The sequence below is a fragment of the Dendronephthya gigantea genome, unplaced genomic scaffold (assembly GCF_004324835.1).
Source record: "Dendronephthya gigantea isolate DGI-Jeju-01 unplaced genomic scaffold, DenGig_1.0 000059F, whole genome shotgun sequence".
Taxonomy (NCBI): domain Eukaryota; kingdom Metazoa; phylum Cnidaria; class Anthozoa; order Malacalcyonacea; family Nephtheidae; genus Dendronephthya; species Dendronephthya gigantea.
This window is the reverse complement of record NW_021163069.1, coordinates 275,850-347,767: the sequence shown is the minus strand read 5'-3', so window position 1 is coordinate 347,767 and position 71,918 is coordinate 275,850. Positions and strand designations below refer to the sequence as shown.

Sequence of the window (71,918 nt, the reverse complement as noted above, 5' to 3'; positions counted from 1 at the left end):
TCAAAATATTGCAAAACCCTTAATATTCTCATAATTTATGTTCGCTTCTATTCAATAACAAAAGATCTCAGGCCCCTGAGAATTATTGAGGTTGCGGGCTTTTTGTGCACCCTGCATGTAGGTAATGCTGCATGCCAACATCTCATTGTCAAAATGTCGTCTAAAAAATACTGACCCCATCAAAATGACCTGACCGCCGTACTTACCTTGGCTCTGAACGACGGAAATCGCCATTCTAAGTAGACATGCAAAAATGAGGGCAATGCAGGTCTTCTGTCTTGTAACCTACATCAATTGACATGCAATTGTCACTTTGGCGGGTCTTCAAGACTATATTTAATAGTTAAACTAATACGCAGGTTAGCAGAATAAACAGTCCATTTTCATCGTCGTTCTCTTCCAGTAGTTCCTTTTTCTAATCTTAGTCTTCATTCTTACAATTTCTAACATGCAACATAGTTGGAGTGCCAAAACTGATAACAGGTCATTGTCACAAAGATCTGTTTAATTGTTACCTCCAGAACCAAAAAGTAAGCAAACCAACATTAACATGTAAACGATTATGTCTTGTTTTGTCGCTTCAAACTATGTTTCAAACGGTTGTAGCGAGTGAACGTGGGTGGACTGAATTTCAAACGTTGTAGCCAATATAGTTCTCGAATTCATAGCACGACATAGCCGTCCACATGTACTTGATCAGCCGTCGTTCAGTGGGCAAAAACGCAGGATGCGTGTGGACGGAAACTTTAGCCGTAAAAATATTTTTCCATCATCACCATTCCGGCATCGTGTGGATGCATGGGGCCCAATTAATGAAGAGCTATGAAAGTTTTAGACGTCGCCCACGTTCTGTTTACAACGGCAGATCTCAGATTTTCACATCTGGTGTACAACGCCTGCATTTCAAGTCACAGCGAGCGAAACCTCGTTCGGACTCAAAAAATTTGTTCCTGAATAGGGCCAAAAGTGCCGTTTTTGGGATGAAAAATACCTTTTTGGAGAAACTGCGTATCCCTACTTACACGCGCCCAAATCGTTTTGCAGAGCATAAATATAAACCACACTTGTGATGTCCGTGCACGGCTTTGGCAATCAAACCGTCCCTACATACATATTTTCAGCTGCCTTTTTCACTAACTATAAGTGTCCCTGGAGGCTGACTCCCCATCTCTGGACGCTTTCTACGCCCCTGTTCTTACCAAAGCATTTATTTGTAGGAAAATTTATGTATTACAGGAATATACTAATACGTAACTGTAGAGTTTATCCGAGCGCTTGTCTTATTATACACTTCTTTGGGTAAGAAAAAATAATGGCTTAACGCGGTACGGTATACTATGAAGTAAAGTATTTAATGAGTTTGCCTACTTTGTTAGTAATTATAGTAAAACCAAGGGCAAAATTCTAGGTTCTATAAAAAGGGATCCGGAAACCTAATTGCAGTCTGCAGAGCGCTATTGTAGGTGAATTACTTGTTCAACGAGCAGAATTTTGTAAAATTAAATTACATCAGTTTGTGCGCTTTTAAATGACATATTAAAATGACATAAAAAATATTGAGCTAATATACGGGTTTGTTCTTTTATTGTATTTAACTTACCTGCATAGTATACTCTAAATCCAACAGCATCGCCGCCAGCATCATGATATTGATAATAAATGATAATGATAAATAAATGGCGCTGTAATATAAGATAAATATTGGCATGCATGCATTCATAACATACCCTGTCACATCTTTCTTGCCATGTTCCAGAGCCTATCGGAAACAAAACAAACGAAGTGCCATTTCGGCGGGCTGAAAGGAAAGATCACCTTTAGTAATCTTTGAAGTTTTGCACTTTATTGCACGATTGTTCTTCATTGTGCGAATGTGTGGGTCTACCAGGTTGAATCAGTGTTCTTCATAGCTTTGAGACCACTGCAGTCTGGAAACGATTTTTCACTGGGCGGAATCTTTCGACGCAACGAAATATTTGCATATTTTCTTTTGAAATGAGAACAGTCAAGCCGAACTAACTTAATTACTCTGTCAAAATTCAAAAGAAAATATGCAAAAGTGGGAGAGCCCGATTTAACCATACCGGTTCACACGAACGACATCAGTTTAAGTTGTTCAACGCTACTCAATCCCCAGAACTTTTTCATTTGGCTGATCATGTTGAAGCAAACATGCTATCATAATTTTCGGGTTAAAACTCGCTTTGAAATGGCTAATATTGATGCGTGACAATGCAAATCCGGCAGAGTGTAAGCCGGGTCGGAATAATACACCCTTAATTTCCACCGTCGCGTTTTTTTACGCGCCGAAAAGTTTAAATGTTTCCAAATTGTTATTATTTAACGAATTGGTCAAATTATTAGTCATATTAAAATATGTGGAAATCTAGCTTTTTTAAATATGACATATATATCTGTAAGGATTTATACTTTTGCGTGCGTGGGGAACGTACGTATATGCATGCATGTATGAAAAACGCGACAGTGGAGAGCAGCTCTTAGACTTGATATTAGGAGCTTAAAAGAAAAGGAAATGATTAGAATGCACGAGTTTAATAGAACTGAATACCTCTGAATACATGTAAACAAGAAGGCTTGTTGTTTTGATGGAATCGGCAAATTTGATTACATTTTTCAGGCTATTCTAAATTATCACGAATTCGTTTGAAAGGCAACATGTATCCTTTTACCGGAAGTAGTCAATCTTCATTCATGCATTCAGGTTGGGTTTTAAAAATATAAACAAATTTGCTGATTGGTCTAAAATAAAATCCTGCTTTGTTAGTGAAAGCACATAAGTATTTTCTTATTGTTAGCAATCTCCCCTTGTTGGTTAAAGGTTTGTCAAGTTCCAAACCACTTACTCTCACTGTCATATAGGAAGCACTGAACATTTGCTAAAATATGGAACAATTGCAAATGACATGCATGCAGTGTCATTGTAATGACAAACTGCGTAAAAGTGAGCATTTTGATTTTTTTCATTTTCGGCGGCGCTTTCTCGAGACATAAATTATACGAAACTTCAATTACCTTTGAGGACAAGTATATACAGCAGTCAGGAGAAGCTAGCAGTTAGACCAACATTTGTCATTTCCTATATTAGAAGACTATAAACGTCATGGGCTATGAGTCATAGCCACCAGAAATTATATACTAAAATTTCGATTAACTTGTAATTAAAACGATACAAATTCATCCAGAAAGTTTTGTTGTGGTAGCATTGGTACAAGTTAAATACCGAGGATACTAGATCACGGAGAAATCGTACAGAACTCAGAACTGCATCAATTGATTTGATGACGACTTTTGCATTTTAATAATTGTTTTGCTATTATGTAGAACATATTTCTTGTGTTTTTCTCACGAGACATTTCAAAGCAGCACGTTCAAACGACGATCATTAATGTGACGTCTTTAGAGGCAATACTTACCATGGTAGTGTAGGTGGATGTCCTAATATTGCATGTCGAATCGAGTGACACATAGTAAGAGGGCTTTGCTCTTCCGTAAGAGGGCTCTTCTCTTCTTTGAGACGCAAGATATTAAAGAATCCCCTTTAAAAGGATTTGATGAAAGATATACATACATATTTCGTGACAAGAATAACACGAGCTCTATGAGTTGATCTCGTAGTTTCTCGCGTTTGTATGTTAGCGGAACGGAACGGCCACATCACGCTGCAGGTATATGCTGTATCCCGTATTTCCGTACTGGTCCAATCGACATCCCATTAAGCATAGGAGTATAAGTGTTCACCGTAAGCCAGGTTCCTGACCCAACTTAGCATGCAATATTTAACGCCCTAAAATAGACAAAAAACTCTTCTTGAAGAAAATTCTCCTTTCGAAGCCTCGAGAAATGTTTTTGTCTGTTATAGGTAGTCATGACATTCAATGCGCGGTTGTTAGAACACCCTGATCCTTGCTAATCATATGGAACGGTTTTTCTAGCTAACTATTAACTAGGTTCAATTTTTGACAAAGTCTTTCAAAAGTTTCCCTGCCTGTTTCAATTCTAACAGCTTTCTCGTTTCCTAGAGGCACTAAGAAATTTCCGTGAAATTTTGATAAATGACATCTTTGAAAGGGTTGATTGAAGGCGATAGTAATGAAATATACTGGAAATTCAGGTTCCGATATATCTATGCGTCTACGATGGTTTCCGTTATAGTGAAGCTAATCGTGCTACGTAGTGCTAATAGTTGTTTTGCGAGAAATTTGACTCATTTGCTTAAGATAAAGACTTCATGAGTTAGTTGACCTTAAGAAAAGATGTAAAAAGAGCGAGAATGTTCCTACAAAGTTCATCAACTGTTTTTCTACTGAATTTTGTTCATCTACCGAATTTTGAAGATAGTACTAATCGTGATTTATTAGTTTATGCAAATATTTTGTACTTTGAATCAAATTGACAATTGAATTGAACGTAGAACTAGTGTTTTGTAACGAAATATGACAACAGACTATTAGACGACATACAATGGAGATACGTGATTCAATTCCAAAAATGTAGCCTGTATTCACGCAAAAAGCTCGCTCACATTCAGTGTGTGTGACGTAGGAACTCTGTTATTTCTGAGCAATTTGAAAGTTGTTTCTTCATCAATGGAAAGCCTTCAGGTAAATCAAAGAAAATCAAATTCCTACTCGAGTGGGATTACTCTTAATTTAGAATCGTTACGACGTGATTTAGATCTCCCACTCAATACGTTTGAGTGTGAACTGGTAAGCTCTTAGAATTAGAGAAGTGTTTATATGATCCCGACCAGACAGGATGGCGTACCTAAAAAGAAAAAATCTTGCCTTGGTAAAGCCAGTTAAGTGCTGTCAGTTATGTCATTCAGTATTTTGGAATGAAACTTACTATTCTGACGTCAACATCTTTGTTCCTATTATTGTTTTGGTATTGTGTGAAACCACACTTTTTGCAACCTTGTTGCTTAATTAAAAGGCAAAGGTCAGCCTGACTCAGCCAAGGTGGGAGGAAAGCGGAAACATTTTTTTTCTTGAGAGGAATGAATATTATATACAGGAAATTTTTATCATTCTTAATAGTCAGCAAGCTAGGGTAATCTTAACTCGAATTCCTTTGGCATTGATCGCGTACACGCACGTCTCAATAGCCATATTTTAATAAGCCATATAAAAAGTCCGAAATGGAAGGGAGGGTTTATTGCATGATTGGCGAGATAAAAGGCAAAATGAAAAACATTATATACTTGGTAAGGCACTTAAAATCCATTAACTTTGCCTTATCCATCATCATCCATCATCGAATGAATGGTTGAGAACAATGTTCGAACTTTTGTGATTATTGGTGCATATCTAAATTTTCAACAGGTTTTCTAATTATTATTAAATTTCTAATTCTAATTGAATTTCCAATTGTAATTAAATTTCCAATTTAAGATCAACGAGGCTTTATATTGACATTTGACAGAGAGTTTCTTTTCAATCCTCTGGAAGTTAATTAAAGACGCCTATTAATAAGGTCAACCAAGTTCATATCAATTATCAAGCAGGAAGTACATCATGTAATAGCAAATTGTAAATTAAATATGAATTAGAATTTACGTTCCTGGTCAGTCCTCCGAAGGGTGATTTCGGTGTCTTTGAGTACCTCAAGTGAAACAGAGATCAAATTAATAGACCAAATCTATCAAGGCTCGTTTACGCTTGCAATTTTTGCTGTGATTTTATGTGCGATTTTCTCCTTTTGATAGATGTGAACGAGTGAATTAGTTACGAATGTTCTAATAAGAGCCCTTGTTTTATCGGTGCTGTGTATTTTAAATGTGATTGCATGGTTCATTCGTAGTCACATGACTTCAAATAAATGCAATGTTTCCCGCCAGGGAAAAAAGTGTTGCCCGCTTCTTGTCATAACAAAGTAAAGTGGATTTTTTAAATGAAATTGTTGGTTAACATGTATGTTTTTGTTCCAAAAACAAAACATTCAATGTTCACTACTTCGGAAAATTGTGAGTTTTGTTTTCCATCGAGTCTCAATGTTTACCTCGACCAGACTCTTGGGAAAACAAAACTCACTATTTCCCTCGGGAGCATACGTTAAGTGTATATTACACATCAGAACATTCCTAACTAATTACTCGTTCACATCTATCAAGAGCAGAAAATCGCACATAAGATCGCATGTGAAAACGAGCCTTCAAAACCTATGAAAAATTTGCTTTTGCCTATACTGCTTTTGAACTACTAGTTAAAGATCTGTATGCGGAATTCACAGTGACGAAGTGCATATAGCACACAATCTTACATGTGAGGTCTCTTATATACACGAAGCTTCATACAATATTTTAACGCGCTTGTTAAATGAATAGATTAAGCTTAATGCATATGGGGGACTATTATAGTTTTACGGATAACGGTCATCAGTTTCTACATTTTTTTTGCGATTTGCGGATACCTGGTATAATAGCGCGGTGACGGAAAATCTTGAATTTATTATTTATCTATAGTCGGATTCGGTTACTGCTTCAAGTTTTGGTCGATTTTCGGATAGTTGAATTGTTGCGTATCCGGCTACTAGCTTTTTTCTCTCAAAATAGTCCGAATTCTATGAAATATCGAGCTTTTGTATTGGAGCGTTTTGGCGAGTTTGATCATATGACCCACGATCAGAACATATTAAAGAGTTTAAAGTTGTGGCTAACCAGCTGTATGTGTAGCGATTTTTTCTCTTTGGTTTTTAAAAGTGTAGATACATTTTATAATACCTAAGATATCTGCACTATAGTCTAAGGGAAAACTGCAAGTTTACCTCTTCTGACAGTCCTTGTAAGCCTATGTGGTCTTGACCCAGAGTTAAAGACTTTGGTTTTTGGTCTCGTCGTCTGCATTTTACCAGCACAATGATATTGATTACCACAATCAAAAATAGTGCACATGAATTCACCGCTATGAAAATGGGGAGTTTGCTCGAAATACCCGCTTTATTGCAGAAATAGAGAAAATAAATAAGATGTTGTATTTTTCATGTTATAAAATGTATTTATCTATGTTTACAAACAGAAAATGGGTGATGTCACTCGAGCTAGTGATCTCTCAGTAGAATCCTCTACATTATGGTGTCGACGTTAAGATATGAAGGTGAAGGTCAATTTTTATTACATGAAAAATTAAACACAAAGGGCAGAAACTATAACCACGACTTAAAACACTTCAATATAATCACTTCGGTCTTCGGGGAAAAGAGATAGCGTGTTCGAAAGGAGATCTTACACAGCCTTGCCATGCAAAATTCTGCCATTATTTAACTTTTTAACACATTTGTGTTAGCACCGCCAAAAAAGGTCTAGATGTAATTTAGAATCATCTACACACTTGCCTTCAACGGACGGAGGTGTCGTTGCATTTAGTTGCGAAGTGTTTAGTTTCTGTTCTAAAAATTAATGTTAGAACGTGAAAATCTTTAATAGAAAATAACGACGGGGCAATAGACCAGTGAGTAATGTTTCAGAATAGGATGTATCACAGTTATTCAAAGATTCTAAACTTTTTAAAGAAATCGGTGCATGTGATTGGAAGAAACCGGGTAGACTGTGGATTGGGCTAGCCCCCCCGCTCCATACTTGCAGACGATAGAAAGCCAAGTTGAATCATGTAATCTAGAATCAACTGCACACTTGCCTTTATCGAACGGTGTTCTTGCATTTAGTTGCGAATTGTTTTGTTGCCGATGGCTTGGTTGCTGTTCTAAAAATTAATGTTGGACATGTGAAAATCTTTATTAAAAGAGACTGAGTAGAGTGTGGATTGTGGGCAGCCCCCCCCCCCCGTACTCGCAGATGATCTAGAGCCAAGTTGAACTACACTAACATGATGAGGTCGGGAGGTTCTCGAAGTTTACTCAACAGGCAAACGATTTCTTACAACAGAGCGAACTATAGCCGGCTATAATAGTTCTTGTGGGAAAGCGAAATACAAGCAGTGTCTCAGAAAAAATGAAAAGGATATTGTATATATTATTTTCACCGTTTTTGAAAATAGTGGTGAGGTGTTCTTTATCCATTGGGGGCGCGTGTTCTGTGTACAATCATGTGACATGAAAAATTCTCAAAACTAAATATGTAAGCTATGCTATGTACAAAAATATCGTTAGAACGAATATATTAATGGTTAATAAACCTAAATACTTACGGCATGTTAAAGTTCGACTTCGACTATATGTACATACCTGGTTCACTGCATGAATCCCTCACAGAAATATCATCAATGGCAATATTCCCCACGTCATTGACACCACGCACACCCTCGATAACGTACTTCAAGAATGCAAGTAAATGGTTATTTTTGGACTCAATTAATCTTATTTTTCGAAGAGCCTAAACACTGACCTGATACGGAGTCGTTTGGTTGTTTAAAGCGACCTGTGCTCGATGCCAGTCCCTGCAGCGGGGACCATAGAAACTCTTCACGGGGACTCCCATGCTACCTTCAGACAAGACGTACACCTAGATTTTTAAAGAGCATATATACAGTGGGGGTAAAAAATCTGATCCCATGCAGTTGATAATTTTTCTTAATTTACAATAAATGATATCTTGTGAAATGGAAATTGGATACGTTGATCTGAACTTGCGGGCAAGTTATGCCTAGCTCCCATATGTTTTCTCGTTAATTCTCGTGCTATTTAAGTTGTACAAGAAATGCGGTTATTCTTTTTGTGGACCAAAAATGGCAACAGGGAAGCTAGATAGTGGAATTCAACAATGAGGGGATGTCTCAGCGAAAAAATTAGGTGAAGCTACATGTGTCGAAGGAATAGTTGGAAACGTTTCGGGTATCAGGTTCGCGTTCAATGAAATGAAGTTCTGGGAGACCGAGAATACGTGTATAAAAAAATGAATGTATGAGGAAACCCAGTGGCCGCTCCTGAAACCAATGTTGGAATAGAATTTTAATTCTATTCCAACATTTTAATTTAATTTTATTTTTTTTGTTGTGTTAAAACAACTAACAAAGCTGGTTGAAGGTGGTGCACTCTGGTTCACTCTATAGTATGCCAGAAAAAGTCAAAGTTGTAATTAAAAAGTAAAAATTGAACCAAAAGTTGGTTTGAACAAAGCTGGTTTGGTTAACTCTATGCCTGAAAGTTGTCTTGAAACGTAAAAGAGGTCATGTGAAATATTAGAACAGCGCTAATTTTTATATTAAAACGTATAACATGATCGTTATGTCATTGAAACAAAATTCATATCGACTGGACTCAGACTTTTGACTTTCAATGTATAATGATATATCAGCTAATATTCACCTGATGAGTATGTAATTGTATGAAAAAAATCTTATGAGTTGAGTCAAATTTATTCATATCTGCGTCCTATTATATCGAGCACGCTACTCTACTATTTATGATTCTAAACATATATGATAATATGAACACATATTCTAAACAGAATGATTTTCCATGAATTTCATGAAAAAAGAATGACTTTGTAAGGTATAGAAAAATACCCACCTGTACACTTCCAGCTGGCTGGCCGAACATACGATAGTAGAATTGAAGACACGATTTGACTTTAGTGATATTTGGAGAGATGAATCGTGCTGTTTCGCTTCTTCCGGATGACGCAGAATTTTGCATGTATTGGTACCAACCTAGCCCAACTAAAACGAAAAACTTTAGGTGTAAATCTTGAAAGCTGATATATAGGTGCAAGACATTAAACTTCTGTCGTGGCGTACAGTGTTTGTAAAACATATATGGTCTCTTTATAAAGACCATGAAATTAACGCTTCAATAAAATGGTTTAAATGATGAAATATAGCGAAATATGGAAAAAAACGCATAAAAATTGTTTAGAAACGTCACCATATTCGCAGTTCTTGGGATAATTCAAATTTGAACGGGTGAGTTTAGGTCATCGAATAGGGCTCATCTATATATAGTCTCCTATCATCTTTTATTTTCTACAAAGTGCGTGTTCATACTCACTGGGTACAAACTTTAGTAAATTATGTAGCTGATCACAATCAGAACTAAGCACAAGACTCTCGTCATCCACAGGGCGCACTCCATTCTTCACTGTTAGACACATTTTTTTCTTGAACTGAAGCGATCCACTTTTCGTCCAGCTCCATGTGTCAGATTTGTTGCACTTTCGATAAACACCGATCTAAAGACGACATATGTTGACTAAGGCCTGGTTCAAACGTCGCATTTCGTATGTGCCGAACACATTAACAACAATAGTGACGCCGGACAAAGGGGGAGCCCCATGATTAGTTGATTTTTACTTGTTTTATTAATTCTCACCCTATAAGTGTCCCTCAAGTCTCTTCTTTGACCCAACCCCTAACAACGTGATTCTTCCAGGGTTCTTGGATTAAAGCCACCTCAACAGATTTAGTATTGTTTTTAATACGTCACTACCGCGTCGTAGATTTGGCGCATCTTAAACTCGCTAATATCTTAAGAGACAGTGTAACATTAACTTACTTCCACTCCATCAATCACCGGCTCTTTGGGCTTCACGCACATGTTATGTTTAGTGTGCTTCAATATTCCTTTTGATCCTAGCTCGAACCCCAATCTTTCCTCATTACAGCCACGGTATATTACAAGTCTTTTCCCATCATTTGGTTTAGTATAACCACCGTGATATATATGAATACATTTTCCTCCGCGGAATTGCAGTGCACCTGGTCCTTGAGTTTTGCTTTTCAGAACGCCTATAGATAGAGAAATAATATGGGTGTTGAATATTCCGTTGTTGTGAAGTCCGAATATTTATGTTCAAAGTTCGCTGAATCTGTACCAACTAACTCCATTATAGTTATTGAAAGAATTGGGCAATCATAATCATATAAACTACCAGGGTTGCCACTTTCTCATACTCTCCTCAAATGCAGGTATAAAACACTTACCTAAACCCTTCGTATGATCTACAAATGGACCTCCTTGTTTTCTTAACCAATTTAAATTATCGCTAAAACGATCTTGGCTCCATCGGCATTCGCCTTCAACCTCAAAGTTGCAAGAGTAAGTTCGATTTGCGACCGCTAAACATCAGAAATACAGACCGAAATTAGGCTATAATTACAAGTAACTACTGATCACCGTCGATTCTGTAAGATACATCAACCGTTCATTATATTATATAGGAATCCAATTTTATATCTTCTGTAATGGAAGATGCTGGAAAATCTTTCGCAATTTCATTGGCTAAAAGGAGTGCGATTTGGGCATTAATTGCACCCTTTGCGTAATGTAATTGCATGCTCACAGCCAATAAAAATCACTGTAGTATATACAACCAGCCAATCACAATTCAGGATACAAAATATGAATTTTAAATTATGCTAAATTTTAAGTATTCCAAATCGTAGTATCTACCAAGCATTGTGGTGATGACATTTAACAATTATATTTACGTTATATAATTACAGAAGATATATAATTATACACACGGATATGCTTTAATAGGTATTAACTTTATTAACTTAATATAGGTAATGCTGCATGCCAACACCACATTGTCAAAATGACGTCTAAAAAATACTGTCCCCATGCAGACGAGCTGACCACCGTACATACCTTGGCATTGAACGACGGAAATCGTCATTCCAAGCAGACATGCAAAAATGAGGGTGATCCGCGAGGTCTTCTGCCTTGTAACCTACGTCAATTGACAACAATTACTTACTTCTTTGGCGGGTCTTCAGGACTTCATTTAATAGTTAAACTGATGCGCAGGTGAAACAGCAAATTTCCTGTACCTAATTTTCATTGTAGTTAAGGTTAATTATTCATATATTTAGTTCAGCCGGTCGGATTTCTATTGTAAGCTACTGCACTTACAAAAGAAATCCGTCGGGCACAACTGAATAATTATTATATGAATATTTAACCCCCCCTCCCCAATTATCGTTCTAGTTATGCTCGCTAGGTCAGCCAGTTAGTAGGATAAATTAGCCAAATATTATTACCATAATCGTTGTTATCTTTGCTTGAAACGAAGAAATCAAAGGGACTTCTTTTTTCAGTAATCTGGCAACCCTGACCGCTCGCTATGTCTTGAAATGCAGACGTTGTACGTCAGACGTAAGAGTCTGAGATCTGCCGTTGTAAACAGAACGTGGACGAAGTATTTAACCGAAACACCCCACCCCCCGAATTATCGTTCTAGTCACGCCACTGAATTTTCCAGACACAGCGAGTGCCACTTCGTTTTGACCCAAAAAATTTGTTCCTAAACATAAACCTATGATTGTTCAACGTCTCAGTTCTCACATATCGGCCTCATTAAATTCATGCGATTGATAATATACAATAACTCCTTTCGAACGCATTTATTTTATTCGTAGGAAAAAATAAGTATTATAGGATTATATTTATACGTAACCGTAATGTTTATCCAAAAGATCCAAAAGCCAAAAAATATCAAGTCTGTTTGATACGTGAGTCAAGGCTACATGAGGCCAAATATTCAGTGAAATTCACACGCACACAGAGAGCAAAGTGCTGAGCAAACAGACACGAATAACTTAACAGAATGATAAAATGTAAAATTCAGACATTTAGAAGACAACAAAAGACAAAAAAGTGACAAAAAAGTATATGGTTGCGATGAGTGAGTAATTTGAGATAACAAAGCAACCTATTGATTATTTTGACTCTTATTTTGACTTATAATACAAATGCAGCTTATAACTACCTGCTGGTTTGAATATAATATTTGAATAATCTTTTCAATTAATTCCCTAGTTGTACGAGGAAAGTAATTGTTCACAGGAGCGAGAAGGGTTGATTCTTCCCAATCAAATTTGTGGTCGATTTCCCGTGAGTGCTTATTTATAGCTATAGCTGATCTTTCCAAATTTCCTCTTGAACAACAATTCGAATGTTCTTTTTGTCTTACTTTCAAATCGGCGAAACCGGACGTAATTTGAAAGTCAGAAAGTCTTTTAGAGTTGAAACTTTATCTCTTCTTAATTTAACCGTTTATAATTGCGTGCTTTGTTGCGTGATGAGGCCAAATATTTAGTGAAATTCACGTGCACACGGAGAGCAAAGTGTTGAGCAAACAGAAACGAGTAACTTCTTTGCTCAGGGGATAGCTCTCGTGTGCTGCAGGCTTAACGCGCTTAGCAACAATTACTTCTAGCTGATCTGGGTATAAAAATCAAGCAATCAGAAGCCAGATCTTCGACAAAACTGAATTATCATAAATTTCCTTCATTGCATATGACATCGACACTCGAAAATATCAAATAATTTTATTATATTTATTTGAAAACACGTTTATTTTTTCTCAACTGTAAATTAAAATTTAAATTTTTCACCCTTTGTATTATTAGTTAGAAGAATAAGGGCAAATAACACCAGGTGCATCCGTGCATGGTTTTGTCGAGACGCTTTATGACGACATTATCTCAGATCAGCTGGTTATAAAACGCTATTTCTCCGATTCGTTTGCACATCCTACCCCCCAAAATTACTTGGAATTATAACAGAATGATAATATGTAAAATTCAGACATTTTGAAAACAACAAAGGACAAAAAAGCGACAAAAAAGTACATGGTTGCTATGGGTGAGTAATTTGAGATAACAAAGCAACCTATTGATTATTTTGCCCCTTTTTTTGACCTAAATACAAATGCAGCTTATAACTATGCGGGTTTGAATACAATATTTAAATAATCTTTTCAAGCGCTAGTGGTATTCCGGGGTCTTTAGCCCAAATATTTTAGGCTATTTACGTTTTATGTACGAGATTATACGTTTTGCTTCTTCCCGTCATTATCGTCTGAATTATAATAGACGACTTGCGCTTTAGACTAATTTTTGATCGAAGTAACTAGAAGAAAATAAATCATCACAGCTAGAAAGATCTTACTTAAATTAGTGTGAATGCAAAGTTTGGCTGCGAAATTTTGTAAAATACGGAAAATATAGCCATGCGAAGTTGGCAAATTTTGTGTACTTTTGTATTACGTGCCGAAATGTGTAACTAATTTAGTTACAAACTTCCGGTCGTAATACAAAAGTATACAAAAATCGACAACTTTTCATGGCTATATTTTCCGTATTTTACAACAACTCGCAGCCAAACTTGGCAGGTTCACTAATTTTAGTAAGCTCTTTCAAAAAATGTCCTTTTTATCGCTGAGGTAAGAAATTAGTCTAAAGCGCAAGTCGTCCATTGATGCCGGATGGGCAAACCGAAATTTGTACACTTAAGATAGATCAGTCTATGCGCTGTGACATGTTTTGCCAAAAAATATTAATATGTTCTTTGAAGTTTTGCATGTGTCATTAAATATAGTTGTTAATTAACAACTACAAAAAATATTAAGCTAATATACGGGTTTGTTCTTAACTTACCAGCATAGTATACTCTATAAATCCAACAGCACCACCGCCAACAGAATGAATGATATTGACAATAAATGGTGCTATAGCCTATAAAATAAGATAAATATTGGCATGCATTCATAACACATCCGGTCACGTCTTCCTTATTATGTTTCTGAGTCGGAAACAAAACAAACGAAGTGCCACTTCTGCCAGCTGCAAGGAAGTATTCCTTTTGTAATCTTTGAATTTTGTTAATATAACGGTATCTCTGTCCCCAGAACATTTTCATTTGGCAGATCATGTTGAAGCAAACATGCTATCATAATTTCTGGGTTAAAACTCGCCTTGAAATGGCTAATTTTGATGCCGTGACAAAGCGAATCCGGTACAGTCAAGCCAAACTATTTTTTTTATTCTGTTTTTAAAAGTTTACAAGAAAATATGCAAATATTTCGCAAGCGAACTGTAACCTTTAGGCTGCTGCACTAGGAAGTAGTCGATCTTCATTCATGCATTCAGGTTGGGTTTTTAAAAATATAAACAAATTTGCTAATTGGTCTAAAACAAAATTCTTCTTTGTTAGCGAATGTACGTAGTATTTTCGTATTGTTAGCAATATCCTCTTGTTGGTTAAGGTTTGTCAAGTTCCATTTCCTCTCACTGTCATGTAGGAACCACTGAGCATTTGATAAAAATATGGTACAATTACAAATTACATGCACATGACAACAATGGCATTGCAATTACAAACTCCGTAAAAGTGAACATTTTGAAAAAAAAAATTTTTCACTTTTGTCGGCGCTTTCTCGACATATAAACAATCGGAAGTTAAATTATACGACACTTCAATTTTCTGAATTGTATGTAAATGCATGCATTATAAAACGCCAAGGTTAAAGTGTGTTTGCTGATCGCTCTAAAATGTCCATTTCATTAACATGAAAGGCATAAATCGAAAGATCGAAATTATTCCAAAATGGGAAAATAGACCTATAGAGGAATTATGGAAAATAATTTTCTTGTAAAAAAATTTAAATATAACATTTTCGCACGTGTTTGTCTCTTTTACGAGCCGTATAACATACAACTCAACGTCCTTTATGAATTGCACCTGTTTTAATTGTGTAGAATATACAATTACTTAATGCTTTCCGTGTTTGGATGGCCTGATCCAAACATGCACGGGAATGTTGCGAGAGTTAAGAAAAGCGCGCGTTTTATAAAGTAACAACGACAAGGCCTGAATTTAAATTTCAATTCTTTAAAACTTTAAATTTCCGTGTTTGAATGGCCTCATCCAAAGACGGGCTTCGACCAATCACAACGCGCGTTAAATACATGTTATTTTATAATTGTATTTATTTTTCGAAATGTTCAGAAACTTAGGAATAAAAGATGGGTGGAGGGTACAAATTAATATACCATATCTATCAAACCTATGAAAAAATTCCTATTGCTTTTTAAAGACAAACCACGCAGGTCCAACTTAGCTAAGTTTCTCCCACTCGTGCCGGCTCATATTGTCAGCGGAAAACTTACACAAAATTGAGAGCAAGGCGTAAAACGAAAAGCTTCTAATTTTTCATGCGAAGGCCGCTGGAAAACTGAGCCCTCTTTACCGGGAGAAAATTTGCCGAATATGACCAACGTGAACGAAGATGTCGTGATAAGTGAATCTGGTGTAGTGTGGGATCGGGGAGGACTTAAGCCCTCGGCAATTTCGACGCCGCGACTTCTTCGTAGAGCCCTATATTCCATTGATATGCCTAGCTGCTCCCGGATCTCGCTTCAATATTTTCTCGTAATTGCCATCATCTGTTTCATCTCTGATTTTGCGTTTGGATTAATCGAACTCAGTTTTATTGAGATTGTCACTAAAATTCACTATAGGGTTGGCATACAGTGTATCTACACACAGTGGCGTAGCCAGCCTGACGATTTTGTACCGCTGTTTAAATTTCGAGTTATTATATTATTCATGCCTTTAGAAATCTATTGTGTTCACAGTCAGTGAACACCAAAATATTAGCATAGCGGGACAAATCGACAGGCTGGCTACGCTACTGTCTGCACACTGTATGCCAACCCTATAGTGCATGCATGATTGGCTGGGAAACGTCGAATGTCAAAATATGCCTGTGTCCCCCTGTGAATCAATTTTACTTCCTTGTCATGATGTACGTCACAAGGGGATCACGTGAGATCAATTAAGTTACATCGCGAAGTCGCGAAGTTACAGCAAAGCTGGCAGTTAAACCAACATTTGTCATTTCCTGAGCTTCTTGGAGAAAAAGCTTACCTTATGAGTTTTGTGTACCTGATTTAAATGTTTGGCCAAATAGTCGCGCTTGATCTTTTTACATATTTTCCTAAGGTCAACTAACTGAAGTCTTTATCTCAAAGTCAAATTTCTGGCAAAAATCAATATAGCACAATCAGCTTGAATAACGGGAACCATCGTATAGTCATACAGCCGTTTGCAAGCTACCATGAGACGTGCTTAATTTTTCATTTGTTTACGTTTCAAAAATTCGGGTCTGACCGGGAACCGTTGACGTTTCTGAATAGAGCAATCAACGTTAAACGAACAACGTTTCGCAAAGCCTTGCAAAATTTCGAGTTCATTGTATCGTAAGTGCGTTTATTTGTAAACAACACAAACATAAAGTCTTTAACACTTTTAATATACAATCTGAGTTCATTGATTGCTGCATTGAAGATCCAAGTCGCAGACTTGCAGGCTGTTATTTTTGAATAAACCATGATTTTTATGGGTTATTGCGAATAAACCACGATTTTCATGAGTTATTGCGAATAAATTATGATTCCCATGATCTGTAGCCAGGCAACAAGAAACCACGTGATTGATTTTGATAATGCACGAAGATTGTATATTAATAAACGATATACAACGAAGAAACTCCATTCAACTTCGAAAATGCAGCAACACTAGGTGGCGCCTCACGCCTATATTCAAAAAGCTTACAAACACTCACTAAGTGCAGGTGACGTAGAAATTCTGTTATTCTAGAATGCCTTAAAGGGCGAAGGTCAACCAAGGTTTTCCGTTGAAGGAAATTTTTTTCTTGAGAGGTATGAATGTTATGTAGAGGAAAATTTTATCCTGCTTAATCGTCTGCAAACGAATCTCGTACCTCGAAATCTTACCTTGACCTTGATTCCGTACGGACCACGTCTCAATAGCCACTTTTTAACCAGCCATATAAAATCCTAAATGGAAGGGATGGTTTATTAATTGGTGAGAGATAAAAGCTGTTAAAAGGCCTTTCTAAGCAAATTAAGCAACATTGTGTACTAGTTACTTGGCACTTAAGATCCATTAACTTTCCCCTATCCATCGTCGAATGAATGTTCAAACTTTTGTGATTATATTTGTTCAAATACAAATGTTCTTTAGTTATTTCTAATTCAAGATTAACGACTGGCTTTACATTGACAGAAAGTCAATCCTCTTGACGTAATTTAAGATGCATTAACCAAGTTTACATCAATAATTAAGCGGTTAGTGCATCAGTGGTATGAAATTGTAAATTAAAGGATACGGCAATAAAAATTATCTTTGTCTATCTTAAAAGAACGTCATGATTATTTACAAAATACGTTTATGAATTTTTGTTATCTTTATTACTTCTCAAGATATTTTCGAATGAAATTATCTTCAATCCGCCATTTTGGATACGCATATTTTTGGTCTGATATGCGTTACGTCATAAGCTGGGTGAAAATTTCAAATTAACGATCCAGCGAAGTGATAGTTTCATGGTATTACAATCGCACGTATCTCAAATTATAACGTTCGAGTTGTAAGAGTTCTAAACCGGAAAACATAAACACGTAGTTGTTATTTTTTAGGCTCAACGCTGTTTTTGACGTCACGTAATTAGATCTCAATAAAAAACAAGATGGCGGATGTATCGCGATAGGCGTTGCTTTTGATAGCCAACACTTGCAAAGTAAGGAAGATAAACAAATTTTGTAGCAAGGCTTTATAAGAAGTGTAAATTTTCTTTTCAACAAAACAGAAATATTTCTTGTTGCCATATCCTTTAAATATGAATTAAAGTTTACGTTCCCGTGCAGTCCGTGGAAAACCTTGATGGTGATTTCAGTGTCTTTTGGGTACTTCAACTGAAACAGAGATCTATCAAGCCTATGTGAAAAATTTTCTAACGCAATGAGTGAATCTGGTATAGTTTAAACGGGGACTTAAGCTCTTGGTAATTTTGACGCAACCACGTCTTAGTACGGCCCTATATTCGCTTCAATAATTTCTGGTATTGGCCATCATCTGTTTCATCTCTGCATTTAGATTGATCGAGTTGAGTATAGTCAGAATTCAAAGCATCTTTAACTTCTTCGTACGTATTTGTTTCCTTTTCGGCCGGTATAACATACGAGTCACTTCTTTCCAAGACTGATTCCTGTTGTGATAATGTAAAATATTGCATTATGCAAAATATTTTATAATACCTAATAAATTTCATTGAAGCTGTAAATAATTGTTTTAGAATACCGTTGATGGTAGGATGGCAAGCAGATTTGCAGAAAGGAAACATTCTTGATACATTTGAAAATGTCGAAAAACCTCAACTTCTTAATACCTCAGATATCTGCACTATAGTTTAAGGGAAAGCTGCAACAGGAAAATTTACCTCAATGCCTCTCGATGGTTCTTGTAAACTTTTGTCCACCGTTAGTGCAATATTGCCCGGGTCCGGAGTTGATAACTTTGGCTTTTGATTTCGTCGTCTGCATTTTAGCAGCACAAAAATATTGATTACAACCAACAGAAGTAGTGCACATGAATTCACCGCTATGATAATGGAGACATTGCTCGAAATATCCGGTTTATTGAAGACTGAAAAGGAATAAGGATATAAGGAAATAAATAACGTATTGTATTTTTTAATTCTTATGTTATTAAATGTTTTATCTATGTTTACAAACAGAAAAATTTGATGTCGTTCGAGCTAGTACTTCTCAGTGGAATCCTGCATGTACATTATAGTGTCGTTATTAACGTCTTTTAAAGCATTTTATTTAAGCGCACTTTGAAACGTAATCGTCCGTCGCACCAACGGTGTTCGAAAAAGCCGTATCTCGAAAACTATTGGTCGGAACGCGTCCGGACCAAGCCTAAAATGTTCAGCGCGCGATTTTACGTCGTATGAGATCAACTTCCGGTTTTATGTCGTCACTTCTGGTTTTTGAAAAAGCCGTATCTCAAAAACTATTGGTCGGATCGAGCCGTGAAAAGATTGAACGTATCCAAAAAAGTTTCTTTCATATCATTTGCCCAGAATTATCTTATCGTCAAGCTTTTGCTCAAACTGAGTGCCCGAATCCCGAAGCTTAAGATAACCGCCATCGCTTGTGTGTGAAGCTTCCTAGTAATCTTAAAACTCAATCAAGTTCGAAATTGTCTCATTTCATGCCTTCTACGAAGTAGGATTCACATGGACGTTTACAGTCGCGGCAATAGAAGCGTTCCGAAAAATATCGAGTAACCCATTTGCTCAAATTTTTCAGTTGGCTTACGGAGTTCATCAAATTATTCAACTATTTGAAAAATCATAACTTCCGGTTTCGAATTGTCCAATCATATGCGTCTGTTTATTTCATTAACCAATAGGATTAGAGAGTGGTCAACTCGAAACCGGAAGTTAGGAGTTTTTCAAGGAGTTTTTCAAATATTTGATTGACTCCGTAAGCCAACTGATAAATTTGAGCAAATGAATTACTCGATATTTTTCGGAACGCTTCTATTGCCGCGACTACAATACGCAACAACAAGAGTTTGGACTTGTTTAATTAGATGTAGGATTTCTTTTACTGGTTATGACTGAATTTTATAACAAATCACTTTTAGATGGTTAAGTCCTATTTTAACTTCTATCTTTTATATCATTAAATACCTCTTGTAAATAAATTCCAAATAAATTTCTTAGTAATAGTCAAACAAGTCTTATATAAATATGCAATGTAATTCACCGTTGGTGTGAATTTATTAATATAGAGACTGTGTGTTTGAAAGGGTGTCTGACAAAGCCTTGCCAAGAATTCTGTTATTATATTTGCACCTAAATTTTAGTCTTTCAAGACATTTAGATTAACACTTGCCTTCAAAGGACCGATGTGTCGTTGCATTTAGTTGCGAAATGCTACTGGTTGGCGGGTGTTCTGAAAATTAATTTTAGAAACGTGAAAATCTTCATTAATACTGAAGCTAGCTGTAAATAACGACAAAACAATAGACGAGTGAGTAATGTTTCAGAAAAGAATGTACAACATTTATCCAAAGATCCCATGTGTTTGGAAGAAACAAGGAAGAATTTCGTTTTGAACTAATCGACATATTTGTTTACATTTTTTAGGCAAAGCCAATCAGAATACCTAATTTTTTAATACTTCATTTAAAATTATATATATTGTACTTTTGTACTTTTTTTATTTGTACTTTTTATCAAAATCTATGCATTCTGATTGAGCTACCGAGGATAGCCCTCCCCCCCTTACATGCAGACGATCCAGAGCCAAGTTGAACTAAACTGACATGATGAGGTCGGGGGGTTCTCGAGGTGTACTCGACAGGCTAAAGATTTCTTACAACAGAGCGATCTATAGCCGGCTATAATAGTCGTTGAGGAAAAACGAAAAACGAAATACAAGCAGAATGTCTCAGAAAAATGAAACGGATATCGTATAAATTATCTTCACTGTGTTTAAAAATAATGGTGAGGTGTTCTTGGGACATGTCACAGCTCTCGGAAGCTTTCGTCCAATGCTTTTCTACGCTCTCTAAAGAACAAAGCTATGCTATTGGTTGAAACAGAAATGTATTGTAAAGTTCAGCCAATGAAATGCATTCTTGCGAGAAGCTGCAACACTACCCGTGTTCTTTATCGATTGGAGGTGCGTATTCTCTATAAAATCATGTGACATGAAAAAAATTCTCAAAACTGAATATGTAAGCTATTCTATATACAAAAATATCGTTAGACCTAATATCATTAATGGTTATTTAACCTAAATACTTACGGCATGTTAAAGTTCGACTTCGACTATATGTACATACCTGGTTCACTGCATGAATCCCTCACAGAAATATCATCAATGGCAATATTCCCCACGTCATTGACACCACGTACACCCTCGATAACGTACTTCAAGAATTCAAGTGAATTGTTATTTTTGGTCTTAATTAATCTCATTTTTCAAAGAGCCTATAAACACTGACCTGATACGGGGTCGTTTGGTCGTTTACGGCGACCTGTGCTTGATGCCAGTCCCTGCAGCGAGGGCCATAGAAACTCTTCACGGGGAATCCCATGCTACCTTCAGACAAAACGTACACCTAGATTTTTGAAGAGCATATATTATACAGTGCATGGGAAGAAATGCGCATTATTTTTTTGTGGACCAAAGATGGAAAAAGGGCTTAGCGAAGAAATGAGAAGCTAGGTAATCGAATTCAACAATGAAGGGATGTCTCAGCAAAAAGTTGAATGTGCTAACCCAGCTGGTTAACGTTAACTCTGCCAGAAAGTTGTTTTGAAACGTAAAAGAGGTCTTGCAAAATATCAGAACAACACCAATTTTTGTAATAAAACCTATAACATGATCGTTATGTCAATCAAACAAAAATCATATCGACTGGACTCAGACTTTCGACTTCCAAATTTATAAAAATACATAAGTTAAAATTCATCTGCACACAAAGATTAACTTTCACGACCCAACGTTTCGACACTCCGGTCTAATGTCTTCATCAGTGGTGATCTGATGTTGAAACTAAGTTCCTTATATACTCTTAAAATGACGTTATCTATCAATCAGATGTAAATATTCTTTTGGCAAATAGCTTCCGTCATCCCTATTTAGGGCACAAAGACTCGCATTAATATGCCAGGCTTTCAAACAACGCCTTTGTCCATAACGATCATTAGTGGTAATGACTTTTGAATCGTTCCACCCAATGTTATGGTTAGTTTGACACACGTGTTCCACCAAGGCTGATTTTGAACTGTCTAAGTTCGAAACGGCCTTTTGATGTTCTTTTAAACGTGTGCCGAACTGGCGTTTTGTTTGACCTAGATATTCTTTCTCGCAATCACCACATGGTATACAGTATACAGCATGAGTTTTCTGTTTAGTCGCTACGCGTTCCTTGGGTTTCGCAAAAATATGTCCCAGTGTCTGAAAGGGTTTTAAGGCAACTTTTATAGCACAATTATTCAGGTATTTCAGGATCCTCCTGATTGTTTCTGAAATTCCCTGAGTGTATGAACTATAGCAAAACCTGTTTTTGAGGAATCACTCTCTGAGGAATTGCATCTAGTCGGGAAAGGGGATTTTAGACAATCATTTAAAAAGTTTCATGGATAATTGTTCTCTCGCAGTACACTGAGGACATAATCACGCTTGTTGTCCCTAGCAACGCAATTGGATGTTAATGATTCAGCTCTTTGAAACAAAAATTTTTGCAACAAACTTTTTATGACTTTTTCGATGGTGTGAGTAGAAGGATAGATATTTGTCCGTATGTGTAGGTTTACGGTAAACATCAGTTTCTAACTGCCCTTCGATATTTCAATGAACATAAGTATCCAAAAAAGCCAACTTTCCCTCACTCTCGCGCTCTACACAGTGAACTGAATTGATGGCTCAATAGAATTCAAATGTTTTAACAAATTATCGATCTCATTTTTGTCAACCGCAGGGGCCACATCGTCAAAATATCGTTTCCAAAACAAAGGTTTAACCGGACTAGAGGCTAAAGCTCTTTGCTCGACATCTTCCATTACAAGGTTAGCAATTACCGCCGAGATCGAGGATCCCATCGCTGTCCCAAAAACCTGCTGGTAATAGTTGCCTTTAAAAGTAAAATAAGAATTCTATTGAGCCATCAATTCAATTCACTGTGTAGAGCGCGAGAGTGAGGGAAAGTTGGCTTTTTTGGATACTTATGTTCATTGAAATATCGAAGGGCAGTTAGAAACTGATGTTTACCGTAAACCTACACATACGGACAAATATCTATCCTTCTACTCACACCATCCAAAAAATCATAAAAAGTCTGTTGCAAAAATTTTGTTTCAGAGAGCCGAATCGTTAACATCCAATCGCGTTGCTATGGACAACGAGCGTGATTATGTCATCAGTGTACTGAGAGAGAACAATTATCCACCAAACTTTTTAAATGATTGTCTAAAATCCCCTGTCCCGACTAGATGCAATTCCTCAGAGGGTGATTCCTCAAAAACAGGTTTTGCTATAGTTCATACACTCAGGGAATTTCAGAAACAATCAGGAAGATCCTGAAATACCTGAATAATTGTGCTATAAAAGTTGCCTTAAAACCCTTTCAGACACTGGGACATATTTTCGCGAAACCAAGGATCGCGTAGCGACTAAACAGAAAACTCATGCTGTATACTCTATACCATGTGGTGATTGCGAGAAAGAATATCTAGGTGAAACAAAACGCCAGTTCGGCACACGTTTAAAAGAACATCAAAAGGCCTTTTCGAACTTAGACGGTTCAAAATCAGCCTTGGCGGAACACGTGTGTATATAAGGAACCACGTTTCAACATCAGACCACCCCTGTTGAAGACACTAGACCAGAGTGTCGAAACGTTAGGTCGTGAAAGTTAATCTTTGTGTGGTGATTACTTTCAGTTATTAAAACCAGAGTAGAGATTATATACCTGGTTGCCGTGAACTCATTAATTTCAATTCGTGATGAGTATATATTGTAAGAATAAGATCACATGCAGTGATTTTCAATTCATGAAAAAGGAATTGCCTTGTAAGGTATAGAAAAATACCAACCTGTACACTTCCAGCAGGCTGGCCGAACATACGATAGTAGAACTGAAGACACGATTTGACTTTGGTAATCTTTGGGGAGATGAATCGTGCACTTTCACTATCTTTTCTTTTGGATGACCGAGAATTTTCCATGTATAGGTACCAACCTAGTCCAACTATAAAGAAAAACACTCGGCGTAAATCTTAAAAGCTGATTTAGCTATAACTAGGTGCAAGACATTAAACTTCTGTCGTTGCGTATATGTTGGTAAAACATAAAGACCATGAAATTAACTCTTCGATAAAATGGTTTAAATGAAAAAATATAGCGAAATATAGAAAAAACACACAAAAAAATTTAGAAACGTCGCCATATTCGCAGTTCTCGTGATACTTCGAATTTGAACGAGTGAGTTTATGTCGTCGAAGGGGCTCATCTATGGTCTTCTATCATCTTTTATTTTCTACAAAGTGAATGTTCATACTCACTGGGTACAAACTTAATGAAATTTTGTAGCTGATCACAAACAGAGCTAAGCACAAGAATCTCGCCATCTACATGGTGAACTCCATTCTTCGCTGTTAGGCACATTTTTTTCTGGTACTGAAGCGATCCACTTTTTGTCCAGCTCCATTTGTCAGTTTTTGTGCAATTTCTATAAAGACCAACCTAAAGACGACATATGTTGACTAAGGCCTGGTTCAAACGTCGCTCTTCGTATGAAACAACAATAGATCAGAGCAGGGACGCCGGAAAAAGGGGGAGCCCCTTGATTACGATTTTCACTTGTTTTTATTGATTCTCATCCTATAAGTGCCCCTCAAGTCTCATTTTCGCCCCTGCCCTAACGACGTGATCCTTCAATGCAGGGTTTTCGGGTTAGAGCCATGCACCTCAACAGATTTACTATTGTTTTTAATACGTCACTGCCGCATCGTAGATTTGGCGCATCTTAAACTCGCTAATATCAAGGTAACTGGTAACATTAACTTACTTCTACTCCATCAAACACCGGCTTTATGGGCTTCACACACATGTTATGCTTAGTGTGCTTCAATACTCCTTTTAATCCTAACTCGAACTGCAATCTTTCCTCATTACAGACACGGTGTATTACAAGTCTTTGTCCATCATTTGGTTTAGTAAAACCACCGTGAGATATATGAATACATTTTCCTCCGCGGAATTGCAGTGCACCTGGTCCTTGAGTTTTGCTTTTCAGAACGCCTATATATAGAGAAATAATTTGGATGTTGAATATTCCGAAAATAAACATCTTGTAAACTCAAGATATGAGTTGTTAAAAAACAAGACTCAATATTCAAGGTGAAATTTCGACTCTATTTCAAAGTCATTTTCAAACCTAACTATTTGCTTGTAAATAGTCAGGTTTGACAATGACTTTGAAATATAGTCGAAATATCACCTTGAATATTGAGTCTTGTTTTTTAACAACTCATATCTTGAGTTTACAAGATGTTTATTTTCGAGTATGTTTTCTCTTATATTTCGCAAAATTGTCTGCTGGAAAAGGTTTTTTGAATATTCCGTTGTGAAACCCAAATATCTATGTTTAAATTTTGCTGAATCTGTACCAACTAACTCCGTTATAGTTAGTGAAAGAATTGGGCAATCATAATCATATAAACTACCAGGGTTGCCATTTTCTCATACTCTCCTCAAATGCAGGTATAACACTTACCTAAACCCATCGTATGATCTACAAATGGACCTTCATAGATTATTCCCTCGGGTACTCTTATGTGGCCTTGTTTTCTTATCCAATTTAAATGATCGCTAACATGATCTTGGCTCCATTGGCATTCGCGTTCAACCTCAAAGTTGCAAGAGTAAGTTCGATTTGCGAACGCTAAACATATAGAAATAGAGGGCGCAAATTAGCCTATAATTATCTGTTGATCACTACTGGTCTGTAAGAATCATCAACCGTTCATTATATAGGAATCTGATTTTATATGTTCTGTAATCTTTGGGAAGGGCTGCAATTCAATTGGCTAAAAAGAGTGCGACCCTAATTGCACCCTTTGCGTATTGTAATTGAATGCTCATAACAAAAAAATCAATGTAGTATATACAGCTATCACCATTCAGGATACAAAATATGAATTTTAAGTATTCCAAATTGTGCTATCCACCAAGCATTGTTGTGATAAATTATAACAATTATATTTACGTTCAATAAATTTTATCCCTTAATTACAGAAGATATATGATTATACATACGGATATGCTTTAAAAGGTATTAACTTTATTAACTAGGTATAGGTAATGCTGTATGCCAACAATACATTGTCAAAATGTCGCTTAAAAAAATACTGTCCCAATGCAGACGAGCTGACCACCGTACATACCTTGGCATTGAACGACGGAAATCGTCATTCCAAGCAGACACGCAAAAATGAGGGTGATCCGGGAGGTCTTCTGCCTTGTAACCTACATCAATTGACAACTGTTACTAACTTGTTTGATGAGTCTTCAGACTACATTTAATGGTTAAACTGACAAGCAGGTAGCCGAATATGAAACAGCAGGTTTCCTGTAGTCCAAAAAGTAAACGTTTGTTTGTTCATATGATTAAATATCACGTTATGTCACAACAAGATTGGTTATGTCATCGCCCATATACAGTCCATATACACGACATAACCGTCCACACGTATCTGTTCAGCGGTCGTTCAGTGGGCGGAAATACTGGATGCGTGTGGACAGAAACTGTAGCCGTAAAAAAACTGTAGCCGGCATCGTGTGGATTTGGCCTGATTAATGAAGAGCTATGAAAGTTTTAGACGTCGCCCACGTTCTGTTTTCAACGGCGGCAGATCTCAGATTCTCACGTCTGGTGTACAACGTCTGGACTTCAAGACTCTGCGAGCATAACTAGAGCGATAATTGGGGGGGGGGGGGGTGTTAATATTCCTATATTCAGTTCTGCCCGACGGATTTTTATTGTAAGCTATTGCACTCACAGAAGAAATCCGTCGGACAGAACTGGATATATGAATATTTATACCCCCTCCCCCAATTATCGTTCTAGTTATATAGGCTCGCTAGGGTTGCCAGATTGCTGAATAAATTAGGCAAATATTATTACCATAATCGTTGTTTTCCTTATCTCAAAGAAAGAAATCAAAGGGCTTCTTTTTCAGTAATCTGGCAACCCTGACGCTCGCTGCATGTGTCTTGAAATGGAGACGTTGTACGTCAGACGTGAGAATCTGAGATCTGCCGTTGTAAACAAAACGTGGACGAAGCATTTAACCGAAACACGCCACCCCTCGAATTATCGTTCTAGTCACGCCACTGAATTTTCAAGACACAGCGAGTGCTACTTCGTTTTGGCCCAAAAAGTTTGTTCATGAACATAAACCTATGATTGTTCAACGTCCACATGTACCTCATTAAATTGATAAGATTGATAATATTATACAATAACTCCTTTCCAACGCATTTATCTTATTCGTATACAGGGAAATATTTATACGTATAACCGTAATGTTTATTAGTTTATCCAAAAGCTTGTGTTAATGTACACTTCTTTGTTTAAGAAAAATATCGCAGCATTGCACTATGATGTAGTGTATTTAGTGATTTTGCTCACTTCGCATGCGGGGCGCTATTGTAGGTGAATTACTTGCTTAACAAACGGAGTTTTGTGAACTTAAGATAGATAAGTCTGTGCGCTGTGACATGTTTAGCCAGAAAATATTGAGCTAATATACGGGTTTGTTCTTAACTTACCAGCATAGTATACTCTAAATCCAACAGCACCGCCGCCAACAGAATGATATTGACAATAAATGGTGCTATAGCCTATAAAATAAGGTAAATATTGGCATGCATTCATAACACATCCTGTCTCGTCTTCCTTATCATATTTCTGAGTATCGGAATCAAAACAAACGAAGTGCCACTTCAGCGGGTTGCAAGGCACTTCTGCGGGCTGCAAGGAAGATTACCTTTTATAGTCTTTGAATTTTTGCCTTTATTGTACAAATATGTGGTTTACCTTGGTGAATGTTCCTTTGAAGCCTTGAGACCACTTTTGGGGGCTAGAGTCTTCCAGATAAATGGTCTGCTAGCGAAATGTTTGCATATTTTCTTTTGAAATGATAACATCAAACTAATTTATCTATTCTACAAAATTCAAAAGAAAATATGCACATATTTCGCGAGCCAACTCTTTTTCGCATGTGGGAGACAGGGTTGGTAGATAGCTGCATATTTGAGGGCAAACAACTTCACACAAGTTCTTTGTTTCCTTTGTCTTTGCCTTTTGTTTTCTTTGTTTTCTTTATAGCACTAATGACAATTTGGCCTCAAATATTTGCATATCCACCAACTCTGGTGGGAGACCCCGTTTAACCACACCGTATTCACATAGACGACAACAGTTTAACTGTTGTTCAACGGTATCTCTGTCCCCAAAACTTTTTCATTTGGCAGACATGTTGAAGAAAATGCAAATCCAGTCAAGCCGAACTATATTTTTTATTCTGTTTATTACGAAAATCACTAAACTGCAGACACTGCCGCTATGAATTTCAAACTTGATCATTCCAAATTCAAATTCGGTTAAGTCATGTGATCAAATCGGTTCATCGTTTTAGTCACATGACTTCGTGTTATTGTTGACTGTTTTTCGCCGAGAAAAAGCGCCCGTAGAATTAGGCCCTAATGTTTGCACACGTCTTGTTGTTTTAGAATAGTAAAATAGCAAATAGAGTTGAATTTCAAAGAGTTTTGAGGTAATTGAGTGAGTAACTTACTACCACTTTAGAAAATAGTTTTCTTTTTCAATTGCTTAAAATTTCCCAATATTTTAAGAGCTGCTAGTGTTACATTTTTTTAAGGAAAATTGTGATAAAGGACTCTCATTGCTCCCGAGAATTACCGACTGTTATTGAATATAGTCTGTCTTGCTATATAACGTGTGATTTGCTTGAATCTCATTACACATTATAAATAAAATAATTTTCAATCAAATATTCAAAGTCTATCAAGTGCTGAAATTACTAACACAAGTACAATAAGATCTAATCTCCAAATCCTAACCAGATCCCTATACTTTAAACTCCAAGTCAAACTCGTAATCTGAAGGCTAATTCCCTCTAACGTACTTGTGGAAATTAAGTATGGAAGTCAGCCGGAAAATTAAAATTCGTTTTTCTCAATTATACCGTCATAAAAGTACAAGGCATCTGTGCTAAAAAGTTTGCTAAAAAGTTCATTTAACCAACTTCTCATAATCATTTTCCGTTTCTCGTTTCTTCGGATCCAACGCGGTGTAACCGGCATCATTAGCTTTCGTCTTGTTTTTGGCTTTTTTATCAATTGGCGACTTGGCCAGAACGTTAACAGTCTCATAACCGTCATCATTTTGTTCTGACGTTGCTTCGTAATCTGGCGCTTCTACGTGCCAACGCGCTGGTCCCTGTTTTAATCATGCAAAAAGAAATGATATGAAGGAAGAACGGCCGAGTTGCCTTTTGGGGAGGAATTTTATGGGCACATTAACAACACTAAGTCCGTGTCATTATTGGTCCATGTATAAACTCTATTCAAACTGGAACGACAACGGAGGGATTTTAGCCGCCACCTTTGAACCTAATTTGAATCTGACTGTGGACCAGTGCCCGTCCCTTTTTATTGTTTTTGTCCCTGTGATTGCCGACCGCGCCGACATGAAGAAAGAAATGGCTGCCACTGGTCCTTAAATTCAGCTTCTTATTTTGGCTTTAATTGTGGCAATTACTGAGTTATCAGGAAAACCACCAGCAAAAATCGAAATTCCCAATTTTTGCAAGCAAACAATTAATAAAACGCGAGGTAAATTGTAATATTAAGGAAGACAAGACGTGTCCGCTTAAGTAATCATAACAATTCAGTAACCAATGCTTTATAGTCATTTTCCTTTTCTCGTTTGCGTAGACCCAACTCTGTGTAAACGCCGTCGCATGATTCAATATTCTCATCGGCTGGTACAACATCAACATATGACAAAGGCGAAAGTAAGCTTACTCTTTCGCAAGCGCCGTCTTCCACTTGGTCACTGTGTATGGGCGCGTCTTCGTAATTTTCAGTTGACATTTCAACATCTGAACGCATTGGTTCCTGTTAACCACACAAAATAAAATTATATCAGGAAAAATAGCTGCATGGTCCCTTCGAGAGAGAGGGGAAATGCGAAATTATCGTCTCTTTTGAATTGGGAACCATTAACTAACTTGTCTCAAGTATACCCTTATAACTGTTACCTGAGCAACCTCTGAATTTTCAACTTTCTCCAGTGGAATATTAACAGGAGCTACTGACTTTGGTTCAGCATTCCTGCGTTTGTATTTTACCAACACAACAATTATGACGAGGATGAGAACCAGCGCTAAACCCACGATCGAAAATATAATAACGAGTTTGCTTAAATTACGCGAACGGTCTTCGTTAACTGAAAACAAAAAGTTTTAAAGTACTGAACTTAGTTTAAAACGTATACGCCACTTTCGGTGATTGCGGCGGCATTTTGCGAAGTTGAGCACATACAACTAAAAAAATGAAATTCTCTCTGTGGTTAATTTAGGGAAAGAACAATACCAAAACTCACAAGTGTACTACACTGAACTATTAAGGGCAAAGTTACTGATCTGAAAGTGCTGGTATGTGTATAAACTAAGCATGGTTGGGCAAGAGTTTTATTCCAAATTACCACCCTAATCAAAGAAGATTGTGAATGTTTTAAAACCTTGTCTTGAAAAAATACCTGAATCTTTGAAACTCCCGCTATAATGAGCTCGAAATGAAAAGACTTGGCTTCCATTCTTTCCACGTCTCCCAAAATTTGCCACAACATACACAGCGTTTCCAGCTGATGTGATGTTGACGACTTCCGTGCTTGCATTTGATCGTGAGTCACAATATGTACCAAATAATGGGGCTTCCTTGTTGGCACCATCGTAAATTCTTAGAAATGTATCGTCGCCTTCACTCTTTCCATATATTCTAGAATTTGCGACGATGTATAAAAGTTTTGTTGATGACGTAATCTTGATCGATGTGCTTGCATTTGATCCACAATATGTACCCAACAATGGGGCTTTCCTGTTAGCACCATCGTAGATTCTTAGAAATGTATCATCACAGCTGGGTATAGCAATTTCACTGAAACTCAAAGAAACAACGGGTGTTGCAGGAATCGTGATTAGCCACGAGCAGTATTGCGAATAACGATTCATTTTGCTGACTGGTACTGGAGGATTTGGTCTAAACGAACCGCTGGAAACAGTTGTACGACGGGCATCTGGAATGCAGTATACGTAGATCGATATCTATTACTAGAAATACATGCATGCCAAGTCCCCTCCCCTGGAGCAATAAACATATATTTCTATCACTGAAATTCTATAATACTAGTTTCTGCTCAATGATCGATGTCGTAAAGTAAACTCCTAGATCTTTTACATTATATTTTAATCAATTTTACGAGTCAATTTTTCGTATATTTTAACACCATCCAAATGAAAAATATCATTTTAAAAAAGTTTATATTTCAAAATATCAGTTATGCTGACGTGAACCCAAACTTTAATTTAGCCAATCGCACGTTTGTGAACGTTTGCTAGTTACCAGTTTTAACTCGTCTTAAAATCGCGCACGCGCATTACTTACAAAAACGCCAAAGTCCATGATATAATGGCGTAAATAAAATCTCCAGGCGGAATTAGTACCCTCGCCCGATGTTTCGCACAGGCCTCGGCGATAAAATAGTCAATTGCAAGGCTATGAACAATTAATGCTCTTATAGCTTTGCTAATTCAAAGTTTTCCTAATAATGAGCTGAACATTTGAATTCGGGCACTTCCAGCTATAGACTAAATTGATATTTAGGCACAATGACAGTAGAAATCTACAATTACTAAAGACATCAATTCGACTTTCGATATCAAATGTACACCCACAAATTTCTTTTTTCGTTGAAACTAACCATTCTCGAACTATCCACCCAAACTACGAGTTACCAAGTTTTGAGTGTCAAAAAACTTGCTTTTGTTCATTTTTGTTTTATCGTTACTGCTGTTTTCCGGCTACCATGCGACGTGCTAAACTTTTCATGTCTGTTTACGTTTCAAAAATTCGGGTTTGACCGGAAATCGTTGACGTTTTAAATAGACCAATCAACGTTTGACCTTGAAACGAGCAACGTTTCGCAAAGCCTTGCCAAAACGTTGATTGGTCTATTTAGAAACGTCAACGATTTCCGCTCAAACCCGAATTTTTGAAACGTAAACAAACATGAAAAATTTAGCACGTCTCATGGTGGCTTGCAAACAGCAGTAAATACTGTAGTGCATGAGGCAGGCGGTCAGTCATTCCCTCACTCAGACAATGTGTATATAGCAGAAAACAGTTGGGCAGATGAGTGAACCTAAATCGACAATCTGATAGGGAAGAGGGACTATGAACGTTTTAAATGAAATGGGATAACTATTGATCAAAGATATTAAAGTTTCACACAATTTCGAATCACAGATTGTGAAGCGTCATGAAACATCTTCATGCATGAAAGCATGCGGCATACCTAAATCTTTTAAACTCCCGCTGTAATAATGGGCTTGAAAAGAAAACGTTCGTTTTCCAATCCTTCCTGAATTTGCTACGACGTATAAACTATTTGTTGATGAGGAAATTTGGACTTGTTTGCTTGCATTTGGTCCACAATATGTACCCAGCAATGGGGCTTTCTCGTTAGCACCATCGTAGATTCTTAGAAATGTATCATCACAGCTGGGTATAATCATTTCACTGAAACTCAAGGAGGCAACGGATGTTTCAGGAGTGGTAATTAGCCACGAGCAGTATTGAGAACGAGTAGCATTTCTGCTCTCTGGTGCTTGATAAGATCTGAACGAGCCGCTAGGAGCATTTGTCATCCTGCGACGGCAACCTGGGAGAATGAAATGTTAATGATTCCAGTTATTTCAGATCGCAGGCTAAATTCTCATTTAAGCAAGAAGAGTGAAATCCGACACCACAGCTAGGAATAGCAAATGAAAGACTGCAAAGTTTAGAAATATCGTAAGAAAAAAGTTGTAAACTTTGACAAAAAAGTGTAAAATGAATAACCTTTACTATAGTACAAGCATGCTAAATATCCGCAGGAGCTGGTTTAATTATCACGTACCTTCATAGTAACAATAGAATACTTTCCTTCGAAATTTAATGAAAACATGTTCTCCTGATTCGTAGTCTTTGTCACGTTGATAATTTTTAACGAAATTAATATACTCCAAGCGATTGACTGCCCATTTGACCATCTGACATCTTGGAGCGTTATGTTCAACAGAGTTGGATGTCAATAAATAAAACGGTCGATTCACTGGCAGCTCAATGGAATCATACCAATTACCATTAGTCTGGCAACAGTAATAGATTTTGGTATTCTCATTATATACACCTTGGGGCAGCGATCCTCCTCTTTTATTTTGGTTACGATAATCTTCATCATCCCAATACACCCAACCGGACAACATATTTTTCGGACACGCTCCAACCCCACTCTTATAAATACAATATTCACCTGTTGGTAGGGAAAACATGTACGCAAAGCCTGATTGATTCATTAAAATATTTAAAAATGGAGGAACAGTTACCGCACAAGTTATTTGAATTGAAGGTTTAATTCCCTGATGCATGCGCTAAATGTTAAAGAAAAAGGCTCACTACAGACTTTTAGGAAATAAATCCTACCATTAGGCCAGGAATCTGTTCCTACTCCACTTGAACTTTGTTTCATACAGAAAGTCCTGTTTATATCTCTCTCTTCTCCAATAATTTGGTTGTCAAAATGTGAATCATCGGACAGTCCGGGACGCGAAACTGACGGACTATTATCTTCCATGTCCTGAAACCTCCATCCTACACTCCATACACTCGTTTTACTAATTGGGCATCCTGACTTGGGTTTGGGAAGACCATAGCTTCCACTTGGCCAATCAACATCTTAAGACAAGGCGGATGAATTAGTTGGAAGAGTTTCGCAATTGTATATTGACTGTATTCGTGGGGATAACATGAAATTAAATATTTTTTACAAGAAAATTTGCCTTCGTCTTTGAAACACAAAAGACATATTGAACAATTTCAGATTTTTATTCGGAACTGAGAATATGCATTGGGTGCGCGGATCGAAATATGGAACGTATGTACATGCATGCCTCCTGATTAGTGCATCAAAAACAATAGTCGAATTGTGTTATTATCGCTTTTCACAATCATACAACCAACCTCAATATATTCCTGACCTCTCCTGTATCAAACTTTTAACAAAGTTAAAACAATTAATTCACAATTACTTTATTATATAGCAAAACCCATGTCAGTCAAAACACTTATAAGGGGCTGATTACATGGTGTCTTTTCATCCCGGGCTGAGTTTCAGCCCAGCAAACCCGGGCCAAAGTATTTTTCAATTACATGGCAGGTTTTAGCCCAGGCTGTGTTATGACACGTCAGAATTATTTTAAGACCATGCAGGGCTGAAAGACCAGCGCTGAAGTTTTTAAAGGCTGGTAGTAGACCTATTTCGATTCTTCGAGCGCTTTAAAATCCCGAATGACAATAACTTAATCTTTAAGGGACTATGACTACACATATCAATGAAATAAACAAACGAAAAAGCATTGTCAAGGCGAATTTTTCAGTCTGGGTTTAAGTTCATTTACGATTACATGACAACAACATTAACGTCTGTATTCAAAAAGCTCACTCACACTCATACTCATCGAGTGTGACATGTAAATTTCGTTAATGCTGATCAATGAGAAAGTTTTTTCTGAATAGATGGAAAGATATAAGGTAAATCACTGAAAATCAAGCCCCTGTTCGGCTGGAAATACTGCCATTGAAACGTTATGAGAAGATTAAGATCTCCCACTCAATGAGTTTGAGTGTGAGTGAGCTTTTAGAATACAGGCGTAAGTTTCAGCCCGGGCTACAATCAGCCCGGGTAACTCAACCCGGGCTGAAATTCTTGTCATGTAATCGCGTGCGCGATTTTGTTACGATTTTATAACAACCCCGGTTAGCCAGGCTGAAACTCAGCCCGGGCTGAAAACACTCCATGTAATCAGCCCCTAATTTTTGATTAAAACATTCCTCAGTTAGCTAAACTATACCTTGACCTTGGCTGAATGAAAGGGCTATTCCAAAAATCCAGAGTAAAATTTGACTGATTCGTTGAAAACTTCCTTTGGTAAGCTATGATATTGAAAGGAGGAAGTCAAGGACGATTCACATGAAATTCAGGACAGGGGCAGGTTTCTCATAACTCTTGCAATTAAATTTTAACTGTTTTATTTTCGCATTTCTGTTTGATCATTTATTTCATTCAAAACTGAATAAAACCGCCGATCTTTGTCTTTGAAAAGACTTCCGGAATAACATATTTAAGTGTCTACACAGGAAGTTGAAAATTTGGCTTGAGAATTGGCATTAACCCCAGATCAAGCAACACTATACAAAGTTGCAACTGCATGATAACCTTGTTTGTTCGGACTGTATACGACTTGACTTCCGGAAAAATGAACTGACTATCGACTACAATATTCGTCAATATATGGTTCACTTCTCCTATATGAATCCTACGGATGAGAAAGTCGAGCTCGTCGCCGCTATGATTGAAACAGCTTTCGTTTGCTAACGGGTTGTTAACGAACGTCGAGTAGTCGCGTTTTAATGGGCCGGCTTACTTTTGATGACGTGCGTCGATATAACTTTTGTTAATCGGCGACAAGAAAAACCGCTCTCTGTAAAATTCTAACATCAGTTGAACTCCAGACTATAAAACCTCTTACCTTGCACATGCCGGAGTTATGGTGTCCACCTCGGTGTATCCTGGACACTGCACTGCAAAGAAAATCGATCACCAACGGCTTCTTGTTTAAAACAGTTTAAAAGGTGGCGTCAGGTAAATAGAAACTGAGAATTTTATCGTGGTTTTGTAGACAAGGTGCGTGGCTGATATGTGCCAAACAATCCCTTCCACTCGGAAATGACTTGAATCGTTGAATGTGATGACATATGTAAAAACCGCATGATATGAGGGAGTCAAAAGGGTCTATGCATATCTTAACATTGATCTTAGCATATAATTAAACATAATATATTCCGCGGTTGCACTCAGGCCCTTGTCAAGTAGCTACAAGGACCCCGCAGTGAAAGAACCACCTCTCTAGCACAGTCTTCACATATTTAAGGAGGAAGGAGTCCCTAGTAGCAAAATTGGGACAGATTCGGCATTTATACACCCTACTTTATCTACCAACTACAAAAATGCGGCGATTTCATTAAACATTATATGACAGAGCAATGCGCTGTTTTATGAGTGCAACGGTACTGTAATATAAACACAGCTTTCCAGGTCGTTTACAGTATATTCTTGTTAAATGATTGAGACTTCTGCTAATACTCAGTGTCTGTACACTCCTTTGTCTAAGTCACGTAGCTAGGCGCCGGCTGTTTAAAAAGCGGAAGAAGTTCTCTGCTGGTTAGTGATATTTTAAACCGTTATGAAAATGTTTTAAAAAGCTACATAAAATTTATATTACACTTATTACTATCATTATTATTATTCATTAGTTTTATTGATCGTTTTCATGGACCTGTATACTAAAATGTAATACAGATTTGTAGAGGAATAGGATTATATAACTACAGGCATTTGGCGCGCTCAGGCAAGTACATGATTCAGAATTGTTTAACTTGTTAACTTCAGGGGCATTTACCATGACATAGTGGACCTCTTTTTCTTGTTAAATTTGCCTTTCTGTCACTGTGGCAAACTTGTGGCTGACTTTAACATCATTCTTGATTCTTTAAATATTCAAAGCCACAACTGAATGCAACTTGCTTGGTACGCGCTTAGCCAGTTAGTCTTATAATACTTACTTTAGCCCTGTGATCAAAATTCCTTAAAGAATTCCCTGAAACTGATTATGCATGTTAGCTAGAATAATTGAGGCCCGTTTCAGACGTCGAACTTTCATGTACCGAACCTATAATGTTAATGAGCTAAAGTCTTTCTTTTAGTTCATTTGCATTCGATTAACGGCACATGAACAGTTCGACGAAATGCAGCATTAAATCAGCATTACTTCGTTTTCCTCAAGGAGATGATAAACGCGTCTTCGACTCAGTCCATCCGAGTTGAACCAACTTTTGATAATAATTTTCCGAATCTCGTTCGCAGGCATCCAGCTGCGTGTAAACAGGCAAGTTTGTTTCGGAGGAAATGACGTAAAAATCTTCGTATGGTCCAGTGTTCTCATCTACTGGTACAGTATATTATGACGGTTCTGGCTGAAGGGGGATCACGTATAAGCGCTATAATTTTCAGTTGAAGTTAAATTTTCAGTTGAAGTTAAATCTTCTGGCGACGTTTGGTTATGGGTTTCAGATACTATTTCATCATCTGAAGGTATTGGTTTCTGTTAACCACGAAAAATGGCATTATCAAATAGAATAGCTGATCTTTTGAGTTTTGAGGATAATTTTATCCGCATGTGAAATATTTCGTTTGTTTCATTCGATTTGTAACCATTAAACCTAATCACTTTTAATCGTCTTCCCGAATTACATAAAAGACTAGCTCAGTTTCAATATTGCATAAAGCATAGTTTCCATTTTGCCAGACCATATCTTTATTTACTGACAGTTTGACAATGACCAATATACTTGCATGGAGAACAATCGAAATTATCATAAACATTCAAATTGCCTCTCGCATCTGATTGGTCGAGAACCCGTTTACATTCCCGATTAAGTTTAATATTATATTGGCTTTTGTGGCGCTATGGTAAAGGAAAACAGGAAATAGTTATCGTGATGATGTAAGGAAAAACGTGACTTCTCTTATAATCGTAAATTCGAACGACAATGACAAAAATATATAAACCTCTCGAGAAAATTTATATTGAAGTAAATTTATATTAAATAAAATAAATAATTGGGGTAAAATAACCGGATAATAAAAATCATTGGATATTAAAAAAACATTCATTTATTATCTGTAGTTTTGAGAATGCCTGACTGATGCAATTATGCCTGTTTACTCAGAGTTTTCAACTCTTACTCTCGTCCATCTTATTGAAAGGAAGTCGCATTGAGTAAACATTCCCTGTGAACTGGTCTTGAAGAATTAGATTGACATCAATGCACCGCTAACACATACAGCAAACTAATCCTATTTTACCTAACTGTATATATCTATAAATCTTAGCTACATGCATGCGACAATCTACATAATTCACATTTTAATTCATGCTATACTAAATCATAACAGCCTAGCAAGATGGTTAGTAAATTGAAAAAAAAACTGAGTTGATAATGAAGGGTTTCCTAAAAGACTTCGATCTATGCATGGGATACGTTTAAATATATTATTGAAAATTATTGGCATAACGTTAAGGAGAGTATTGGTATGGAAAAAACGATGAACAGCCGACACTTCAAAAAGGTAAAGAAACAAAAAAATTTAAAAAAGAGAAGATACCTTAAAAGTTAGCTAATATATGATTCAAGGTAGAGACTGTAATTTCTTGACTTTATTTCAAAGTCACCTTTAGACAGAGGTCTGTCTTGATATTGCTAGCATGAAGTCCTCTCACTAAAAAAAAGGGTAGAAATCGAGTTGCTAATGGTTAATTGCTGCCGGCCCGGAAACCTTGAGTCGAAAGCCGACACGAAAATTTTGAAAAATATAATAATCTAAAAAACTGATAAACTGAAACTACCACATTTGTTATAAAAAAGGTATGGGAACTAGCTGCGATATTTGTTGTATTGCTCTTTTCCAGCCTTATTCATCTTGGCAGTAGAAGGTGAAGGCTGGGAACCCCTTAAATTCTTCCGAAAAGACCCTGCATAGCCTTTTTCGAAAACAGCGAATTCAATGTGATATTTTTTATCAGTAATACAATACGTCTCATAAATAAAGGTTTAATTACAAATTATCTTTATATCAGCAAATAAAATAAAAGTAAAATATCGCTTCGCGCGAAAATGACGCGTTTTTTTACGCGAGTACAACGCCGGGAAATTTTGATTGCTTTTAAATTTTCATTTTTAAATCAACAAATGCATACTAAAATACATATTTTTTACAAACTACATATTTTTTTTACATTTTTCAGGAAAAGCCAATGATAATGCCCACATTTTTAATACTTCGTGTAAAATGGTAAATAATGTACCTTTTTACCGGAAGCAGTAAAAATTTATGCATTCTGATTGGGTTACTGAAAATTTAAAGAAACTTGCTGATTGGTTAAAAAAGAAATCCCCCCTGTTGGCAGTAGCATAACCAGCCTGATAATTTGTGCCGGAATCGTAATATTTCGGTGTTCAATGACTGTGAAAACGATAAATTACTTAATACATGAATACTTTATATTACTTTGAAATTTACATGGCGAGACAAAATCGTCAGGCTGGCTGCCCCACTATAGCATACTCTGTATAGACTCAGTGGCCTGACGATTTAGTCATGGTATGCAAATTTTATGTTATTATCATTATTCATTTCTTTAGAAATTCATTGTTTTCATAGTACGATGAACACTAAAATATTAGCATAGCATGACTAAATTGTCGGGCTGGCTACGCCACTGTATAGACTTACTTCCACTCCATCAATCAATGGCCCTTTTGGCTTCACACACATGTTATGCTCAGTGTGTAACAATATTCCGTCTGATCGTAACTCGAACTTCAATCTTTCCTCATTACAGCCACGGTGTATTACAAGTCTTTGTCCATCATTTGGTTTAGTATGACCACCGTGAAATATATGAATACACTTTCCTCCACGGAATTGTAGTGCCCCTGGTCCTTGACTTTTGTTTTTCAGAACGCCTATAACTATAAGTGAAAAAATCTGAGTGTTGAATGTTCCGTTCCGAAATCCGAATATCTATGTGCAAAGTAACTAACAAACTAACCACCATTATTTCACAAAATTAGCCGATCATAACCTGGTTTTTCTATGTTAACTACAAGAGGTGCAACTTTCTGTTATTCTCTTCAAATGCAGGCACAACACTTACCTAAACCCTTCGTATGATCAACAAATGGACCGTCATAAATGATTCCCTGAGATCCTCTTATATGGCCTTGTTTTCTTGACAAAGTTATATCATCACTGGCTTCATCTTGAAGGCTCCATTGGCATTCGTCCTCAACCTCAAAGTTGCAAGAGTAAGTGCAATTTGCCAACGCTATAAATATATAGAAATGGAGGGCGAAAATTAGCCTATAATTATCTGTTGATCAGCGTCGATTCTGCAAGATTCATCAACCTATTTGAATTGCAACGTCATCTAAAAAATACTGTTCCCATCCAGACGATTAACTGACCAGCGTACATACCTTGGCATTGAACGACGGAAATCGCCATTCCAAGTAGTCGACATGCAAAAATGAGGGTGATACTGGATGTCTTCTATGAAACAGGTAGTTCCTGTAGTTCATTTTCATCGTAGTTTCTTTACATTAGTTATTTTTTTTTAATCTTCTTCTAATCAGCTTACAACGATTTCTGCGCATTTGTTCTGCTCATAACATTGGGGGACTCCATAATTTAGAAATTGCCCAAACATCGTATATTTTGCATTTCTTTAAGCATAAACTCTCTCAGCTCATTTATTTAGAAACATATTAACTAAAATAGTTCTTAAATTTACAGCGACATAGCCGTCTACGGCACTTTTCAGCTGTCGTTCAGTGGACGAAAACCGTAGCCGTAAAAAAAATTCGGCATCGTCTGGTTTACAGCGTCTGCATTTCAAGATACAGCGAGCCCTACTTTGTTTAGGCTCAAAAATTTGTTCCTATATAAAGCTATGATGTTTTCAACGTCTCATAAATTCGTACGATTGATGATGATTATACAATAACCCCGTACTAAAAGATTAATTTGTAGGAAAAAACGTTTTATAGGATTATATTTTTCGTAACCATAATCTTTATCCAAGCGCTTGCCTTCATATACACCTCTTCCGGTTTAGCCGTCGCACACGAGAGCTATCAGCTGAGAAAACGACCTCGCGAGGCAGTTAGCTCAGCCTGAAAACTATATGCACACGTGAGAAACTTCCCTCTCGAGGTGAATTCCTCACCAAATCTATCCGCACACGAGAGTAACTTGCTGAGCTTACAGCCTCCTGAGGGTTTTAACTTAGCTAATAGTGAGTTTAAGATTCGCCAAATCTAATTACAGTCTGCGGAGCGCTATTGTGGGTGAATTACTTGTTTAACGAGCGGAAATGATACGTTTTGAAGAAAAATATTGAGCTAATAATTATTATGTACGGGTTTGTTCTTAACTTACCACCATAGTATACTCCAAATCGAACAGCATCACCGCCAACAGCATGATATTGATAATAAATGGTGCTGTATAATATAAGATAAATATTGGCATTCATGCATTCATAACAGACCCTATCACGTCTTTCTTGTCGTGTTTCCGAGTATCGGAAACGAAATAAACGATTGTGTCACTTCTGCGGGCTGAAAGGAAAGATTACCTTTGGTAATGTTCGAGCTTTTGCACTTTGTTGAACGATTGTTCTTTATTTGCGAATGTGTAGATTTACCACGTTGAATGTCCCTTTAAAGCTTTTGGGGGCTGGAGTCTTTTCCACTAGGCGGAATATATTTCGACCAAACGAAATATTTGCATTGAAATGAGAACAGTCAAGCCGAACTATTTATTAATTCTGTGAAAATTCAAATGAAATATGCAAAATAGATGTGCACCATACCGGATTCCCATGGTAGCAACATCATTTTTTAAGTTGTTTAACTTCTGTGTCTCCAGAACTTTTTCGTTTGGCTGATCATGTTGAAGCAAACATGCTATCTTAATTTTGGGGTTAAAACTCGCTTTGAAATAGTAAATTTTTATGTTCGTGATAATACAAGTGTGGTGTACATGCATGGTGTCCGGCAAAAAAGTCCCCTCTATTGAAATCAAGCCTTTGAAGTTCCCTGTATTGAAATCCACTGTCGCGTTTTTTTATGTGCGGAAAAATTTAAATGCTTCCAAATTGTTATTATTTAACGAATTGGTCAACAAATGCATACTAAAATATGCGGAACACTAGCTTTTTCAAATATGACATTATTATATAAGAATTTGGACTTGCGTGCGTGCGTGAGTGTACATACGTATATATAAAAAAAACGCGACAGTGGAGAGCAGCTCTTAGACTTGATGTCAGTGTCGTAGCCAGCCTGACGATTTTGTCCCGCTATGTAAACTTCGAGTTATTATAATTATTCATGATTGTCTTTAGAAATCCATTGTTTTTACAGTCAGTGTCAGTGAACACGAAAGCATTAGCATAGCGGGACAAATCGATAGGCTGGCTACGCTACTGCTTGATATTATTATGTGGAGCTTCAGTACGATCGAGAAAAGGAAATGATTATAGTGTTCGAGTTAAATAGAAGTGAATGTAAACAAGCAGGCTTGTCGTTTTGAACAAATCGGCAAAATTGATTACATTTTTCAGGCTACCTAATCAGAATGCTGAAATTTTTACAAATTCGTGTGAAAATAGCCGAATTCATAAATTATTAGAGATGGGACACTCGTCTAATGTGAATTCGGTCACAGACTAAATTCGGTCACAGAATTCGGTCTAAAGAGACGGGTAAGTTGGACGGTTATCTCGTCTGGACGAGAAACTTGTCTTAAATTCGCATTTAAACGGATAAATGAAACGAGTTTCTGAAATATAAACACGGTCAAGGACGGAATAAGGCTAAGAGAAAACAACCAAAATTTTTATCATAATAATGACGATACCTTTTTTAGCATTACCCGACCCATCACACGTATAAATTTATCCATTCCTATTCATATTTATAGACTGGTTTTTACCATCGACTTTCCTGTTTCGATGAGTTTCCCGTCTCTAATATGAATTCGGCTAATCAGCTAATGTTCATTCATGCAATCTGGTTGGGGTTTTAAAAATATAAACAAATTTGTTGATTGGTTCAAAAAAATTCCTCTTTGTTAGTGAATGTACGTAGTATTTCCGTATTGTTAGCAATCTCCCCTTGTTGATTAAAGGTTTGTCAAGTTCCAAACGTAAATCATTTACTCTCACTGTCATATACGGCTAAGCATTTGAGAAAATGTGGAAATATTGCAAATGACATGCACATGACAAAAATGGCATTGCAATTACAAACTCCGTAAAATTCAACATTTTGAAGGTCCTCATAAGGTTCCTATTTTATAACACTTCATATTGTCTTAACTATACTTATCTTGAGAAAAAACTGTAACAATAGTAGTTTACCTCAGTAACCTTCGGCGAACTTTTTCCATATATATATATATATATTATATATATATTATATATAATATTATATATATTATATTATATATATATATATATATATATATATATAAACATAAATTATACGACACTTCAATTTTCTAAGTTGTGTGCAACTAGCTGCATGCACTATATTCCGCTATAAAACGGCTACGTTAACGTGTGTTAATCGTTCTGAAATGTGCATTTGATTGTCATGAAAGGTATCATAAATCGAAACATCCGACTTATTCTAAAAATGGAAATCTAGAACTAGAAGTGACATTAAGGAAAATCATTTCCTTGTAAAAAAAATTGACATAATTTATTCTATGATCTCTTGGAACGTATGAATATGTTATCTTGCATTCTTCAACTTCCCCATTTGTCATGCATGGCTTGTGCTACTTAAGAGTTTTGACCATTTTGATACATCGTGATATCCTCGTACGTCACATCGACCTCCACAGCTGCTCCGGGCTCCTGGTAACTGCCATCATCTGTTCCATCTCCGAGTTCATCGAGCTGATCATAACCAAAATTTAAAACATTTTCATGCGTGTTTGTCTCATTTTCGACCGGTATAACATACAACTCGATGTTTTCTATGACTTGCCCCTGTTTTAATATTGTAGAATTGTATTTATCATTCGAAACGATTGAAACGTGGCAATGAAAGAGGGAAAGGTAAAACTATGGGGCTGCAACCAAGTAAAAAATGTAACAATAGTAGTTTACCTCAATAACTCTCGATGGTTCTTGTGAGCTTTCGTCCACCGTTAGTGAAATGTTGCCCGGGTCCGGAGTTGATAACTTTGGCTTTTGATTTTGTCGTCTGCACTTTACCAGCACAAAGATATTGATTACCACGAACAAAAGTATTACGCATGTATTCGCTGCTATGAAAATGGGGATTTTATCCGAAGTATTTGCTTTACCGTCGGCTTAAAAGGAATAACAATAGAGAAAATAAGATAATGTTTCTTTTTTTCTTCCTACTTCGTAGGAATAATAGTTCATTCTTCCTCCCTAAAAGTATAACTACAGGAAAATCTAACAATTTACATTAATACTTATAAAATAAATATAAGAGTCATATAACTGAGTTCATCTAAATGATAGGTTTCCCAAAAACTGGTAGCCAAACTTCCTAAGAAATGCACTTATAACTCTCCAAGAAAAACCTTCGATGCTGTTAACATGATTCCGGTAGGCCGAAACTATGATTTTGAGGTATTGAATTGGGTGCCCAATTTCCATGCACTTGAAGGAGAAGTTGGAATTTGTAGCTTAACTCAGCTATGTGTTCACACAAATCTAAGTCAGGAAATTCGTCATGAAAAACTTGTCAAGTAGGTCAATCATCTCCATGCAAATATTTCTTTTCAAATTTAAAACCGTTCTGAAAGCAATTTTAGAATAATTAATATAGGATTTAACCAACTTAAAACTTACTGCTATGTAAAAAAATGATAATAATGATAAAATGGCGGTCAAATAAACGTGCATATACAGATAAAGTTAACGCGGGCTGAAATATGAGACCAACTAGCTACTTCATATAATAAAAGTTCACTAGGTACGAAAAATATTGATAGACCTAATATAATTAATGGTTAATCAACCTAAATAATCACGGCATGTAAAAGTTTGACTTCGATAATATTTACATACCTGGTTGTAATGGTTCACTGCATGAATCCCTCACAGAAATATCATCAATGGCAATATTCCCCACGTCATTGACACCACGTACACCCTCGATAACGTACTTTGTAAATTGTAAATTGAAAATAAAAGTAAATTGTTATTTTTGGACCCAATTAATCTTATATTTCGAGGAGCCTAAACACTGACCTGATACGGAGTCGTTTGGTTGTTTACAGCGACCTGTGCTCGATGCCAGTCCCTGCAGCGGGGACCATAGAAACTCTTCAAGGGGAATCCCATGCTACCTTCAGACAACACGTACACCTAGAGTTTTGAAGAGCATATATACAGGGGGGGGGGTCAAAATTCGGAGTCCAGTTGATAATTTTCTTAATTTACAATGAATGATATTTTGTGAGATGGAAATTGGATATGTTGATCAAAACTTGCGAGCATGTTATGCCTCCCATATGTTTTCTCGTTAATTCTCGTGGTATTTAAGTTGTACAAGAAATGCGGATTATTTTTTTTTTGGAACCAAAGATCGCAAAACTGCAAAAGAGCAGTGGCGAATCTAAGCATGTACAGAATAAATTACTACAGCTTAAAATCGGAATCGCTTTGGCAAATTTTAATGTAAAAATATTCTTTACAAATCTATAACCAATAGCGTTGTTATTACTTATTAAGGTGTTTTCAATTTAAAATTAAGCCGTGTAATTTATTCTGCACACCCCTAGATCCGCCACTGGAAAAGAGGTTAGCAAAGAAAAGAGAAGCCAGATAATCGAAATCAACAATCAAGGGATGTCTCAGCGAAAAGTTGAGGTGAAGTTACATGTATCAAAGGGAAACCTGGTTCACTCCATGCCGGAGAGAGTCAAAGTTGTTTTGAGACGTAACTTAAAGAGGTCATACAAAATGTTAGAACAGCGCTAATTTGTGTTAAAACTTTAAACATATAACGTGATTGAATTATTTGAATACACATGAAATGCTGTCGTTATATCAATATGACAAAAATCATATCAACTGGACTAGAACTGTTGACCTCCAATGAATTTTAATATATAAGTTAAAATTTACCTGATGAGTATGTATTGTATGAATAAAATCTTATGAATTGAATCAAATTTATTCTTATCTGCGTCTCATTATATCGAGCACTCTTCTCTACTACTTATGATTCTAAACACATATGATGATATGACCACATATTCTAAACAGAATGATTTTTTATTTAATGAAAAAATAATGATAAGGTATAGAAAAATACTCACCTGTAAACTTCCAGCAGGCTGGCCGAACATGCGATAGTAGAATTGAAGACACGATTTGACTTTAGTAACGTTTGGGGAGATGAATCGTGCTGTTTCGCTACCTTTTTTTTTGGATGGCTTAGAACTTTCCATGTATAGATACCAACCTAACCCAACTGTTAGGAAAAACATTAGATGTAAATCTTGAAGGCTGCTATATATTCAGGTGCAAGTGTGAAAAAGACAATTTTTGTCGTGCAGTACTATGCAAGTCCGTGCAGCTTACTTTTCAATAATATGGTTTAAATAAAAAAAACGAAATATAGAAAATTAAAAACATCAAAAAAATATTTAGTCAGTTTAATTGTTAAAATTTGAAGAAGTCAGTTTACGTCATCTAGGCCCATCTAGCCTCCTAACATCCATCTATTATTTTTGACATAATGTTCATACTCACTGGGTTCAAACTTAATGAAATTTTGTAGCTGATCACAAACAGAACTAAGCACAAGATTCTCGCCATCCACAGCGTGCACTCCGTTCTTCGCTGTCAGACACATGCCTTTCTTGAACTGAAGCGATCCACTTTTTGTCCAGCTCCATGTGTCAGTTTGTGTGCAGTTTCTATAAACACCAACCTAAAGACGACATATGTTGACTAAGGCCTGGTTCAAACGTCACTCTTCGTATGAAACAACAATATATTCGAGCCGGGTCGCCGGACAAGAAAGAGAAGGGGAAGGAGCGCGAGGGGGTATTCGCTCCCTTGCCCTTTAATTAGTTGACTTTCACTTGTTCTTATTAATTTTCACCTTATAAGTGCCCTTCAAGTCTCTTTTTCGCCCCCACCCTGACAACGTGATCCTCCCAGGGTCCCTAGATTAGAGCCCTAGCTCAACTGATTTACTATTATCTTAAATACGTCGCTTCCGCGTCTTAGTTTAATTTGGTTCATCTCAAACTCCCTCATATCTTGAGAGACAGGGAAACACAAACTTACTTTCACTCCATCAATCACCGTCCCTTTGGGCTTCACACACATTTTATATTTAGTATGCATCAATATTCCGTTTGATCGTAACTCGAACTTCAATATTTCCTCATTACAGACACGCTGTATTACAAGTGTTTTTCCATCATTTGGTACCGTAGAACCACCTCCATACATATGAATACATTTCCCTCCACGGAATTGCAGTGCACCTGGTCCTTGACTTTCGTTTTTCAGAACGCCTATATAGAGAAAAAATGTGAATGTTGAATATTCCGTTCTGAAATCAGAATATTTATGTCTATAAAAGTCCGCTGATTCTGTAACAGCTAACTAACTCCGTGTCTCCGACTAACTATAGTTAGTGAAAGAATTGGGCAATGATAATTTTGCAATTGTTTTTCTATGTTAACTACAAGGGTTACCATGCACCTTCTCTTTCTCTCCTCAAATGCAGGTAAAACACTTACCTAAACCCTTCGTATGATCTACAAATGGACCTTCAAATTGTTTGATTCCCCGAGAGCCTTTTATGTCGCCTTGTTTTCTTAGCCAATTCAAATCATCGGGATCTTGGCTCCATTGGCATTCGCTCTTAATCTCAAAATTGCAAGAGTAATTGCCATTTGCCAACGCTAAACATATAGAAATATTTTGCTGATCAGCGTCAATTCTCTAATATTGACAAACCGTTCATTATATATATACATACATATATATATATATATATATATATATATATATATATATATATATATATATATATATATACTGTTTAGGCAACCAGTTGAAAACATGTTTACTTGGAGTTGTATCTGGTTTAAAACAATTTATTAAAAAGATTCTAGATTAAAAAGTACTAAATTTTCGGTAGCTAACTGCTACCTTCATCAGAGTTCTAATGTTCAAGCAGTATAGACAGACTATTATATAGTGTCACTATCCTTGCATGATTGAATAATTGGTATGTAAATTTGAGGAAAATGTTTATGCTCATTCACTGATCTTTTGTCCAAAACCGAGTGCAATGACTCAAGGAAGAGTCTTTTGTTTGTGTTATGCACTTTCTTTTCCAAAATCCTAGCATTCTCCATTGACACTTCATGACCGGTACTTTCTGCATGGTCTTTAATCGCTGACTTAATCTCTCGTCGTACGCCAGGTTTATGCTCAGCCCATCTCGATTTCCATGATCTTTTACTCTCGCCGATATAAGTGAATTGACAATCTGGACATTCAAACTTATATACAATGCCTTTTATTTCAGAATCTAATTGTTTATCTTTAGGTTTCCCAAGTATATCACCCAAATTTTGCATAGGTTTATATGCCGTACGTACGCCAGCAGTGTGTAGGACTCGTTTGATTTGTTCGGATACCCCTCTTACATATGGGATGCTTGTGAAACAAGTGGCATTACTAGATGTAGATGGAGCTTGAGTTGGTTGACTGGAATGGTCAATGAATTTGTTAGGGTAACCATTAAGTATAAGTTCTTTTTTAGCTCGTTCTCGCTCATTTTTTCTATTCAAGGTGGTTGAGGGAATATTATCAGCCCGGTCAAATAGACTTTTGACAACGGCTCGTTTGTTTTGAATAGGATTGTGTGAATTGAATGACAAGTATTTATTTGTATGGGTCTCCTTTCGATATACATCAATATCCACATTACGATCATTGCCGATAATTACCATAGTATCTAAGAAAGGGATTTGCTCTCCACGCTCAGTTGACGAAGACATTTCAATAGTGAATTGAATGTTCTGGTTGATGGAATTCAAGTGAGAGTGGAATGTGTTAACATCACACTTTCTCAAGCATGAGTTAGAATCATCGACATAACGTCGCCACCAACGAACCGGTACTGGCGAAGTATTTATGGCTTTTTCTATCTCCTGCATTACTATTTCTGCGATTACGGCGCTGACGGGAGATCCCATGGCGCATCCAGAGATTTGGTGGTAATACGATCCATTGAATTTAAAATAACTATTGTTTAGCACAAATTTTAGTAACTTGACGATATGTGTTTCTTGCAGGCATGTATATGATTTCCATGTGTCGTTCTCGTGTAGCTTGCGTTGGACTATGTCCAAAGCGAAAGGTACGGGAATTGATGTAAAGAGTGATACGACATCAAACGAAACAATTGTTTCATCAGTTTTGACTATCTTATTTCTGACGAATTCTGCAAACTCAGTACTGTTATTAACCACAAAATCGTTATCCAATCGTAGGTGCTTGAGTATTCTGGCTAGGAATTTGGATAGTTGGTATGTTGGTGAGCCAATGTTACTGTTTATTGGGCGTAAAGGAACCTGACAGTCTGTTTCGTTTTTAAGCGTAAAATGGTCATCGCTGCATGTGAGAGATGCTTTGTGTATTTTGGGTAGACCATAGAATGCATTGAAAGATCTAAAAGCTGATAAGCATTGAAAGCATTGAAATTGAATTAAAGCATTGAAAGATCTAAAAGCTGATAAGACCATTTTAGTAACAAAAGCTGACAAAGGAAATTCCGTTGTTGTAATGAGTAGGGCTGTATATCAGAGTCAAGTGACCAACATGCTTGATGACAAAAATATCTATAAACGTATTACTGATAAGCGAAGGAACCCAACAACCAAAACTGAAATAGACTTGGAAAAACTTTTAAAAGAGCTAAAGCGAGCGGGACATTTGTCCGATAAGGAATATTGGCAGTTAAAACCATTCGACTCCTCTCCCGCTACATTCTATGGTCTACCCAAAATACACAAAGCATCTCTCACATGCAGCGATGACCATTTTACGCTTAAAAACGAAACAGACTGTCAGGTTCCTTTACGCCCAATAAACAGTAACATTGGCTCACCAACATACCAACTATCCAAATTCCTAGCCAGAATACTCAAGCACCTACGATTGGATAACGATTTTGTGGTTAATAACAGTACTGAGTTTGCAGAATTCGTCAGAAATAAGATAGTCAAAACTGATGAAACAATTGTTTCGTTTGATGTCGTATCACTCTTTACATCAATTCCCGTACCTTTCGCTTTGGACATAGTCCAACGCAAGCTACACGAGAACGACACATGGAAATCATATACATGCCTGCAAGAAACACATATCGTCAAGTTACTAAAATTTGTGCTAAACAATAGTTATTTTAAATTCAATGGATCGTATTACCACCAAATCTCTGGATGCGCCATGGGATCTCCCGTCAGCGCCGTAATCGCAGAAATAGTAATGCAGGAGATAGAAAACATAGCCATAAATACTTCGCCAGTACCGGTTCGTTGGTGGCGACGTTATGTCGATGATTCTAACTCATGCTTGAAAGTGTGATGTTAACACATTCCACTCTCACTTGAATTCCATCAACCAGAACATTCAATTCACTATTGAAATGTCTTCGTCAACTGAGCGTGGAGAGCAAATCCCTTTCTTAGATACTATGGTAATTATCGGCAATGATCGTAATGTGGATATTGATGTATATCGAAAGGAGACCCATACAAATAAATACTTGTCATTCAATTCACACAATCCTATTCAAAACAAACGAGCCGTTGTCAAAAGTCTATTTGACCGGGCTGATAATATTCCCTCAACCACCTTGAATAGAAAAAATGAGCGAGAACGAGCTAAAAAAGAACTTATACTTAATGGTTACCCTAACAAATTCATTGACCATTCCAGTCAACCAACTCAAGCTCCATCTACATCTAGTAATGCCACTTGTTTCACAAGCATCCCATATGTAAGAGGGGTATCCGAACAAATCAAACGAGTCCTACACACTGCTGGCGTACGTACGGCATATAAACCTATGCAAAATTTGGGTGATATACTTGGGAAACCTAAAGATAAACAATTAGATTCTGAAATAAAAGGCATTGTATATAAGTTTGAATGTCCAGATTGTCAATTCACTTATATCGGCGAGAGTAAAAGATCATGGAAATCGAGATGGGCTGAGCATAAACCTGGCGTACGACGAGAGATTAAGTCAGCGATTAAAGACCATGCAGAAAGTACCGGTCATGAAGTGTCAATGGAGAATGCTAGGATTTTGGAAAAGAAAGTGCATAACACAAACAAAAGACTCTTCCTTGAGTCATTGCACTCGGTTTTGGACAAAAGATCAGTGAATGAGCATAAACATTTTCCTCAAATTTACATACCAATTATTCAATCATGCAAGGATAGTGACACTATATAATAGTCTGTCTATACTGCTTGAACATTAGAACTCTGATGAAGGTAGCAGTTAGCTACCGAAAATTTAGTACTTTTTAATCTAGAATCTTTTTAATAAATTGTTTTAAACCAGATACAACTCCAAGTAAACATATATATATATATATATATATATATATATATATATTTATATATATATAGATCGCTTCTAAACACAGTGTAGCGATGAAAATATTTTAAGATTATATATATATATATATATATATATATATATATATATATATATATATATATATATATATATATATATATATATATATACACCCATTTGCAAAAACTTCAATCATATTACACAACATATGCAATTCAAATTAGATTTCGAGTATCTATCTATATATCTATCTGCGGCCAACGTTTTTGCAAACGGGTGTATATATATATATATATAACACTCACTTGTATAAGTTTGAGCACTCTGGTGACTTCACTATACAATTCCAACAATGTGTAACCGTACGTCCTGTGTCCCAAGTGCAGGAGTCACCATTGCGCTCTGGTGATAGCCGGGAGGGTACATTGTTTTACACATGTTGTATATTATATATAATATTATATATATATATATATATATATATTATATATATATTATATATACAGTCGTTATCAAAAAGGTTGTCCCGATCAATATATATAGAAATATATAAATATCAATCACGTGACCATTAAACATGGCTTATTTTGATCACTTATCACTTGTTTCTTTATCATTACAATATTGTTCACCTTACTATGACATTTAAGAAATTTTCACGACAGATTACTAACGATTTCTCTTAAAATTAACGTATGTCGTAAAATCACGTGACCGATATTTACGTATCTATATATATTTCCATATGACAACCTTTTTGATAACGATTGTATATATATATATATATATATATATATATATATATATATATATATATATATATATATATATATATATAATTGCAGTAAAGACAGAAAACTAAGGTTGCATAATTACTACAGCGCTGTTTCGAAGGAGCAAGCTCCCTGTCATCAGGTGTATATAAGAATTTATTATTAACAGGCACGCCTTAAATACATCAGAGTCTAATTTACATGATAGATAGAATCTATAAGTTCTTTAGAAGATATTTGCTAGCGTGACGGCATGTGCTTGTAAGTTCGTTCCTTTTGTTAAGTGAGCATAAGTTTGTGTTGCAAATGATGTAGTATTTCTCTAAGAGCAATAAGTTGCAACGCTTCGTGGCGTTTGAATATACGAGGCGGCTCGTGCTATGATCTTCCATCTTACTTTGAATGGTACTCCGTCATCCTTCAAGGACCAGATGAACTTACTAAGCTCGGTTGCGTTCTGTTTGTTCTTGTGCCTAAATGACGCTGTATGATTTCTATATCTAGATTTGAATTCATCACTAGTGAGACCAATATAGGTTTGTTTCTCATTGTTGCTCTCGAGGGTTGCTTGATAGATTATGTTCCTTGTTAGGCATTCGCCGTTTTTATCTCTGGATCTGCAGTTACAGGTTTTTTGCTCTTCTGGTGTAGGGTTGTTTTTTCGCAAGACTAACTTGTTATGGGCGCTGATCTTTTTCTCCAGGCTTAGCATACAGGAGTAGCTGATTTTGAGTGTGTTGCGGTTGAAGATTTTTCTTAGTGGATGTTTCTTTCCAAAAAATGAGTTCACGATGTTTAGGAACTTTTTTCCTATGCCTGTGGCTACATGCTTGCTATAAGGTGGGTTGAACCATGTAATGTTTCTGCGTCGCTCTCTTTTTTTTGTTACGTCTCTCTTTATCTGCGTAGAAGTGTAGTTGGTAATTGTACCCGTTATCATTGAGTGCGTTTTGATAAGTTGGCGCTGCTTGGTCGAACGACGCTTTGTCTGACGATATTTCGTTCAGCCGTCTGTTAATGCTGAGGGGTATGTTCTTAATGAATATCGGCGGGTGGTTACTCTCGCTGTGGACGTACAGAGGCGTGTTGTTAGGCTTTATGTAGGGGTTGTAGGAGCTGTTGCGCAGATCTAGTGTCACGTCAGGGAAGTTAACGGCTTTCTTATTCGCCTCGATAGTTATCTTTAGATTGTTGCTGCTGAAAACGCTGCAGATCTTTTTCTTAATGATTTCTATTTTCCGGGGGGTCTCGTAGAATGCACCCAGCCCATCGTCTCTGTATAGATCTATGTTCCGCCTGATTTTGTCAGGGAGCTGGCATAACAGGTATGTCCCAACAAGTTCGCAATTCTCTGTGCCATCGAAGGAGCCCTCGAAGGATATATATATATATATATATATATATATATATATATATATATATATATATATATATATATATACATATATATATATATATATATATATATATATATATATATATATATATATATATATATATATATATATATATATACATACAGTTGTTATCAAAAAGGTTGTCATATTGAAATATATATAAATACGTAAAGATCAGCCATGTGATTTTACTGCATACGTTAATTTTATGGAAAAGGCTGTGAAAATCTTTATTAAAAATTTCATAAATATAATAGTAAGGTCAACAATATTGATAATAATAATGAAACAAGACAAAAATGAGCGAAATAAACAATGTTTAATGCTCACGTGATTGATATTTATATATTTGTATATATATATATATATATATATATATATATATATATATATATATATATATATATATATATATATATATATATATATATATATATATACAGTAGGAGGCAAAAGTTTGAGTCCAGTGACTGTATTTCTTTGTTTCAGCAGCATATATTAATATTCTACAGAAAACCTTACCGATAAGTGAACTAGAAAAAAGTAAACAAGTAAACAGAAAAATACATGCTGTACAACAACTATGAGATGTTATGATATTCATTTTTACGTATTTTAATGTGCAAACATGCATTTACATGTCATTGCTTAGTTCCCTCTTTTTTGCTCTTGAAATGACCTTTATTCTTGCTCGCATAGATTCCATAGGTTTTTTAATGTCACACGTTCAATACCTTGCCAGCATTCGTTGACCACTTGCCTCAAGTCAGCCTGGCTGGAGGGTCTGTGCCTCGCCCTCTTCCGGTTAAAACGGTTCTACAAGTGCTCCATAGGTTTTAGATCTGGAATATGAGGTGGAAAGCCATGACAACGAGATCACCAGAATGAGTTTGCTTCTAAACGATTTCTGGCACATAGAAGATGTGCATGTGCTTAGGGTGATTATCATGTAGTTAGACGTGCGATCATCTTTGTACCAGATGAAATTCCATGTCCTTGAAGAATTGGATGATACTTTTCTTTAATTAGGATCCTATTATATCTTTCAATATTGCCAAACCGAGCATGACCAAAGCAGCTAAAAGTTTGCTTGAGTAGGATTTAGTTTCTTCGAACCTCTCCAAGGTTAGTTGCATACCACCTTTTTAAATTCTCACTTCTTCTGCGATCTTACGAGGAAAGAATCCTTCAATACTTAATGGAACTATTTGTCCTTGTGCACCATCACTTTGCCCTTTTTCCTACCCATCTTGGGCAGTGTAAAGGAATGAGAACTTTATTTTGTTATAATTTAGATCATTAGGACCAAAACAGTGTGCAATTAATATAGTTTACAGTACTGAAACACTAGCACGCATGTCTTAACTCCAATACGCTGCCAGGATTTAATACTGGAATTCTACAACGACTGGACTCAAACTTTTGCCTCCTACTGTATATATATATATATATATATATATATATATATATATATATATATATATATATATATATTGAATTTACGAGATTTGAGGTCCGTATGGGGAAATATTTCCCGCGGTCTCAAGAACAGTTTTGAGACCGAGGGAAATATTTCCCTATACGGACCGACTAAACTGGTAAATAATAGATTTATTTTTATTTTTACTGGTAAATAATAGATAAATTTTATATCTCTTGATTACAGAAGATATATAATTATACACACGGGTCATAATAGGTATTATAACCTTATTATCACATTGCCAAAATGTCGTCTGAAAAATACTGTCCACATGCAGACGAGCTGACCGCCGTACATACCTTGACATTGAACGACGGAAATCGTCATTCCAAGCAGACATACAAAAATGGGGGTGATCCGGGAGGTCTTCTGTCTTGTAACCTACATCAATTGGCAATTGTCACTTAAGGCCCTGTTAAACGGTGCACTTTTTCTTGCAATTTCCAATGCAATTCTACTTACATAAAGATGTAAATTAGTAAAGAGTCTTGCAGAATAAAAGTGCATGAAGTGTAATAAACACAAAAGTTTCATTGTTCCCAAATATACATCTCTCAAAAGTAGAATTGCATCGCAAGTTGCAAGAAAAATTGCATCGTGTAAAGGCTAATTTCCACTCAGGAAAAATCTCTTTTGGATCGGGACGGACAGGAAAATTTCCTTTGTCGGTGAATTTTCAGGCGGCGTTTATAGAAAGGAAACTTTCCTGTCCTGTCCGATCCAACAGAGAATTTTCCTGAGTGGAAACTAGCCTATTAGGCCTTTACTTCTTTGGCGGATCTTCAGGACTACATTTAATAGTTAAACTGATATGCAGGTTTGTGAAACAGCAAGTTTCCTGTAGTTCATTTTCATCATATAGTTCCCTTCCTAGTTAAAGCATTTTTCTAATAATCTTAATTTCTACTCTCTCAATTTCTAACATGCAAAATAATTCAAGTGCCAAAACTGATACAGGTCATTGTCACAAAGATCTGTTTAAGGTTACTTACAAAACTAAAGTAAGCAAACAAACATTAACATGTAAATGATTATGTCTTGTTTGGTCGCTTGAAACTATGCTTGAAACGGTTGTAGCGAGTGAACGTGAGTGGTCTGAATTTTAAACGTTGTAGCGAATATAGTTATCAAATTTATAGCACGAAATAGCTGTCCCCATGTATGTGTTCAGCCGTCGTTCAGTGGGCAAGAACCCTGGAGGGACGGAAACTTATAAAAGTTTTAGACGTTGCCCACGCGCCCAAATCGTTTTGGCCAAATCGCCCAAATCGAGATAAATATAAACCACACCGGTGGTGTCCTTGAAGCTTTGGCAATCAAACTATCCCTATATAGTATACACAGATTCTTAGCCGCCCTTCTTATTAACTTAGAGTGCCCCTGGAAGATGGTGACCCCCCAATCTCCATGGATGCTTCCGAGTTCCCTGTCTTTACCAAGGCATTTATTTGTAGGTAAAAAATAAGTATATATACCTAACCGTAGCTTTTATCTGCATGAGCGCTTGTCTTAATATACACTTCTCGGGGTAAGAAAAAATAATGCCGGCTTATGCAGGCGTGGCACTCATGAAGTAGAGTTTTTGTGAGTTTGGTTAGTTATAGTAAACCGCGAGGGCAAAATTCCTGGCTGTATATACGTATAGAGAGGGAAACCTAGTTGCAGTTTGCAGAGCGCTATTGTGGGTGAATTACTACTAGTAGCGGAATATTGTAAAGTTGAGATAAATCAGAACGTGCACTTTTAAACGACATGTTTTGGAGAAAAAATATTGAGCTAATATACGGCTTTGTTCTTAACTTACCAGCATAGTATACTCTAAATCCAACAGCACCGCCGCCAACTGCATGATATTGATAATAAATGATAATGATAATAAATGGTGCTGTAATAGATATATATCTGTATATATATATATATAGGCATTCATGCATTCATAATACACCCTATCACCTCTTTTTTGCCATGTTTAAGAGCGTATCAGAAATGAAACAAACGAAGTGCTCCTTCTGGGGGCTGAAAAGAAGATAGTGGGAGCCAATGCATTTACATCATTCCGGTTCAAATTGAGGACTTCAGTTTATTGTTTAACGGTATCTCTGCCCCCAGAACTTTTTCATTTGGCATATCATGTTTAAGCAAACATACTATCATAATTTTAGCGTTAAAACTCGCTTTGAAATAGCTAATTTTCAATGCCGTGACAATGCAAATCCGGTATGGTGGTGCGTATCCATGCACCCTCAAAGGTTATTTTCCACTTACGCATTTCTCCTACGCAAGTACACGCACGTAAAAGCGGTCTAAATCTTTGTACATGTTACCTTTAAAAAAACTAAGTGGATAAATCGAAGGAACTTACGTCACGAAAACATAGCATCCATATCTTCGAGCCAACCGGTGACTAATATATACACACAAAGGCGAGAAGTTAATAAGCCGCGAAAGGCAATTATAAAAGTGAATCTTTATTTTAAATTATAGCTATAGCCTAAACAATAAAGTAGAATAAATTTTACTTATCTAAAGATGTCTTTTAAGGGTTTTGGTTTGTATTCAAACGTTAATTTCGTTTTACAAGTTGTATTTTTACAACAACAACAATGAAAATGGAAATTGGAGGGAGAATTTTTGAAACTCGTAATGGAAAATTCTAGCACTGCACCCCGGATGTAGTGCCGCATGAGTTCTATATAAAATTATAAGTATCGATCATATGAATTTTTTACGAGTGTTTAAGTTTTCAGTAGATTATTCCCTGTCCATATCATAAATAAGGATTTAGACGTTTATATATACCTATATGAAAAACGCCACAATAAAGAGCAGCCCTTTGACTTGATATAAGGAGCTTAGAAGGAAAGGAAATGATTAGAGTGTAGGAATTAAATAGAAGTGAATGCAAACAAGCAGGCTTGTCGTGTTGAACTGATTGGCTCATTGGCAAATTTTTCAGGCTGAGCTAATCAGAATGCCTAAATTTTTAACAATTCGTGTGAAGGGTATATGTATCTTTTTACTAGAAGTAGTCATGCAATGTCAATTCATGCACTCTTATTGGGTATTTAAAAATATAAACAAATTTGCTGACTGGTCTGAACGAAAATTCCTCTTTGTTTCATATTCCTCATTTCAATTTTCTAAGTTGAGTGCAAATAGCTGCATGCATGCACTACATTCCATAAAACGACCACGTTAACGTGTGTTAATCGTTCTTAAATGTGCATTGTCACGAAAGGTGTCATAAATAGAAACATCTGGAGGTTGGTTGGAAGCGTTTTATGACTGGCCGATTTGGGAGTTTCCATGGAGACCAAAATTCTGATCGTTTTGGAGGTTTCGTCTGATCGATCTAGAGGTGTGTCTTTCTGACCTTCTTTTCCGATCATATATTAAAAGAATCACAGAACATGATCGATCAGAGCCAGTGTTTTGCAGTCGAATGTAAAGTTGTTTATAAGGGAATCGAAGCAAGAAAAGAAAAATCGGTAGAGCAGTTTTAATGCCGGCGCTATTCATGACACCAATTAACAATTAGACAACGAGTCCGAGTTGTCGTTGAGCTCATAGACAACGAAGGCGTGTTTTAGTATACAGCCAGCATCTAGATATATTAATTTCGGGAAAATAATCGATACACCGCAATTACACCGAAAAATAATTTCATTAATTCAATTTCATACGGTCGCGCGAGCGAATTTTTCCCAAACGTTCACCATCACGAATAGACAATGGTTGAGTAGCCAATCAGAATGTAGGATTTGTGATAGACAATAGTCGGGTGTATACTAATAACATGTGGTCGAGTAACTTTGCTATCGAGGCTTTCTTAATATACTCGTGTGTTCGACGAATTGAGAAGTGTACTGCAAATATAAGGTATATAAATTATCCAATTTTGATGTATGTAAACTATACTCTGATAATACAATAAGTTCATATAAACAACGGTCCGATAATTTAACTATATTATCGTTAGCTTATATAATTTACCTAGGCTTTGACTTTGCTGTTATTAGCATATTTGCATTCGCCCGTCGCCCGTCAAATCGATTTAGAATTTCGAGCCTATTCATATTCTCATTTGTTGCATTAATACAATAATAATTGTTTATTCCCATGCATTACCCAGATTTTTCTTGCTAGCATTGTATAGATTGTGAGCTAGTGTAATAATCTGTAATTTACATTTTGAAAGATTTAGAAAGCTAGCTATGAATATTCGCGAAATCATAATAATATATAAATATAAAGCAATTTCGCTTAGAACAAATTTAATGACAATGGCAACGTAATAAAGCTGTTTTCTAGACAATATATAAACAATATGAAGACATCTGTCAAAAAAGTTTCAAACTTCTTAAGATATCTGTTCGAAGGGGTAGATTTCTATCATTTTTGAGGTTAGATTGTTATGAAAAACATGGCATTTTATATCAACGTCTCTTTTAAACCTTCCATTTCACTGACTACACAATATTTCACTGACTACGCTGTATATACGCAGATGTCCGCTAGGAATTTCGAAGACTAGCCTGATGGCATTAAGCTTGGAAAGCATAACTAATTTCATAAATCTGGCGATGGAAGGGACGATTGGCAACGAAAATTGACCTACAAAAAAATTCCCAGATCCGCCACTGCTAACGTTTTTTGCCAAATATCGAACTGTATCGTATAGTTCTTGAGGGATAAAGAAAAGCGAAATACAGCGAGGTGTCTGTGGAAAAGCAAGTGGATAATACATACTTTAACAATTTATTCATTACGTAGAATGAAAGATCAGTGCATGATTTCATAATTTCCTTCATTACATGGCTGAGCCTGTATGCATGGACTGTGTTCCAAAAGCTCAAACTCATTGAGTTACACTCGAACTCATTCATTGAGTGGGATATCTCAATCTTCTCATAGATGATCTCACTGTCTTAAAGAAAATCTATGCGGTGCCTCTCACCTACGCGTTATTCATACGCACGCACACACACGTAAATGTCTAAATCCTAATATATGTCATATCTAAAAATGCAATAGGTGAATAAATCGAGAGAACTTAGTTTTCCGCCTGTTTTAGAATGCATTTATTGACCAATGTGTTAATGGACATGGTCTGAAAACTATAGCCGTATAGTGTTTGCATGTTTTTTCTTTTTATATTTCTCTTCATGCCTATAGTTGCCAACGTGTCCAAGTTGAGAATGATGGTCTTAACACCATAAGCATCCTCCGCACAGCAGTTCAACAGCCACGAAATATTTATTAGCAAATTTCAAAAGACTTGTTATCGGTGAGGCATCCTCGACATTTGCCTGACCATATCTTTATTTACTGACAGTCGCTGACAATGACCATGCGAATATACTTGCATGGAGAACAATCGAAATTATTATAAACATTCAAGTTGCCTCTCGCATCTGATTAGCCGAGAACATTTATATTCCTGACATGCGCTTAAGTTTAATATTATATTGGCTTTTGTGCAGCTATGGTGAAGGACAACAGGAAATAGTTATCGTGGAGATGTAAGGAAAAATTTCTCCCATAATCGTAATTTCGAACAACAATGACAAAAATATGTTAAACCTCTGGAGAAAATTTATATCGAACTATGCAAAATATTCCGATTAATATAAATCACTGGATATTAAAAAAATCCATTTATTATCTGTAGTTGTGAGAATGCCTGACTGATGCAAATATGTCTGATTTTTTATCCTTTCATCCTAAGCAAACGAGTGCATAGTTTTGAGTGCTTTGTGTGGTAAGTGCTCTTATCTGCAACTTGTCAACTCTTACTCTCATCCATCGAATTGAGAGGAAATTAAGTCGCCTAGCTGGAGTAAAAATTTCCTGTGAACTGGTCTTAAAGAATTAGATTGACGTCCATGCACCGCTAACATGCACAAACAGCAAACTAATCTTACCTTACCTAATTATATCTATAAAACTTAGCTACATACATGCGACAGTCTACATAATTCATATCTTAATTCATGCTATGCTAAATCTTAACAACCTAGAAAAGAGGGCTAATAAATTGAAAATAACTGAGTTAAAAATGAAGGGTTTCCTAGTATGGCGTCGATGCATGGGATACGTTTAAATATATTATTGAAAATTATTGGCTTACGTTAAGGAGAGTATTCGTATAGAAAAAACCGTGAACAGTCGACAATTTAAAAAAGTAAAGTAGCAATATTGCTATATAGCAATATGAAGATAGACCTCTGTCTAAAGGTGACTTTGAAATAAAGTAAAAAATTTACAGTATCAACCTTTAATCATATATATATTATAGATATCAAATATGTATTTAAAATCATATATGAGTAAAGTGCTCGATATATCAAAGTATAGAGCTAATAAGGCGATATAAAATACAATAAACTTTGTTTACTTCATATGATTTTATTCACAACAAACTTGTTTCTTATAACAAGCAGTGCTTGCCACACTCATCAGGTGAATTTCAAATATATATATCTATATATACCCTGATTTATATGATTCAAGGTTGATACTGTAAATTTTTGACTTTATTTCAAAGTCACCTTTAGACAGAGGTCTGTTTTCATAATTATTGCTAGCATGAAGTCCTCTTATTAATAAAGAAGGTAGAAATCGAGTTGCGAATGATTAATTGCTGCCGGCCCGGAAACCTTGAGACAAAAGCCGACACGAAAATTTTAAGCGGATCAGAAATGAAACAAACGAAGTTCTACCTCTGCGGACTGAAAGGAAGATAAATTATATCATGGGAGAGCCCGTTTACACCATTCCCGATCACATGCATGGACGACTTCAGTTTAATTGTTTAACAGTATCTCTGTCCCCAGAACTTTTTCATTGGGCATATCATGTTTAAGCAAACATGCTATCATAATTTTGGGGTTAAAACTCGCTTTGAAATGGCTAATTTTTAATGTCGTGACAATGCAAATCCAGTATAGTGGTGCGTATCAATGCACCCTCAAAGGTTATTTTCCACTTACGCATTTCTCATACGCAAATACACGCACGTAAAAGTCTAAATCTTTGTACATGTTACCTTTAAAGAAAACTTAGTGGATAAATCGAAGGAACTTACATCACGAAAACATAGAATCCATATCTTCGAGCCAACCGGGTAATGCTCTGTTTATTATTTGGACTAAATTCAGAATGACAAATATACACACAAAGGCGAGAAGTTAATAAGCCGCGAAAGGCCATTATAAAAGTGAATCTTTTTTTTTTAAATTATAGCTAAAGCCTAAACATTAAAGTAGAATAAATTTTACTTATCTAAAGATGTCTTTTAAGGGTTTTCGTTTTTATTCTACCGTTAATTTCGTTTTAGAAGTTGTATTTTCACAACAACAACAATGAAGATGGAAATTGGAGGGAGAATTTTTGAAACTCGTAATGGAAAATTCTAGCACCGCACTCCGGATGTAGTGCCGTATGAGTTCTATAAAATTATAAGTACCCGAAAAATTTGAACAATCTTTAAAAAGATGTGAAGCACCGTGTAAGGTTGTGTCCACCCTGCGTAAGGTTAAGTCAGTATTACCGTCGTTGAAAACGGCTGTGGAGAAAGCCCTTAAAAGCGGAGTTGTGTATAAAATAGAGTGTCCACGATGTAAATCGTGCTATGTCGGCCAAACACGTCGTCATTTACTCAACCGTATTAAGGAGCATCGGAATAAGAAATCTCCGGTTGGAAGTCACTTTGAATCATGTAATGGTATTTTGACATTGGATGTTGTAAGCATATTAGCCAGTTCAGTTAGATCAGTTACACGTTTAATGAGTTTAGAAGTGTTGTGGATAAATTCAATCAAACCATCCATGTATTTAATACAAAGGATGAGTCTAGAAGCCGCACACTGGTTATTAGGATGTAGATTGCCTACTGTTTATGTGTTTTGTATAGCTAAGTTCTAACGGATGTATGAACTTGGACATCGAACAATTAGTCTTAATATTCTTATTCTTAACATTTAGTTGGTTTTAGTTAGGTATTAGGGTAATTAGTTATTTTAAATAGTTTGCCGTTTGTACGTTAGTTATTTTAGACCTGAAGATGATACTTTGATACCGAAATATATTGTCGATTTTATAGTTGTTGGCTCCTTCTAAAAGTTCAATAAGTATCGATTATATGAATTTTTTTATACGAGTGTTTTAGTCTTCAGTAGAATATTCCCTGTCCATATAATAAATAAGGATTTAGATGTTTACGTATGAAAAACGCCACAATAGAGAGCAGCCCTTAGACTTGATATTAAGAGCTTACAAGGAAAGGAAATGATTAGAGTGTAGGAATTAAATAGAAGTGAATGCAAGCAGGTTTGTCGTGTTGAACTGATCGGCAAATTTTTCAGGCTGAACTAATCAGAATGCCTTAATTTTTAACAATTCGTGTGAAGGGAAATATGTATCTTTTTACCAGAAGTAGTCAATGTCAATTCATGCATTCTTGTTGGCCGGTTTTTAAAAATATAAACAAATTTGCTGATTTGTCTAAAAGGAAATTCCTCTTTGTCAGTGAATGTACGTATAGTATTTTCGTATTGTTAGCAATCTCCTCTTGTTGATTAAAGTTTTGTCAAGTTTCAAACCACTTACTCTCACTGTCATATAGGAAGCACTGAGCATTTGATAAAATATGGAACAATTACAAAATAATGACTTACATGCAATAGCATTCTAATTACAAACTCCGTAAAATTTGTTAGTGAATGTACGTAGTATTTTCGCAATGTTAACAATCTCCAGTTCCAAACCATTTACTCTCATTGTCATGTAGGAACCACTGAGCATTTGATAAAATATGGAAAAATTGCAAATGACATGCACATGGCAACAATGGCATTGCGATTACAAACTCCGTAAAATTAAACATTTTGAAAAATTTAATTTTTCATTTTCGTCGACGCTCTGTCGACATATAAACATAAATTATACGAAATTTCAATTTTCTAAGTTGTGTGCTACTAGCTGCATGCACTATATTCTATAAAACTGCTACGTTAACGTGTGTTAATCGTTTTTAAATGTGCACATTGTCATGAAAGGTATCACAAATGGAAACATCAAACTTATTCTAAAAATGGAAATTTTAGAACTAGAAGTGACATTAAGGAAAATCATTTTCTTGTAAAAAAAAATTGACTATCTTATGATCTCTTGGAACTCGTGAATATGTTATCTTGCATCCTTCAACTTCCCCGCATTTATCATGCATGGCTTGTGCTACTTAAGGGTTTCGACAATTTTGATATACCATGATATCCTCGTACGTCCCTGTATTCTTCTCATCGACCTCCATAACTGCTCCCAGCTCCTGGTAACTGCCATCATCTGCTCCATACCTGCTTTCGAGTCTGGGTTCATTGAGCTCATCGTAACCAGAATTTAAATCTTTTTCGTGCGTGTTTGTCTCTTTCTCGAGTGGTATAACATACAACTCAACGTCTTCTATGACTTGCTCCTGTTTTAATATTGTAGAATTGTATTTATTATTCGAAACGATAGAAACGTGCGAATGGAAGAGGAGGAAAAGTAAAACTATGGGGCTGCAACCAAGTGAATTAGGAGTGGAGGAATTAATTTATATTCTCCTCTTTGATACAATTGATAATTAATTTATAACATCTATTTATACCATTATATACCATTTACTTAAATGAGTGTTTCAGCCGCGTAGTCGTTGTGTTGCTGTCCTACACGCTTAAGGTGCCTATTTTATGACACTTCATAATGTCTTAACTATAATGATCTTGAGAGGAAACTGTAACAACACTAAGTAGTTTACCTCAGTAACCTTCGACGGACCTTGTAAATTTTCGACTACCTTTAGTGAATTATTGACCGGATCTGTAGTTGATACCTTTGGTTTTTGATTTCGTCGTCCGCATTTTACCAGCACAACGATATTGATTACCACGATCAAAAGTAGTGCGCATGTGTTCGCTGCTATGAAAATGGGGAGTTTGCCCGAAGTATTTGCTTTATCGTCGACTTAAAAGGAATGAGAATGGAGAAAATAAGATATTGTATCATTTTTCTTCACCACGTTATGATTTTTTTTAGTTATCTGTGTTTACAAGCAGAAGATTTTGATGTCATTCGAGTAGCATTGTATTTAAGACACGAGTATAAGCTCAGTTTTTAGAATTAACTGCGCACTTGCCTTGCACGGAAGGAGGTGTCGTTGCATTTAGTTGTAAAATTAACCGAAGGTTTGGTTGCTCAGTTTCTGAAACGTGAAAATCATCAGAAGCTAGCTGTAACTAACGACGAAATAATAGACGAGCGAGTAATGTTTCAGGAAGGGGTGCATCGCAGTTATTCAAACATTCCGAGCAATTGAAAGTGATTACAGTGTGTATTTATGAAAAGCGTTGAGTAGGGTATTGATTGAGAGTGTGCAATTCTCTCCCTCCCCCCTTTAGTTGCAGACGATGATTTACATTGGTTGAGGTCGGGAGGTTTTCGAGCTTTAGAAATAGGGCAACGTTTTTTGCGACGGAATGAACTGTATAGCAGTTCTTGAGGGATAAAGAGAAATACAGAGAAGTGTGTTTGGAAAAAGGAAGGGATAGTACGATATACCAAATTTTAACAATGGTCAGTGCATGATTTTATAATTTGCTATAATATTGCCTTTCTTATTAACCGTACCTGAGAATGATCAATGATTGAGGTAGAAAATTAGTGATAGAAAACAAACTTGTCTAATTGGATTAAAGTAAAGCAAATATGAATCTATTGTGTGCTTGAATCCTGTCACTATTCGCCAGTAAGAATGCCCATTCAATTCCAGCTAGAGGCATAATTTTGTTGCAGGAAATTTTAGGAAATGATTCTGTGGTAATTTCTAGTCATTATACGGCATATAATCTCCAGTTATGGCATGTTAAAGTTTAATTTTTTCTTATACATACCCGGTTCAGTACAGAAATCCTTGATACAGATATCATCAATGGCGACACTACCCACGTCGTCGACTCTACGAACACCTTCGATAACGTACTGCAAGGAAGCAAGTGAATTGTTGTTACAGAAACAGTGGATTTGGTGTTTCCTGACGGCATAAACGCTTACCTGATATACAGTCTTTTGGTTGTTTACAGCAACCTGAGCTTGGTACCAGTCCCCACAACGGGATCCATTGAAACTCCGTAAGAGGAATTCCAACCTGCCTTCAGACTTCACGTACACCTACAAATTCATAGATGTTGTAAAAATAATTAGATTAAGAAAGGTGTTGTTGCATTGTCTCTAACAATTGACTAAGCAAAATATTGATCAAGCAAACTAGCGTTTTATGCGTTGGTGATAAATTAGATGATAGGTATTATATAATCATTATGATATGTTGGTATTATATGTTGTGAAACATAACTTGAATTGCGTTTCCCTGGTAATTAGTAATTTCAACATTGGCAATCATACGCGGATTATTTAGTTTCTCTACAAACAATCTAATGACTTCGTTGACTTGAAGTTTTTCTGGTCACGCTACTGACTATTCCCAAACATTCCCACACATATACTTTCGCAACCAAAAAGGACACAAAATTTTAGTGTAATTACAAAGATCATTGTTGAAAATTCTGGCCAGTGATTGGCCGACCGACCTCGGATTATTACACGATAATCACCTTAGGCTGAGCGGATTTTTCAAGATGGCGGCGAGTTATTTTTTCAAAGTGACAGACGAAGAGATAAGTAATTCCATCAAAAGTATTTTCTTAAAAGCACAAAAAAGTGACTTCACGGTTTTTACTCAGCGATATAGCCTCCCCATCGGCAAATAATCGTTAAATAGATCCGTTAAAACAGAATAGAAACTAGGGAGTACGAAATGCACATTTTAAAAAAAATAAACACCTGCAACTTTCCTGTGTATTGGCCGTACATGCGATAAAAGAATTGAAGACACGATTTGGCTTTAGTGATCATTGGGGAGATGTATCGTGCTCGGTCGTCGCTTGCTTTTCTTCGCAATGATTTGGTATCTTCCATGTACCGGTACCAGCCAAGCGCGACTAAAATGAAGTGTAAATCTCGCAAGTGTAAATTATACATCCAGTAAACTAAACAGGTTATCCAGCATTGTCCGTTCTATCAATCATCTTAAAGTTGTTTTACATTCCAGTAAATTCACTGAGAATCCTATTTGTGAGTGAAATTGTCACTTTTTATACTCAGATAAAGGATGACCAATCAGAAGCATGCTTTGCCCGTAAACCACGTCGTAATGCTGAATTTCTATATACAAAGAACCGTTAGAATTCCTGCGATAAATAAATAAACTTTTGCATGAGTAAAAAGTATATAGAGCAATTGAATTTGGTTAAGACACTATGCCTTTCGGATAAAATATATAAAGTTGAGATTAGGGTTACTTGCCAGGAACGAACTTCGCGAAATTTTGTAAATAACCGCAAACTGAAGTAAGCACAAGACTGTCGCCATCACTGTGGTCCAGTCCACTCTCTGGAGCAAGACACATTTTCTTCTTGTACTGAAGCGACCCTCTTCTTGTCCAACTCCATGAGTCAGTTTTTGTGCAATTTCTATAAACACCAATCTAAAGAACAAGTGACAACAATCTGTTTTCTTCAGGTGCATAATCATTATGTTGGGGTTACAAAATCCCCCCTTGTTTATATAAAACAGGTTCACAAAAAAGATCTGATTTCAACAGAGGGTGCCCATATTTTACAATGATGTTAACTCACCTTCACTCCTTCAACCACCGGTCCTTTTGGCTTCACACACATACCATGTTTGGTGTGTATCAATATCCCGTTTGATGCTAACTGGAACATCAGCCTTTCTTCACCACAGCCACTGTGAATTACAAGTCTTCTTCCATCCTCTGGCTTGGTAAAACCACCATTAAATATATGAATACATTTTCCTCCACGGAATTGAAGTGCACCAGGTCCTTGACTTTTGCTCTTCAGAACGCCTAGGAAAACAAATTTTGTTCTTGATTGAAACTTTGCTGATTGATTGAGTGCGATTATAAACCCGCAAACAAAATGTTTAACTTGTATCGAGATGAATAGAACGAGATGGGTAATATGCTGCATAGATGATATATAGATGGAAAACCGAATGACGCATTTTTCTGTTTCGGACGTAGAATTTTTCATGTCCTGAATCTAATGAAACGACGTCTGAGATGAGCCTTAGTACTGCATTTGATAACATTATTTTGCATTCCGTTTAAAGTAAATCCGAAAGTCACTTGATTATGGTTTAGTAATACTCTGGTAAACAAGAAATAACGCTTACCAAGTCCCTTGGTATGATCTGGAAATGGTCCAGGTTCAGTTAATCTTGGTATTTCGCCTTGATGTCTCAACCATCTCAGATTGACACTGAGGTCTTCTCTCCAAAGACAATTGTTTTTGACTTCGAAGTTGCAAGAGGAATTGCAGTTTGTAAGCACTAAACAAAAAATAGTTCCCAAATTCTAACAACAATCATATTCGAAATGCTTAAGGATGATATTACAAGATTCATTGCAAGTTGCAAGAAAAATTGCACCACTTGCACCGTATAAGCTGTGTAAGTTACAGCTGTACAACTGTAGTTAACTGTATTAGGTATATATAGGTGTACAGACAATCACAGCAACGGCGGCCGACTGGCATACATACCTTGGGATTGGACGAGTAAAGTCGCAATTTCCAGGAGATAGGCAGAAATAAAGGTGAACTGAAACGTCCTCTCTCTAATGTTCTACATCAGCAACGAGAGAATAGGGGTTCAATTGCGTAAAACTAGGCAGAATTCTGCATGCAGCTTGATCTAAGGGGCTGTTTACATGAGCCCGGTTACCCGAGATTCAACGAAGCGTGAGAGGACTTTGAGGTATTGAAATCAGTCTTTATGGCACCAAACAAGCACATGCTATTGTTGTGGTGATTATACGACTGCCAGGATCATGTTATCTGCTCGATATAACGTAGTCCAATGAATCAAACAACCAGTCTTAACAACAGTTTTAGGCCTGGTTCTGCTAAGTTACCGACCGTTGGAAATGCCTAAATCTGTACAGAAGGTAAGTGTAAAGGGTATATTTCGAAACATTAATACCTTGAGAAACCATAAATATGTACTTAATTCGAATACCTTATAATCAATTTCATTAAGGCATTATGCAAGCATATTCACACGGTAAGTTTATTGTGGTTGGTTGGCTGCTTGCTTATACTGAAGGTATACAATCATTAATAAACCTCTCGTTTTCATTGATTTTAAGACAAGAACCACATTAATGTAACTTACCAGCATGATCGATATGTAGATGATACTCCAAACCCATCAGCAACTGGTTGAATCAGTTCATACAACAAATACTCGTTCTTTAATGTAAAGAAATATTTACATGGCTTGTATTCAGCATGTATAGCTACCTGTGAACACTTTTACACTTTCTTGTCACGTTTGTGCGATCATCGGATGAAAATAAAAAGAACTCAAAGTTCCATTTCAGGTAGAACAGCAACAGCAGAACAACAACAGATTTCTGAGCTGTTCACAAACAATGGTCTTTAGTAAAATTAAAAATGCATCTATTGAAAATTCTAGGCTCTGATTGGTCGAGGAATTTTAACGTGATAATCAGCTGAGCAACTTTTCAAAAATGGCAGCGAGCAGTTTTGTCAAAGTTACTGATGAAGAAATAGGTAATTTGAAAGAAAATTTTGAACCGAAAAAAAATACAGAAGGCTACATTTCATGCGACAAAAGTGAATTAGATCAGACAAAATCGGATCGCAGCAACAACAGACGATAAGGAAAGTAGCCTTAGCATATTATATATGCCAGCAGCAACAAGCAGCAAATGAAATAAAAGTAAAATATCGCTTCGCCATGTTTTTACACGATTTATTCACTAGTTTTATTAGACTGTAAGGAACAAGAAATAGCAACGTGTGAAAACCTTTTTTTCGTCAAAAAACTGTAAAGTCCACTTTAATAATTTATTCAGTTACATTTCAAATCAAATTTAATTGACATCATGGAACATGGGCAACCTTAAGTCCGTGATTATTTACCTTGACCCTGCAGGCGTCATGAAATTTGCTACTTAGATTTAATTACTGTTTACGAGAATTTTCATTTTGGCAGGAATTTTGATTCCATGACATTCTTGTGCGGCACTGTGTTCTTATCAGTCTGCTGAATTATTCTCTCGCTTCAATAGTTTCTGGTAATTGCCATAATTTGTTCCGTCTCGTCTTTCCAGCCTGGACCTATCGAGCTCAGCATAGCCAGAGTCTTGGACCGATATCACTTTGGGTTCTTCGTAGGACTTTCTTTGCTTTTCTATCGGTATAACATACGGGTCATCACCCTCAACGACTGGATCCTGTTTTAACATTGTAAAATATTGTATTTTTCAACACGTAAATAATTTTCGTTGTCTAAAGATTGATCCCAGGAGAAAAAACTAAAGTGTTCGTCTTGTGTCGAACTGTTGTTATTTTAACCCCTATGATTTATATAATATGATCACTATTTATATATAATCACTATACAGTATCATGAAGTTTTCAAGGACCTTGCATCGAGTATACGTGTTTGGGAAAACGGCTCTAAGAATGCTTGTTTTAGCGGGTTATTATACTACAGGTAAAGTTTCGATGTAGTGATATCGCATCTAGTTTCAGCAATGAAAATATCCGTGTTAGCCTACGTACTATTGAGACTTTGGAAAGGTTACAAGTCTATTTTATAATATCCGGTATGACTGCATGGTACTGTGTGAGGGATAAATGTGGCAACAGAAAAAAGCCTTACCTCAATAACTTCCAATCGTGCTTGTGTCTTTCTGATCGCTTTTACGGAATTCGAACTCGAAAACTCTGCTTCCTTGTTTCGTCTGTATTTCACCAACACACCGACATTTATCACCAAGATAATAAATAGTACACACGAGATCGCTGCAATTGACACCTCAACACCGTTGATTTTGCTTGAAACATTATCGTCATCGTTTCCTGCATGAGAATAAATGAGCATGCACGCTTTTAATCTAAATAAATTTTAATCGCAATAAAATTGCAATTGTGAGTTCCTTCTCTGCTCGAGTGCTTGAATACATGAGTAGCTACATACTGCCTTCAAATCTTGGTATATATTGTTTAGTAGCTACATTTCCTTAAGCATGAAGGCGGTGGTACTCAAAGCAACTTTTCTTTCAATGCAATTCTACTCCTAAGGCATGTAATGTTGTCCATGCAGTACGAACATTTCTTACAATCTTTTAACGTTTTCTTAGCATTTTGAACACTCTTCACAAATAACATCCCCCAAAATTAGAATTGCATTGCAAGTTGCAAGGAAGTTGCATAGTGTAGATTCAAACATGGTAATCTGAATAAAAAGCTTTATAGACATGAGAAGGCATGAGAAATGCAATCTGAGCTTATACAATATAGGAACACTATAC

The 71,918-nt window shown here is 36.3% G+C and overlaps 6 protein-coding genes across 8 annotated transcripts in view; all 6 read right to left on the bottom strand.

Annotated features, from left to right (window-relative positions):
- LOC114530066 (MAM and LDL-receptor class A domain-containing protein 1-like) overlaps positions 1-1,681 on the bottom strand; it is a 9,588-nt gene extending 7,907 nt beyond the window's left edge. For both annotated transcript variants that reach the window (XM_028551651.1, XM_028551653.1), the window contains exons 1-2: positions 1,601-1,681; positions 207-285 (exon numbers count right to left, since the gene is read on the bottom strand). The gene's annotated coding sequence lies outside the window, so the exon portion shown is untranslated. The remainder of the gene's footprint in view (positions 1-206; positions 286-1,600) is intronic.
- Positions 1,682-18,397: 16,716 nt separating this feature from the next.
- On the bottom strand, positions 18,398-28,223 carry LOC114530099 (MAM and LDL-receptor class A domain-containing protein 1-like). The gene is made up of 12 exons (XM_028551689.1): positions 28,189-28,223; positions 27,921-27,992; positions 26,534-26,615; positions 25,864-26,031; positions 25,156-25,388; positions 24,650-24,830; positions 24,182-24,336; positions 21,586-21,702; positions 21,424-21,511; positions 20,469-20,528; positions 19,001-19,206; positions 18,398-18,769 (listed from the first exon to the last, which is right to left on the bottom strand). Exons 2-12 carry the CDS (start codon positions 27,924-27,926, stop codon positions 18,599-18,601), a joined length of 1,467 nt encoding a protein of 488 aa, XP_028407490.1. The 5' UTR covers positions 27,927-27,992; positions 28,189-28,223; the 3' UTR covers positions 18,398-18,598.
- Positions 28,224-28,995: 772 nt separating this feature from the next.
- On the bottom strand, positions 28,996-33,575 carry LOC114530101. Its single transcript, XM_028551691.1, has 6 exons — positions 33,355-33,575; positions 32,752-33,117; positions 30,937-31,473; positions 30,437-30,624; positions 30,201-30,293; positions 28,996-29,613 (listed from the first exon to the last, which is right to left on the bottom strand). The coding sequence occupies exons 1-6, from the start codon at positions 33,485-33,487 to the stop codon at positions 29,407-29,409; spliced, it is 1,524 nt and encodes a 507-aa protein (XP_028407492.1). The 5' UTR covers positions 33,488-33,575; the 3' UTR covers positions 28,996-29,406.
- Positions 33,576-33,581: 6 nt separating this feature from the next.
- On the bottom strand, positions 33,582-36,203 carry LOC114530034. Its single transcript, XM_028551615.1, has 5 exons — positions 36,026-36,203; positions 35,348-35,429; positions 33,921-34,172; positions 33,628-33,750; positions 33,582-33,586 (listed from the first exon to the last, which is right to left on the bottom strand). Exons 1-5 carry the CDS (start codon positions 36,032-36,034, stop codon positions 33,582-33,584), a joined length of 471 nt encoding a protein of 156 aa, XP_028407416.1. The 5' UTR covers positions 36,035-36,203.
- Positions 36,204-38,724: 2,521 nt separating this feature from the next.
- On the bottom strand, positions 38,725-41,594 carry LOC114530107 (MAM and LDL-receptor class A domain-containing protein 1-like). Of its 2 annotated transcripts, none has more exons than XM_028551694.1 (5): positions 41,557-41,594; positions 40,596-40,665; positions 40,274-40,444; positions 39,850-40,088; positions 38,725-38,835 (listed from the first exon to the last, which is right to left on the bottom strand). In XM_028551694.1, the coding sequence occupies exons 1-5, from the start codon at positions 41,584-41,586 to the stop codon at positions 38,833-38,835; spliced, it is 513 nt and encodes a 170-aa protein (XP_028407495.1). In that variant the 5' UTR covers positions 41,587-41,594; the 3' UTR covers positions 38,725-38,832. The 2 variants fall into 2 exon arrangements, with proteins under 2 accessions (XP_028407495.1, XP_028407496.1); XM_028551695.1 differs by having other exon boundaries at positions 40,596-40,668; positions 41,557-41,582.
- Positions 41,595-43,674: 2,080 nt separating this feature from the next.
- On the bottom strand, positions 43,675-55,822 carry LOC114530089 (MAM and LDL-receptor class A domain-containing protein 1-like). The gene is made up of 9 exons (XM_028551680.1): positions 55,753-55,822; positions 47,932-48,096; positions 47,471-47,703; positions 46,928-47,108; positions 46,492-46,646; positions 45,419-45,535; positions 45,236-45,332; positions 44,300-44,505; positions 43,675-44,179 (listed from the first exon to the last, which is right to left on the bottom strand). Exons 1-9 carry the CDS (start codon positions 55,778-55,780, stop codon positions 43,970-43,972), a joined length of 1,392 nt encoding a protein of 463 aa, XP_028407481.1. The 5' UTR covers positions 55,781-55,822; the 3' UTR covers positions 43,675-43,969.
- Positions 55,823-71,918: the final 16,096 nt, after the last annotated feature.

What these genes read in the sequence shown, in the direction of transcription:
- LOC114530099 (XM_028551689.1), bottom strand. An exon ending in AGATCATACGATGGGTTTAG is followed by an intron (nt 25,389 to 25,863) that starts GTAAGTGTTATA and finishes CTCTATATATAG; the next exon opens with GCGTTCTGAAAAGCAAAACT. An exon ending in CGGTGTTTGATGGAGTAGAA is followed by an intron (nt 24,831 to 25,155) that starts GTAAGTTAATGT and finishes TGTCGTCTTTAG; the next exon opens with GTTGGTCTTTATAGAAATTG.
- LOC114530101 (XM_028551691.1), bottom strand. Translation starts at nt 33,487, where the DNA reads ATGGTCAAATGGGCAGTCAATCGCTTGGAGTATATTAATTTCGTTAAA. An exon ending in ATTCTATTGTTACTATGAAG is followed by an intron (nt 33,118 to 33,354) that starts GTACGTGATAAT and finishes TCATTCTCCCAG; the next exon opens with GTTGCCGTCGCAGGATGACA. An exon ending in CGGGAGTTTCAAAGATTCAG is followed by an intron (nt 30,625 to 30,936) that starts GTATTTTTTCAA and finishes TTTTGTTTTCAG; the next exon opens with TTAACGAAGACCGTTCGCGT.
- LOC114530034 (XM_028551615.1), bottom strand. An exon ending in TTCATTCAGCCAAGGTCAAG is followed by an intron (nt 34,173 to 35,347) that starts GTATAGTTTAGC and finishes CCTTGTCTTAAG; the next exon opens with ATGTTGATTGGCCAAGTGGA. An exon ending in AACAGATTCCTGGCCTAATG is followed by an intron (nt 33,751 to 33,920) that starts GTAGGATTTATT and finishes CCCTACCAACAG; the next exon opens with GTGAATATTGTATTTATAAG.
- LOC114530107 (XM_028551694.1), bottom strand. Translation starts at nt 41,586, where the DNA reads ATGCTGTTCGATTTGGAGTATACTATGGTG. An exon ending in ATTTGGAGTATACTATGGTG is followed by an intron (nt 40,666 to 41,556) that starts GTAAGTTAAGAA and finishes GTTTCATAGAAG; the next exon opens with ACATCCAGTATCACCCTCAT. An exon ending in TTCCGTCGTTCAATGCCAAG is followed by an intron (nt 40,445 to 40,595) that starts GTATGTACGCTG and finishes ATATATTTATAG; the next exon opens with CGTTGGCAAATTGCACTTAC.
- LOC114530089 (XM_028551680.1), bottom strand. Translation starts at nt 55,780, where the DNA reads ATGACGATTTCCGTCGTTCAATGTCAAG. An exon ending in AGCCTGCTGGAAGTTTACAG is followed by an intron (nt 45,536 to 46,491) that starts GTGAGTATTTTT and finishes TCAAAACTCTAG; the next exon opens with GTGTACGTGTTGTCTGAAGG. An exon ending in AACCATCGAGAGTTATTGAG is followed by an intron (nt 44,180 to 44,299) that starts GTAAACTACTAT and finishes ATATTAAAACAG; the next exon opens with GGGCAAGTCATAGAAAACAT.